Raw genomic sequence first — 72,089 nt, forward strand, 5'->3', positions numbered from 1 at the left:
GTGCTTTCTGTAAAATGCTTGCTAAGTATGATGTTAATCATAGAATTGCATCTCCTTATCGCCCACAGTCTAGTGGTCAAGTAGAATCGAGTAATAGAGAGCTCAATTTAATTTTGCAAAAGACTGTTAATAGATCTAGAAATAATTGGTCCAAGAAACTTGATGATGCATTATGGGCCTATAGAACTGCATATAAAAATCCTATGGGTATGTCTCCGTATAAAATGGTTTATGGAAAAGCATGTCACTTACCTCTCGAACTAGAACACAAGGCATATTGGGCTATTAAAGAGCTCAATTATGATTTTAAACTTGCCGGTGAGAAGAGGTTATTTGATATTAGCTCACTAGATGAATGGAGAACCCAAGCCTACGAAAATGCCAAGTTCTTTAAAGAAAAGGTTAAAAGATGGCATGATAAAAGGATACAAAAGCGTGAGTTTAATGTAGGTGATTATGTATTGCTATACAACTCTCGTTTAAGTTTTTTGCAGGAAAACTTCTCTCTAAATGGGAAGGTCCTTATGTTATCGAGGAGGTCTATCGTTCCGGTGCCATAAAAATCAACAATTTCGAAGGCACAAATCTGAAGGTGGTGAACAGTCAAAGAATCAAACATTATATCTCAGGTAATCCCATAAATGTTGAAACCAACGTTAATGAAACCATAACCCCGGAGGAATACATATGGGACACTTTCCGGAACGTTTCGGACTCCGAAAAGGAATAGGTATGTGGTACGGTAAGTAAACCGACTCCAAAACAGTTTTTAAGGAAATATTTCTCCGTTTTGGAATATTTAGAAAAATAGAAAAATAAGAAGCAGTCCAGCAAGGACACGAGGCCTCCACGAGGGTGGAGGGCGCGCCCCCCTACCTCGTGGGCACCGCGTGTGTTCTCCGGACTCCGTTTTCGTACATGTTACGTATTTTGGTCGATAAAAATTCATTATATAATCTCCCTGAGGTTTTGACTCCCGCATCACGCAAAAATCTCCTTTCTTTGTTTCGAGATGTCGTGCTATAGATTTGAGCAACATGTCGTCCCAGGATTCGGAAGGAGAGAGCTATGTGGCTGATTACCTTGCAGATCCTAAAGTCTATGGGGATGTGGAGCGTTGTGGTTGGACTACGGAAGAAGAAGAGGACTATGAACCTAAGGGAAAGGAGGAGACGAGCTCAGATGAAGATGAAGTCCCACTACCTCAGCCTGGGGAAATGCATGTGGAGTTCAAAAAGTCAAGCCTCCCTGATAGAGTAAATAAACCTAAGATCGAGTTTATCTCTTTTCGCCTCTTGCAGGAAAACAAACAGGAACTATGCAAAAAGATACTAAGCCTGGAGCAGGAGATCGAGGACCTAAGGGACCAAAATTCTGTCCTCAAGCGTAAATTAAGTAAGAAACCTACGCCATCAACAAAACCATCATCGTCTCCACCAACAAAGAAGAATTGAGTATCTGGTATGGGCACTCCCCTTGGCAACTTCCAAGCTTGGGGCAGTGCCCTGATATCGTATCACCATCACTTTTATCTTTACCGTTTTTCTTAGTTCGATCCTTTTGGTAATATCTTGATCTAGTAAAATAAAAGTTCTTAGTATGATCTAGTTGTGAGTTTTGCTTTATAATCCTTCTATGTAATCGAGTCCGTGAGCTATATATAATAAAGATAAATGTTGAGTCAAGGGCTTGATTCTTTTGCCATGATCTTAAGTGAATAAAAGAAAAGAGAAAGAAATAAAAAGAAACAAAGAGATCATATGGATCTCATGGAGAGTAATGAGCTCACATAGAAAAAGTATGATGAATAAAAGTTGTTCAGAGTTGACAAACATAGTTTTGGTCATCGTTGCAATTAATAGGAAGTAATAAAGAAAGAGAGGTCTACACATATAGATATACTATCTTGGACATCTTTTATGATTGTGAGCACTCATTAAAATATGACATGTTAAAGAGTTGACGTTGGACAAGGAAGACAACGTAATGGGTTATGTTTTCTTACATCTGAGATAAATTATATTGTCATGGATCATCCAACATGGTTGAGCTTGCCTTTCCCCCTCACACTAGCCAAATTCATCGCACCAAGTAGAGATACTACTTGTGCTTCCAAATACCCTTAAACCAGTTTTGCCATGAGAGTCCACCATACCTACCTATGGATTGAGTAAGATCCTCCAAGTAAGTTGTCATCGGTGCAAGCAATAAAAATTTCTCTCTAAATATGTATGACTTATTAGTGTGGGAGAAATAAGCTTTATACGATCGTGTGATATGGAAGAAATAAAAGCGACAGACTGCATAATAAAGATCCATATTACAAGTGGAAATATAAAGTGACGTTCTTTCGCATTAAGATTTTGTGCATCCAACTATAAAAGCGCATGACAACCTCTGCTTCCATCTGCGAAGGGCCTATCTTTTACTTTTATCTCCTACCCTGCATAAGAGTCATGGTGATCTTCACCTTTCCTTTTTACATTTTATCCTTTTGGCAAGCACAGTATGTTGGAAAGATCCTGGTATATATGGCTAATTGGATGTGAGTTTTTATGAACTATTATTGTTGACATTACCCTTGAGGTAAAACGTTGGGAGGCAAAACTATAAGCCCCTATCTTTCTCTGCGTCCGATCAAAACTCTATACCCATAAGTATTGCGTGAGTGTCAGCAATTGTGAAAGACCATATGATAGTTGAGTATGTGGACTTGCTGAAAAGCTCTTATATGTTGACTCTTTCTTATGTTATGATAAATTTCAATTGCTCCAATGACTGAGATTATAGTTTGTTAGTTGTCAATGAAGTTTATGATTCATACTTGAAATTGTGATTGAAATTATTACTCTAGCATGAGAAATTATATGACAAGAATTATATAAGTTGCTGTTCTAAGAATGATCAAGATGCCATCATGTCCGTATTTCATTTTTATCGACACCTCTATCTCTAAACATGTGGACATATTTTTCGATTTCGGCTTTCGCTTGAGGACAAGCGAGGTCTAAGCTTGGGGGAGTTGATATGTCCATTTTGCATCATGCTTTTATATCGATATTTATTGCATTATGGGCTGTTATTACACATTATGTCACAATATTTATGCCTATTCTCTCTTATTTTACAAGGTTTACATAAAGAGGGAGAATGTCGGCAGCTGGGATTTTGGGCTGGAAAAGGAGCAAATATTAGAGACCTATTCTGCACAGCTCCAAAAGTCCTGAAACTTCACGAAAGATGTTTCCAGAATATATAAAAAATACTCAGCGGAAGAAGTTGACCAGGGGGACCACACCCTGCCCATGAGGGTGGGGGGCGCGCCCCCCTACCTCGTGACCCCCCTGGTGGCCCTCCGGTGGCCATCTTCTGCTATATGAAGTCTTTCGATGGGAAAAAATTCATAAGCCATCTTCTCGGACGAAACCCCGCCGCCACGAGGCAAAACCTTGGCGGAACCAATCTAGGGCTCTGGCGGAGCTATTCTACCGGGGAAACTTCCCTCTGGGAGGGGGAAATCATCACCATCGTCATCACCAACGCTCCTCTCATCGGGAGAGGGCAATCTCCATCAACATCTTCACCAGCACCACCTCCTCTCAAAACCCTAGTTCATCTCTTGTATCCAATTCTTGTCTCCAAGTCCGGGATTGGTACCTGTGGGTTGCTAGTAGTGTTAAATACTCCTTGTAGTTGATGCTAGTTGGTTTATTTGGTGGAAGATCATATGTTCAGATCCTATATGCATATTAATACCCCTCTGATTATGAACATGAATATGCTTTGTGAGTAGTTATGTTTGTTCCTGAGGACATGGGAGAAGTCTTGCTACTAGTGGTCATGTGAATTGGGTCTTCGTTCGATATTTTGATGAGATGTATGTTGTCATCCCTCTATTGGTGTCATGTGAACGTCGACTACATGACACTTCACCATTGTTTGGGCCTAGAGGAAGGCATTGGGGACTAATAAGTAGATGATGGGTTGCTAGAGTGACAGAAGCTTAAACCCTAGTTTATGCGTTGCTTCGTAAGGGGCTGATTTGGATCCATATGTTTCATGCTATGGTTAGGTTTACCTTAATACTTTTGTTGTAGTTGCAGATGCTTGCAATAGAGGTTAATCATAAGTGGGATGCTTGTCCAAGTAAGGACAGTACCCAAGCATCAGTCCACCCACATATCAGATTATCAAAGTACCGAACGCAAATCATATGAACGTGATGAAAACTAGCTTGACGATATTCCCATGTGTCCTCGGGAGTGCTTTTCTCTATATAAGAGTTTGTCCAGGCTTGTCCTTTGCTACAAAAAGGATTGGGCCACCTTGCCGCACTTTATTTACTTTTGTTACTTGTTGCTCGTTACAAATTATCCTATCACAAAACTATCTGTTACCACTTGTTTCAGTACTTGCAGAGAAAACCTTGCTGGAAACCGCTTATCATTTCCTTCTGCTCCTTGTTGGGTTCGACACTCTTACTTATCGAAAGTACTACGATAGATCCCCTATACTTGTGGGTCATCAGGGTGCACGTTTCAGGACCCGAGTGTTTCAGCAGAGCCATCAGAGCAGCATTGATTCCTCCCAACTTCAGGTTGGCGACTGGAGTCAGCAAGTTCACCGGTGAGTCCAAGCCAGACACTTGGCTTGAGGACTACTGGGTGGCTGTGCAGATTGGTGGCAGTAATGATGATGTGGCTATGAAGCACCTCCCCTTGATGTTGGAGGGCTCAGCCAGAGCATGGTTGAATCAGTTGGCTCCTGGCAGTATATATAGTTGGGAAGAACTTGCTCGAGTGTTTGTTAGGACCTTTGAAGGCACTTGCAAAAGGCCGGCAGAGTTGACAGAATTGTAGTGTTGTGTCCAGAAACCGAATGAAACCTTGAGGGATTATATCCAGGGATGGATCACGCTGCACCATACAGTGGAGAATGTGTCAGATCACCAAGCAATTTGTGCCTTCAAGGAAGGCGTTAAGTATCAGGAGTTGAATCCAAAATTCGCTCGGACAGGAGATATGACTCTGACTCGGATGATGGAGATTGGCACCAAATATGCTAATGGTGAAGAGGAAGACCGACTCCGGAGTGGCAAGCACAAAACAGTCGCCCAAGAAACCGGAGGAGGGAATTCCAGTCGGAAACAGAAGCGAAAGGCTGAACCAGCTGATCCTGGTGAAGCTTTAGCTGTTACCCAAGGAAAGTTCAAAGGAAAGCCCAAGGGGCCCTGGGCTCCCAAAAAAGTTAAGGATAAAGATGGGAATGATGTGTTGGACTTACCATGCCATATTCATACCAAAAAGATGAAGAGGGGAACATCATTTACCCTAAACACACCACTCGACATTGTCGTTTCCTTATCCAGCAGTTCCGAGAGAAACAACCCAAGGAGAAGGAAAAGGAGTCGAACGGAGGTGAGGATGGGGAGGAAGATGATGATGTTTTTCCCAATGTCAATTCCACACTGATGATTTTTTGCTGATGTTGAAAGCAAAAGTTGGTTGAAAGTTATTAACAGGGAAGTAAACATGGTTGCTCCTGCAACACCCAGTTATCTGAAGTGGTCTCAGACTGCCATCACATTCGACCAGTCAGACCATCCAGCTCATATAGCCACCCCTGGGAGGCAAGCACTGGTGGTCGACCCGGTAGTTGAAGGCACTCGACTGACTAAAGTGCTGATGGACGGTGGCAGTGGCCTGAATATCCTTTATGTTGAAACCTTGAAGGGAATGGGCATTCCGATGTCCAAGATTAGTGAAAGCAACATGAGTTTCCATGGCGTTATTCCTGGCAAGAAAGCCCCGTCACTCGGCCAGATCGCCCTTGACGTGGTTTTCAGTGATTCCAAGAACTATCGCAAGGAAAAGTTGACATTTGAGGTAGTGGATTTCAAGAGTGCTTACCATGCTATTCTGGGTAGGCCCGATTATGCACGTTTTATGGCTCGACCATGTTACATGTATCCCAAATTGAAGATGCCCGGTGTCGGTGTCAAAACCGGCGGTTCTCGGGTAGGGGGTCCCGAACTGTGCGTCTAGGCCGGATGGTAACAGGAGACAAGGGACACGAAGTTTTACCCAGGTTAGGGCCCTCTTGATGGAGGTAAAACCCTATGTCCTGCTTGATTAATATTGATGATATGGGTAGTACAAGAGTAGATCTACCACGAGATCGAGGAGGCTAAACCCTAGAAGCTAGCCTATGGTATGATTGTTGATGTGTATGTTGTCCTACGGACTAAAACCCTCCGGTTTATATAGACACCGGAGAGGGTTAGGGTTACACAAAGTCGGTTACAATGGTAGGAGATATTCATATCCGTATCGCCAAGCTTGCCTTCCACGCCAAGGAAAGTCCGTTCCGGACACGGGACGGAGTCTTCAATCTTGTATCTTCATAGTCCAGGAGTCTGGCTGAAGGTATAGTCTGGCTATCCGAACACCCCCTAATCCAGGACTCCCTCAGTAGCCCCTGAACTAGGCTTCAATGATGACGAGTCCGGCGTGCAGATTGTCTTCGGCATTGCAAGGCGGGTTCCTCCTCCAAATACTTCATAGAAGATTTTGAACACGAAGATAGTGTCCGGCTCTGCAAAATAAGTTTCCACATATTGCCATAGAGAGAATAATATTTACACCAATCTAATCTGTTGACGTATTCCGTAGCGTGTCACACCACGGCCAAGCCTTTATCCGAGTCGTTTCATTATCCCACCTCAGCGCGTCATGCGAGGCGGTTTCCTTGGCACGTCTTGTTAAAGCAGAGATTGTGTCCCCTTATCCCGGGATTCTCATCAATACGGGCGTGGGTAACCCAACCGCTTCCAGGACTCCTAGATTATAGGCAAGTCCAAACGGACACGGAGAGGACGCTTGATATTCACACTCTTTATAAAGGGGACAAGGCTTTTATTTTTCCCTACCGTGCTCAATCAAATCCTTCTCCCACCTCAAGCTCAAACGCCCAAAGTTCAGGTCAGGCGCCCCGAACCTTCAATCATGTCCGGATCTAGCCTTCAAGGCCAATGGATGCCTTCCTCCGTCACGGAAGAAGACATCAAGAAGTTGAGGGAGGCCAGATATCTGACCGCCGAGATTTTGCATCGACTGCCTCCCTGAGGGCAGGCCGTCCCCACCCCTGAACCCAACGAGAATGTCGTGTTTGTTTCCCACTTCCTCCGAGGTCTAGGCCTTGCCCTGGATCCTTTCGTCAGGGGTCTGATGTTTTACTACGGGCTAGATTTTCATGATCTAGCTCCGGACTCCTTCCTTCATATCACGACATTTATTGTCGTGTGCGAGGCCTTCCTCTGGGTTACCCCCCACTTTGGCCTATGGCTCAAGACCTTTGAAGTGAAGCCGAAGCTGGTCGAGGGGCAATATGCAGCATGTGGAGGTGCCTCAATACGCAAGATGACGGGAGCTCCGTGGCCCAAAGGTTCCATCCAGAGGTGTCTGAATTGTGGCAACAGGAGTGGTTCTACATCACGGCTCCTAGAAGTGCCAAGTGGGCGGCCCCCCTGTGTTCCGCTCGGGCCCCCCACCACAGCTGATGCCGTGGATCAGCAGAGGTCTGAGCTGGGGTCCAGTCAAGGACGTGCCTATACTGCAAGGCCGCATTCGAGATCTCTTCAATGGAGATTTCAGTTTGGTCGCGGTGATACAGGTTATGCTGGTTCATCAAGTCCAGCCTTGCAAACACCAGCCTCTTCGCCTGTGGGAGTTTAATCCTGAGGGACCGCGTGCTATTCAAAATTTTCTCGGCCTGACGCACGAGGAGATGTACAAGTCGTTCTTCGGACCTCAGACGGAGTGTCCGGAAATCACCGAGGACGTGGGCCTGAGTAGTAACCGCACCGCCGAATAGGTAAGGCATCTTCCGGCCGAACATACTTTCTCTACTTTGTTACGAAGTTATTTCTGAGAGTTTGCTTTTTGACCAGGACTGGCTAACAAAGGCGAAGTTGATTCGGTGTTCGGCCCCCCTCCCTGAGGGTTTGGAAAATCCGGTATTGGAAAAGATGCTCCAGACCGCACCTTACCCGGAGCCCTTGAAGGAAGATACTGTGGAGGATAATGCGGGCGGACGCGGGCCCCCAATGCTGCCCACTCTAACCGAAGGAGCGAGCGTCTCCATGAAGGAAGACGACCAGAAGAGGAAAAGGACTGCGCCCGGGGATTCGGAAGCCGAAGCTTCCAAACGGGAGAAGAAGTCTCCCACAGAGGGTCCTACCTTCGGGGACGTCGTTGCCACACAAAGTCCGCGGGGGGATCAATTCTCCCGCGAGTCGTAAGTGACCCGAAATACTTTAACAGTACAGATATGCCATCTTTTTCCTCTGAGAAGATAACCACCACATATATTTTTGCAGTTCGGGCCTTAGCCCCTCTCAAATGAGCTCGTCTTCGGGGGAGCTTCTTCCAGAGATGATGGAGAGCGAAATGCCTCCTCCGGACTCCTCCGCTCCGGAAGCGGGCGACCCTGAAGTGTCGTCGCGGAGGGCCTCTCCGAGTCCGGTGAGGCCAGAAGATAATCCCATTGACCCCCGAAGCTCCAAGTGTCCGGCTCCCGAAGAGAGCAGACAAAAGAGTCCGGCACCATCTAGTGTGCGATCGGATGTTCTGAGGGAGTTGGTGGGGCGAGCGGCCATCTCAGATGAACACCGTGTGCTGATGAATACGGTGATGGAGAGAATATCGTCCGCCGAAAGTGGATTGCATGAAGCTTTTATGAGTCTACTGACAGGCTTTGAGGTACGTAAAAGAATGTATGGTAGTCCTGCACATGCTAGGTGTGCCCTGTGTAGATAGTAGCCCCTGAGACTCTGGTTGTCGTCGGAAATGACAACAAACAGAGGATCATATCCCAGGCAATAACCATACTACCTCTATGTGCAGGTGATGGAAGCTCCGGTGGCTAGCCGGACTAGCGAGTTTGCCCATTTAGAACGGCAGTTGGATGCGGCAGACGCCGACATCGAGCTTGTTAACAAAAGGCTTGACGAGGCACAGGGTAAGTGTCATTATCTGGTAAACGCCACAATAGAAAGAGCAGTATGATGCCAGCATCTTTAATATGTTGTGACTGCAGATGGAGCTGCCACTGTTGAAGCCTTGCGGGCAGAACTTGCCTGAGCCAAGGAACAAGCGAGGTTGGGTAATGCGGCTGCCTTGAAGGCGTCCGAAGAGTTGCAAGCCGAGAAGGCCGTGCATGGCGAGAGCCGAGACAAGATGGCCAAGATGGCTATAGAATTAAAAGCCGCCACCGACCGTTGCCGGGTTCTTGAAAAAGAAAACCAGGTGAAGGCATCGGACCTTGAAAAGGCTACTGCGACAAAAAAGGATCTCCGCTTTGCTATGAGGGCAAAGAAGGAGGAGTTGCGGGAAGCCGGGGATATTGTAGCTGGGAAATCCTTTATGTTGCGGAGGAAATTCGGAGATCCACAGTATGCCCCTCTGGATCGGCTGTGGAGTTCGGAGGATGTGTATATGGATTTGGCGGCGAGCGCTGCCGATGCGGCCAAGTACTTCCAGGGTCCGACGGACCGTGGAGTAGACCAGCTGTTTTGGAGACAATTCCATTCTCCCGAGCGTCCACTTTCATTGACTGACCAATTAGCCGAATGGGCCGAACTAAATAGGTTGTCCGGACTCTCCATGAGGTCTGTTGTGGATCAGTTATGGCCGAAAAGGTCAAAACCGAACAGCTATTTCAGCTTGGTGCAGCAGTTCCTTGACGTGGTGCCGCGCATTAATGCGATGAAGAGGTCGGCGTGCATAGAGGGCGCATGGATGGCCTTTGCCCGTGTTAAGGCATACTGGGCGGAGATGGATGCTACCAATGTTGCAGCGCGGGATTCGGCTATAGGTCGAAAGGCTGTTGAGCACTATTTTGAAGAAGTTCTTGAGGGTGCCCGTTTGATAGAGACCCAGTGCTCAAAAAATATTATGTTTGAGTGATATGTAATCTCATTGTAAGCGAAATGCTTTTAAAAAAATTTATAAGGCTATTTTTATACTTTTGCCTGAAAGTGATATGATGTCTCCTGGGCGGCCGTTTATGTATACATGTGTATAACCTGAAAGATTGCAGTCGTCGGCTTCAACCCCCACGCATATAATGCGGAGGTTCTCGCAAAAACACGCGTTCACACTTAACCCAATGTCTTGGTCCTATTAAGGAGGTGATAGCGGAGCGAGCGAGGCAACCAGACTATAATGCTTTAGCACTTTCACTTAGCCATAGAAGTTTGACAGTGGGGCTACTAGATAGCCCCTGGTGGCTCCGCACTCTCCCGGTTCCGGGGTGCGTACATGCCTGGCCGGAAAACGGCCCTTCGTTAAGGCGGAGGAATTCTAACATTCCCACAGGTCATCGAGTGGTTGACCAGTCTCACGCTATATCATGACAGTCAGTTTTCGGCTTTCTCTACTGAGGTGCTCGTCTGGATGAACCAGGGCACAATCGCAGTAGTTCTCCTGGTGCTACCTTAGCCGGTAAAGCGGAACGTAAGGCACCAAAACATAGGAGCCGGGCAAACCCAACATTTGACCAAAGACAATGATTCAGAGCTGATGCATATAGGGCCAAACTCGCGACGCCGAACACTCCCTAAGGTATTCGGTCTTTGTGGTATAAACCGGGCCTAAATAATGGCCTTTGTAAGAAGCCCCTTGTGTCCAGGTATGTGCATTGTTATGGCGTGGCCACATGCCAAGACGTCAGCATCCTTCTCAACGGTGGATATGTATCAACAAGAGACAGTAAAAAAGGTTTACGCAGGGTCTTAATCTAAAAAGAATCCTTGGAGCGGGTCCCTGCTGCACGTCTGCGCCTGTGTCTCCGTTGTGCCGTATCCTGGACGGGTGTAGCACGATGATCGTCTGTAAAAGAGAGGAAGTTAAGTGAAAAAGCTGTCGTGCAAAAAGATAGTTTTTAAAGAAACCATGTGTAATTCAAGATGATAAGAAATTTTCACTTGTCTGCGCACGTTGAGCCCCTTGTATTGACAAATAGGGGTGTGACCACTTATTTCCGTATAAACAGCGGCGCCGGACTTGATTAGTTGTATCTGAGGTCTTGACGACCTATTGGATGCTTTCATTTGTCCGGGTGCCTTTAGTGTGTGGCGGCCAAGGCAGCCTCACTCTCTTCGGCGCGCAGAGATCGCTTGATATTTCCGTGCACTGTAATGATGCCACATGGACCGGGCATCTTGAGTGTGAGGGAGGCGTAGTGCGATATTGCATTAAAGCGAGCGAAAGCTTCGTGTCCGAGCAGTGCTTGATAGCCACTTTGAAACGGAGCGATGTGGAAAGTTAAATGCTCGCGACGGAAGTTATCGGGGGAGCCGAATATAACTTGTAGTAAGAGGGAGCCCGTACAACGAGCCCCTGGGCCTGGCGTTACTCCTTTAAAGGTAGTATTGCTATGGCGAATTTGTGTTGGGTCTAACCCCATCCTGCGGATTGTATCCTGATATATTAGGTTTAGGCTACTGCCGCCATCCATCAAGACCCTTGTGAAGTGATATCCGCCAATTACTGGGTCTAATACCAGGGCAGCCCATCCTGCGTGTCGGATACTTGCTGAGTAATCACAATGGTCGAAAGTGATCGGTTGAGATGACCAGTGGCAGGACTTCGTAGTGATAGGCACTTGGGTATACTTTCCTGGGAGTGACGTATTGTTTTTTCCTTGATTATGTGTAACATGTTTACTGTTTTGACTTCTGGTGGAAATTTCTTTTGTTCCGCCGTGTCTTGCTTGGGAGGCTCATCCTCGTCTTCACATGGTGTATCCTCCCCCTTATGTACGGCGTTGAGCTTGCTGAACTGCTTGAAGACCCAACATTCTCTGTGGGTATGATTAGTAGGTTTACCAGGGGTACTATGGATCTGACATACTTGGTCCAGAATTTTGTTGAGGCTGGACAGTTCATCCCTGGTGCCTTTAGGCGGCTTTTGACCTGGCCGAGAGCTTTTGAATCCGGCATTTACTGTCGTGCCCTTCGTGTTGTCTTCTTTATTCCGGCGTTTGTTATTGCTGTTGCACCGTGATTTCCCGTTTCCATCTCTAACTTCAGATGTACTGGGGTCGCTGGTGCTGCATCTGGCTAGCCAGCTGTCCTCCCCCGCGCAAAAGCGGGTCATGAGGTTTGTTAATGCAGCCATCGTTCTCGGCTTATTTTGGCCGAGGTGTCTGGCGAGCCATTCGTCACGGACGCTATGCTTGAAAGCTGCTAAGGCTTCGGCGTCCGGACAGTCGACAATCTAGTTCTTTTTAGTAAGAAACCTGTTCCAAAGCTTTCGGGCCGACTCTCCGGGCTGTTGAGTTATATGACTCAAATCGTCCGCATCCAGAGGTCGGACATAAGTCCCTTGAAAATTTGCCCGAAAGGCGTCTTTGAGCTCTTCCCAACTTTCGATGGAGCTTTCGGGGAGGCCTTTGAGCCAGTGATGAGCTGGCCCTTTGAGCTTGAGGGGTAGGTACTTGATGGCGTGGAGATCATCTCCTCGAGCCATATGGATATGAAGGATGTAGTCCTCAATCCAGACCCCAGGGTCTGTTGTTCCGTCGTATGCCTCTATGTTTATGGGCTTGAATCCTTCTGGAAATTCGTGGTCCAGCACCTCATCGGTGAAACATAGGGGGTGTGTGGCACCCCTGTAGCTGGGTGTACTACGTTGTTCGGATGTTTGTTGTATTGCATTGTATGCTGGGGCGCGCTTGCGTGGTCCGTAGATGGATCTTGTTACACCGTCCTTTGGGTGCGAGCCCTCGCATTGGTTGCGTGTTGTATGGTGAGCGGCGTTGTATGCCGCTCTGTATTGGTAGAGGGGTCGTCTATCCGACCAGGTGGCTGCTTCGATATTTGGTTGTGGGGGTTCCGAGGCCTCCTCATCGAATTCGGGTAGCAGCTTCCGCTTTGGGTAGCTCTTGGAGGGGCGATTGTCGCCGTACCTTGCTGCAGTGCTGAGTATTTTACTCCATCTGAATTGGAGTGTGTCTTGCGCGGGCTTGAACCTTTGCTTCTGCTTTTTCAGGCTCCTCGCGGTGGCAACAAGCCTTTTACGCGTAGTCTGTTGCTCCGGGTGTCTGTCCGGCGTTACGTCGTCCAGACCATTATCCTTGATAGGATTTGTTTGTTCGGTTTGATTATCCGGATTGCCGTTGTCTGGCAGAGGTTCGCCTTGCTCCAGCGCTGGGTCTGTGTGATCGCTATTTCTGTCGAGGCGGGATTTGGGGCGGCGCTTGCGTCGCCGCTTTGACTGCTTTTCGAGGGAACAAGCCTTCAGTGCGTCCTTCCGCTCCTTGTCGTCATCTTTTGGTGCGTCCACCATGTATACGTCATATGACGAGGTGGCGTTCCAGGGCCCAATAGGCGCTGGTTCTTCATTGTCTCCTTCATCGGCGTCCATACCGTCGATGTCTCCGGAGTCGAAGTCGAGCATGTCGGTTAAATCGTCGACAGTGGCTACAAAGTGGGTGGTGGGTGGGCTTTGAATTTCTTCATCGTCCGCATCCCAATCTCGCTGACCATAGTCCGGCCAGGGCTCTCCTGATAAAGAGAGAGACTTCAGTGACTTCAGGATATCGCCGAAAGGCGAGTGCTGAAAGATGTCCGCGGCAGTGAACTCCATAATCGGTGCCCAATCAGATTCGATTGGCAGGGGCGTGGAGGGTTCAGAGTCCGGAGAGGAGTCCGTCTCCTTGGAGTCACGAGTCTCGCAGAGTACGGGGATGGTGTTCGGCTCAATCGCCGTTGGGGTCGCAGCCCCCGGGGTGGCGTCCAGCCGCCCATCCTCGATCGGCGCAGTTGGCTCCGAATTAAGGGTCGGAGCCGATGCGGGTGCGGCCTCCAGGGCACTGTTCGGCGGCAGAGCTAGATCATGCTCGTCGTGACAGTGCGGCGTGCTCGGCAGTGGCTCGAATCCGTCGAAGATCAAGTCCCCGCGGATGTCAGCCGTGTAGTTTAAACTTCCAAATCTGACCTGACGGCCAGGGCGTAGCTTTCGATCTGCTCCAGATGGCAAGCGAATTGGCCCGTAGTGCGAAGCCGCCGAAGACGAAGATCTGTCCGGGGAGGAAGATCTCACCCTGGACTGCATCGCTATTGATGATCGTAGGAGCCATCGAGCCTGACGGCGACGACACAGAGGAACTCTCAATGAAAGCACCAATGTCGGTGTCAAAACCGGCGGATCTCGGGTAGGGGGTCCTGAACTGTGCGTCTAGGCCGGATGGTAATAGGAGACAAGGGACACGAAGTTTTACCCGGGTTCAGGCCCTCTCGATGGAGGTAAAACCCTACGTCCTGCTTGATTAATATTGATGATATGGGTAGTACAAGAGTAGATCTACCACGAGATCGAGGAGGCTAAACCCTAGAAGCTAGCCTATGGTATGATTGTTGATGTGTATGTTGTCCTACGGACTAAAATCCTCCGGTTTATATAGACACCGGAGAGGGTTAGGGTTACACAAAGTCGGTTACAATGGTAGGAGATCTTCATATCCGTATCGCCAAGCTTGCCTTCCACGCCAAGGAAAGTCCCTTCCGGACACGGGACAGAGTCTTCAATCTTGTATCTTCATAGTTCAGGAGTCCGGCTGAAGGTATAGTCTGGCTATCCGAACACCCCCTAATCCAGGACTCCCTCACCCGGTCCTAAAGGAGTAATCACTGTTACTGGCAATCAGCAGAAGGCAGAAGAGTGCTTCCAAAAGGGCTCAAAAATTGTCGATGCACAGATGGCAGTAGTAGAACTGCAAGAGTATCAGAAGAATGCAAATCCGAGTGATTTTCTGCGAGCCAAGAAGCCTGCCACAGACTCTGCATTTCAGTCGTCAGGGGAAATGAAGCCGATTCATATTCACCCGACCGACCCCAATGCTGCTCCGACCCATATCTCGTCAACACTCGACAACAAATAGGAAGAAGCGCTCATCCAGTTCCTCCGTGAGAACTGGGACATCTTTGCATGGAAACCTTTTGACATGCTGGGTGTACCCAGGGGACTGGCTGAGCATCGTTTGCGAATCGACCCAAAGGTAAAACCAGTCAAGGAACATCTCGACGGTCCGCCGTCCAGAAGAGAAAAGCAATCGGCGAGGAAGTGGCTCGGCTCCTAGCAACTGAGTTCATCCATGAAATCTACCACTCCGAGTGGCTCGCCAATGTTTTCATGGTCCCCAAGAAGGACGACTCACTTCGCATGTGCATTGACTTCAAGCATATCAATTGGGCTTGCCCGAAAGATCATTTCCCTCTCCTCCGCATCAACCAAATCGTCGACTCAACTGCAGGGTGTGAGCGTTTGTCTTTTTTGGACGCCTATTCCGGGTACCATCAGATCCGACTGTATGGTCCCGATGAGATAAAAACGGCTTTCATCACTCCATTCGGATGCTTTTGTTATGTCACTATGCCATTCGGCTTGAAGAACGCCGGAGCCGCATTCATGAGGATGATCCAGAATTGTCTGCTCACTCAAATCAGTCGGAATGTGGAAGCATACATGGATGACATTGTGGTCAAGTCACGTAAAGGTTCCGACCTATTGCCTGACCTTGCTGAAACCATTGCCAATCTCAGAAGATATGATATCAAGCTTAATCCATCAAAATGCACATTCGGAGTTCCTGGCGGAAAGTTACTCGGTTTTCTCGTTTCCGAACGAGGGATCGACGCTAACCCAGAGAAAGTTGGTGCTATACTTCGGATGAAACGCCCTGTGCGTGTGCACGATGTCCAGAAGCTTACTGGTTGTTTGGCCGCCTTGAGTCGATTCATTTCTCGCCTTGGTGAAAAGGCATTGCCTCTTTACCGACTGATGAAGAAGTCTGATAAGTTCCAGTGGACTCCCGAAGCTGACGCAACATTTGCAGAGCTCAAAGCCCTGCTTTCCACCCAGCCGGTGCTTGATGCACCAATCAGCAAAGAGCCTTTACTGCTTTATATTGCAGCCACTGGACAAGTTATCAGTACAGTACTGATGGTCAAGCGGGAAGAAGAAGGAAAAGCCTATAAAGTTTAGCGCCCGGTATATTATGTTTCTGAAGTTCTGACTCCGTCGAAACAAAGATATCCACATTATCAGAAGCTTGTTTATGGGATTTACATGACCACGAAGAAAGTTGCACACTACTTCTCTGATCATTCCATTACAATTGTCAGCGACGCTCCATTATCAAAGATTCTAAACAACAGAGACACAACTGGTCGAGTGGCAAAGTGGACGATTGAACTCCTTCCCCTGGACATCAAATTTGAGGCAAAGAAGGGCATCAAGTCCCAAGCAATAGCCGATTTCCACATCGAACGGATCGAACAACAACTTCCAGCCCAAATCCACTCGGAGCATTGGACCATGTTCTTCGATGGGTCCAAGATGCTGAATGGTTCCGGTGCTGGGGTGGTGTTGGTATCCCCCCGCGGTGACAAACTCAGCTATGTTCTCCAGATTCACTTTGACTCCTCCAACAATGAAGCTGAATATGAGGCACTTATGTACGGGTTGCGCATGGCCATTTCACTCGGCGTCCGTCGCCTCATGGTCTATGGCGACTCAGATTTGGTGGTCAATCAAGTAATGAAGGAGTGGGATGTCAGAAGCCCATCTATGACTAGTTATTGCAATGCGGTGAGAAAGCTAGAAAAGAGATTTGAGGGATTAGAGCTCCATCTCACATCCCTCGTCTGAAAAATCAAGCGGCCGATGATCTGTCAAAGATAGGCTCAAACAGAGAAACTGTTCCCAGCAATGTTTTCCTGGAGCATATTCAAACACCTTCAGTTCAAGAAGATCCCTTCACTGAAGAGCCCCCACAGCCGAAGAGTGCCATCGATCCGACTGAAATCGAGATTCCAGCCGTGGTCGACTTGATCATGGAAGTTTTGGTCATCACCCCCGATTGGACAGTACCATATATCACATACATTCTTAGAAGGGAACTTCCGGAAGATGAAGAAGAGGCTCAACAGATCATCCATCGATCTAAAGCCTTTACTGTGATAAGAGGACAGTTGTTCAGAGAAAGTGTGACTGGAGTTTGCCAGAAATGCATAACGCCTGAAGAAAGTCGAGTGATCCTGAATGACATCCACTCGGGGATCTGTGGTCATCATGCGTCCTCTCGGACCATTGTGGCCAAAGCATACCGAGCGGGATTTTACTGGCCGCGGGCAAATGAGATGGCACAAGAAATAGTCGACAGATGTGAAGGTTGCCAGTTTTACTCCAACATGTCTCACAAGCCTGCGTCGGCCCTGAAGACCATTCCACTTGTCTGGCCCTTTGCCGTTTGGGGATTCGACATGGTTGGACCTCTGAGGACTGGTAGGAGTGGATTCACTCATGTGCTTGTAGCAGTCGACAAGTTCACCAAGTGGATTGAGGCCAAGCCTATCAAGAACCTTGATGCCAGCACTGCTGTCAGCTTCATCAGAGAGATAACATTCAAATATGGTGTTCCGCACAGCATCATCACTGACAACGGATCGAACTTCGACTCTGATGAGTTCAGAACTTTCTGTGCTTCATAAGGTACTCGAGTCGACTATGCCTCAGTTGCCCATCCCCAGTCGAATGGACAAGCTGAAAGAGCAAATGGATTGATTCTCAAAGGATTGAAACCCCGACTAATGCGTGACCGCAAACACGCAGCAGGAGCCTGGGTCGACGAACTTCCATCAGTATTATGGGGATTGAGGACAACTCCCAATCGGTCGACTGGCAGAACCCCGTTTTTCTTGGTTTATGGAGCTGAAGCTATACTTCCGAGTGACTTGCTCCACAATGTGCCTCGAGTCGAGCTATTCTTAGAGGAAGAAGCAAAACATGCACGACAAGATGCAGTTGATCTCTTGGAAGAAGAAAGAGAGATGGCATTGATACGATCGACCATCTATCAGCAAGACCTACGTCGATTCCATGCCAGAAACGTGAGGGGTCGAGCATTTCAAGAGGGGGACTTGGTTCTCCGAGTGGATCAGCAGAAACCACACAAGCTTGCTCCCTCTTGGGAAGGCCCCTTCGTTATCACCAGAGTACTCCACAATGGAGCATACCACCTCTACGACGTCGAGCACAAGAAAGACGAGCCGCGCGCTTGGAATGCGGAGCTGCTCCGCCCCTTTTATACCTAAACACTCAGTCTGTTGAGATGTAATAAGAAGCGCCTTTGTAGTTTGTTTATCAAAGGCAAGAGTTTTTACAATCTTATGAAAATGATTGTCGATTGTTTATGTTTGTTTCTGAAATCCCCTAGTGGGTGGCTTAGCTGCGAATCCATTTCGCCTAAGTTTCAAAAATCCTACCGAGTGATGAGCAAGTCTCTCACTCGGAGGCTTAGCTGCGAATATGTTTCGCCTAAGTTGAAAAAATCCTACCGAGTGATAAGCAAGTCTCTCACTCGGAGGCTTAGCTGCAGTCCAGTACTCGCCTAAGTTAAAAAAATCCTACCGAGTGATGAGCAAGTCTCTCACTCTGGGGCTTAGCTGCAGTCCAGTACTCGCCTAAGTTGAAAAAATCCTACCGAGTGATGAGCAAGTCTCTCACTCGGAGGCTTAGCTGCAGCCCAATGCTCGCCGAAGTTTCAAAAATCCTACCGCGCGATGAGCAGACCTCACACTCGGGGGCTTAGCTGCAGCCCAATGCTCACCTAAGTTGAAAAAAATCCTACCAAGTGATGAGCAAACCTCACACTCGGGGGCTTAGCTGCAGCCCAGTGCTCGCCTAAGTTTCAAAAATCCTACCGAGGGATGAGCAAACCTCACACTCGGCGGCTTAGCTGCAGCCCAATGCTCGCCTAAGTTTCAAAAATCCTACCGAGTGATGAGCAAACCTCACACTCGGGGGCTTAGCTGCAGCCCAATTCTCGCCGAAGTTTCAAAAATCCTATCAAGTAATGAGCAAACCTCACACTCGGGGGCTTAGCTGCAGCCCAATGCTCGCCTAAGTTTAAAAACTCCTACCGAGTGATGAGCAAACCTCACCCTCGGGGGCTTAGCTGCAGCCCCATGCTCGCCTAAGTTTCAAAAATCCTATCAAGTAATGAGCAAACCTCACACGCGGAGGCTTAGCTGCAGCCCAAATCTCGCCGAAGGTTCAAAAATCCTACCGAGTGTTGAGCAAACCTCACACTCGGGGGCTTAGCTGTAGCCCAGTGCTCGCCTAGGTTTCAAAAATCCTACCGAGTGTTGAGCAAACCTCACACTCGGGGGCTTAGCTGTAGCCCAGTGCTCGCCTAGGTTTCAAAAATCCTACCGAGTGTTGAGCAAACCTCACACTCGGGGGCTTAGCTGCAGCCCAGTGCTCGCCTAAGTTTCAAAAATCCTACCAAGTGATGATAAAACCTCACACTCGGGGAGCTTAGCTGCAGCCCGGTGCTCGCCTAAGTTTAAAAAAGCAATCCTATCTACGGAGCTGCGCTACAAGTACAATGTCCGCTCCATCTCTATCCGCAAGAATGACGAGGTGCAGGCCGACTGCGATATCCTCCTCAGAGTTGCATCTCAAAGAATATTCTGAGTGAAGAATAAGCTCCACTCGAAGATAAATGCAAGCGCATGCAGAAGATAAACCAAGATCAAATAAAATCTCAAAGGTCTCAGGACGAAGACAAAAGTACTCGGGCGTCGGACCCGAAAGAGTTTAGCGGTTACAATAACCACTCGGCATACCGAGGAAAATTTAAAGCATGTTTGAGTATCAAGTTGGTTCACTCAGCAGGAGGTGGACTGGCAGGCTCGACGAACTCGTCCAAGTCGATCCCGTCTGCGATCCGAGTGGCAGCAGCAATGAAAGTTTCCATGAAGGACTGGAAGTCGTGCCTTTTGTGTTGGCGACCTTGATCGCCGCCAGCTTCTCTTCTCGAGCCTCTCTGCAGTGGACCCTGACCAGCGACAGAGCCACGTCAGCACCACAGCGGGCGGAGGACTTCTTCCATTCCTGCACTCGGCCAGGGACCTCATTGAGTCGAGCCATCAGAGACTCGAGATCATTCTGAAGTGTTGCCCTTGGCCAGAGCGATGAGTCGATCCGCGAAACTGCCACCTTCAGACGAGCAAGGTAACTTGTAACACTGGCGACGCGGGATTCCAGTCAAAGCACATTCATAGCAGCCTCGTCGCTGACTGGAGAAAGGATTGGGTCCAATCCCGTCTCGATCTGTCCAGTCTCCTCTTCAAAGTTTTGGCAGAATTCTGCAGTCAAGGAGTTAATGAGTCGACTGGCCAAGACTAACCTACAAATAGTAAAACAGTCGAGTAAAAGAGGATACCTTCGAGCATAAGAAAGAGGTTCTTCACGAGAGCCTTCAAATAAGCTTCCAGATCATTCCTCCTACGCGTCATGCTTTCCAGCTGGTCGGTCAGAGCCACCTTATCTTTCTTCGGACGAGTCGCCTCTCGATTGGATTCGGTGAGGGACGACTTCAGCTTGTTGATTTCTTCCTCTAGCACGCCGACTGAAGCCAGTTTCTGGTCAGCAAGGGTAGCCTTCTCTTGAGCCTCTTTTTGTGCAGCTGCAAGGTCCAAGTCTTTCTTCTCCAGGGCTAGCCTCATTTTCTCTGCAAAATACACATTTAGATCAAATAGAAGATCGAAGGGATAATTTAAAGGACGATCGACATGAGCAGTCGACGGGCTATTACCTTCCATACCGGCAACGTCATCTTGAGCCTTCTTCAAGTTTTGTTGGGCTAGCTCCAGGTCAAGGTGGAGTTGCCTCTGCTTCTCCTCAAACTCGGAGAGCTTGGAAATGAGGGTACAAGATTTCTACAGTAAGTAAAAGACATATCAATCGACGAGATCAAAGATTATTTACTTCCGAGTGAATAAAGCTTCAAGACTAAAAGAAAAGTACTCAGACCCCAACTGACTGCCAGCAGTCGACTGCAGTCTCGGGGACTACACCCAGTGGGTGCACTTGGTGTGCCCCTACTGGTTTGGATTCCATTCGGCTGGTCCACCCAGACTAAAAAAAGTGCTTAGACCCCAGTCGACTGCGGTCTCGGGGACTACACCCAGTGGGTGCACTTAGCATGCCCCCACTGGTTCAGATCTCACTCGACCAGACCGAGTGGAAGAGTGCAAATAATACAGACGACAAAACACCCAGTGGGTGTACAGATTCAAAGTAGACAATAAGAGATTGTGCGAAGGGAAATATTCAGGTAGCATATCCTAACAAGATAAGTTCAGTCAGAAGTCAACTTACCTGGACATTGGCTCGAAGAGCCGTGCTGGCGTCGTAAGCAGCCTGACTATTGTCGTGCACCACCTTCATCCGCTCCATCATTACACCAGCCTGACGGATAGCCTCCGCGGCGGCGTCCGACTGGCTTTTCGGAACATGATAGGTGGTGAAGAAGGGGACAGACAGTCCAGACGCAGCAGCTTGGGGCTCCAAGGCATGAGGTTGGATAGCTGAAGAAAACATTGGTACAGTCGACGGTGCGGGGTGCTCACTCGACACTGGGACGACAAAGGTTACAGAGGCTCTACTCGCATCTTCGGGCCGTTGGACTGTTGGTTCTGTTGCCGGTTCCGACCGAGATATCCTGCCAGCTTTTGTTTTCTTGCTCTTCCTGGGCCTCAGCGGCACGTCCTCGTCGTCATCCGGAAGCTCAATGACATTGGGAGGGGCTGCAAAAAAGTCAGACGACTCCAGATGAGTCACCAGAAGTTAATCGACCATACAATTGTGAACGAGATCACGAGGTTTATACCTGGATTGGAGGTAACCGCATCTTCCATGTCCTCGTCTTCATACTGGCGAGTGGAAGTCCCAGAGGTAGCGGCACTACAAATTTCAGAGTTCAGTCGGTCATGTCTGACGAAATGAATCGACTCAAGTCCAGATTCATACTAAAGCAAGAAATCGAGTCCAACTAATACCCGGAAGTAATGGGGATGGCCACTTTGATCTTCGGTAAGGCCTTTGGCGGTTTAGACGGTGCATCTTTCGGTTGCTTCGACGCCTTTTCGGTCGGTGCTGGAGAAGACGTTCGAGGGCGCTTCGATGACTGCCCAGTCTGTGCGGTCGCCTTGCCGCGGGCACTTGCTGGATCATGAGAAAGCTTGGATCGTTTCTCCCTACAAGGAGGAGAGTCGACCTCTTCATCACTCGGGTCGTCGCTGTCCTCGTCTTCCTCGTTGTCAGAGCGCCATTCGCCACTCTCACCTCCACTCGCTTCTCCCTCTGGGTCCTGCTCCTGCTCCCCGTTGGGCATCGAGTACATCTCAGTTAGGGCCTAGAAGACAACAAACAAGACAAGAGGCAGTCGGGTGACAGCAGACAACAACTTGATAAATCAAGAAAACACTCGACCATGTGGAGTCATACCTTGTCAGTCTCGTATGAGTTATTGAGTGGAGGAATCCTCCGGGATCCCCGGGGGTTGTCTTTATTGCCAGTGATACTCTTCAGCCATCCTTCCAACGTAGCATCATCGACCTCCTCTGGATGGATCCGAGTGGTGTTGTTGATGCCCGAATACATCCACATCGGATGGTCACGAGCTTGAAGTGGTTGGATGCGTCGCCTGAGGAAGACCTCCAACAGATCCATACCGGTTACCCCATCACGAACAAATTGAACTACTCGCTCGACCAACACCTTCACTTGCGCCTTCTCCTCTGGGATCACTTTCAAAGCAGAGGGCTTCTCCACTCGGGCCATGGAAAAGGGGGGAAGTCCAGTCAACTGACCTGGGGTCGGCTGGTCCTTGCAGTAGAACCAGGTCGACTGCCACCCTCGAACCGACTCAGGAAGGATCATGGCTGGGAAAGTACTCTTACTCCTCATTTGGATCTCAAGACCCCCGCACATCTGAATCACTTGCGTTCTCTCGTCACTCGGGTTGGCCTTCTTGACCGACTGAGAACGGCAGGTGAATATGTGCTTGAAGAGCCCCCAGTGTGGCCTACAGCCCAGAAAGCTCTCGCACATGGACACAAAAGCAGCAAGATATACGATGGTGTTCGGGGTGAAGTTGTGGAGTTGCGCCCCGGAGAAGTTCAAGAAACCTCAAAAGAAAGGGTGGGGAGGCAAGGAAAACCCGCGGTCGACGTGAATAGCGAGGAGGACGCGCTCACCCTCCTATTGCTGCGGCTCGGTCTCGTTCCCTGGGAGTCGCGCCGATTCGTGGGGAATCAATCCCCTCTCGACCAGATCGTCGATGTCGTCCTGGCGGATCGTCGAGCGAATCCAGTCGCCTTGGATCCAGCCCGGTGGCAAGCCGACCCTCGAAGAAGATCCACCCCGGCCAGACTTCTTCCCCTTCGCCTTCGTCGCCGCCTTCTTCGCATGCTCCAACGCCACCGTCTTCTCCTTCCCCATGGCAGGGGATCGAGTTCGAACGGAGCAACGACGCCGAGAACGGAGGCAGTTGCGGTGGAGAAAACAGAGGAGGAAGGGGAAGAATGGGAACGCACTGTGCGAAAACCCCCATCCGACGCCTTATATGAAGTCATTTTTGAGTGGCTGACTCGTGAGCCCAGGCGATCCGATCAAATCCCGCAACAGTCGCGCACGCAATACGTGACGAAAAAGGTGGCGCGGTGATCGAGGCGGTCTGCCTAATCCATCCCGATTAAAGCGGCCTCCTCTGCCTGGCGGGCTTCTCAAAATTCGAATCCCCCGAAATCCACAGGCAGCAGAACAACCCGTCAGGCGGAGGATTTTCCCCATATCAACACTCGAAGCTTAACAATGAAAGTTCACTCGACAAAACCAAGAATGGATCAAGGCGACTGAACAAGCAGTTGAAGTCATCATGGATGTTCATTCGACCTCTAGACAAGACATTTCCGAAGCGCAAAAGCTGAATCGGAGAGGTTATCAACTCCTTCTCCACTCGAACCCTAAACCATTCGGGGGCTAATGATGAAGATATGTACCTAGGGTAGGGTCATAGGCCTGACCTAGACACCCTCCCCTAGGACGTCACCTTAAAACCAGAAGCATTCTAAGAGGAGTCATTATCCACTCGACCATGAGAACTTCCACTCGGAAGACTTGAAGTCACTCGACTGCAGGGACTGTCACTCGACCACCAGAAGGTCTAAGGCCACTCCAGACCACAACAGTCGGACATCACCTCATAGCTTTAATGGTCATTATGTCTCTTTATTTACTAGCGTTACCAGTAACGTCTCCCCTTTAATGTACCTTAAACCCTTTGTAACGTGGTCGGCTGGGGTCCTGGCACACTCTATATAAGCCACCCCCTCCACAGGCACAAGGGTTCGCATCTTTTGTAAACACACACACACACATAATCCAGTCGACCGCCTCAGAGCACCGAGACATAGGGCTGTTACTTCTTCCGAGAAGGGCCTGAACTCGTAAAACTCGTGTGTACAACTACTCCATAGCTGAAATCTTGCCTCCTCATACCTACCCCCCATTCTACTGTCAGTCTTAGAACCACGACCCCCCCCCCCCCAAGGCAACTCCTAATTAGAGATATTGCATAAGTCGACCACCCCGACCTCCCCTGCCATCCTGAATCCAGCCAATGAAGCTGCTGGAGGAGGAGGAGGTGAGAGAAGCTAGTGAAAACTAGATGACTCAATTAAAAAAAGTAAAGAACATGAAAGAAACATTAACGAGAAACACTGATTATAACATAGACGCAAACAAACATCCACACCACCACACTTGCGTGCCCACTTCGCAAACATAAATTTTGGATACAACCAATCTTTTAAAACCCATTAGAAACGTAATATTTCAAGATGATTATAGGTGGAAGATATTTAGAACTTTTTCATATCAACATAATATGTGAAACTTCACCGTGGAACATATTTGGAAAGGTTTGGATTTTATAGAAACAAAGAAGAATGTTGAGATTCACGAAAAGTCGCTAGCTTCTTGGACAAACATACAACCCGTGTCTCAAAGCATGGCTGAGTGCTGCACGTTCCCCTTGCAAAAAAAAAGAGTGCTGCGCACGTTCGCGTGTCTCAAAGCATGCATGCCGTGTACAGTAAATTTAAAACAAATAAGAAATAAATTTTATTTTTTTTGAATTTTTTTAGATGTTTATGTTAGTGTAACAAACGTGTTTGTCAATTTTCATGCAAAACAGGATAGCAGTGATTCATCGGCTAAAAAAACAAAATTAAGTATACCATTTAAAGGAAGCATTTATCGTTCGTTCTCTTTTGCACAGGTCAGCTTGCTTAAGCTTCCCCCTAAAAATTTAAAGGTATTTGAATGTGACAATGAACACATCTATTATTATTCAAAAAAATAATCTTTGTAAATACATTTTTGTAAAAACAATAGCCAGAGTGCTGCACGTTACTGTAAAAGGCTTCGGAGGGCGGAAGACCGAAGGTTGATCCGACGACTCAGGGTAGACCGGGACAAATCTCAACCGTGCCTTTCCAATCCCCCGGATCCAGTCTCGCTCCCAGCACAAGTCCTCCCACCCAGCCGCTGCCCGGGGCGGCAATCCGTCGAGCACCAGCCGCGCGCGCGCTCCACTCCGCTGCGCCTGCGGCCGCCGCCGTCCATGGCGTCCGCCGCGCGGGCTCTGGGCGCGCTCCTCCACAGGGCCTCGTCGCTTTCGTCCTCCGCCTCTGCTCTCAGGAGCGCCTCCCTTGTACACAGTAAGCCGCCGACCCTCTGCTTCCCTCGTCCGATCCAGCCCCTTGGATTTTGGTCTTTTTGATTATGTTTTCGGGTGCCATCAGGGAATAGCCCAACTGGTGGCGCCAGCTTGTTCCAGGGGCACGTGGCTAGGCGGAGGATTTGGACGTTCCAGCCGCTCTGTATGGGGCGGCGCTCCTGCAAGATCGCCGGGAGGAAGGTGATCTGTTCTTGGCACGCTCTTTTGTATCATGTCGCAGTAGTTCAGATTCACGGTGAACCCACTGTGCACGTTTTGGTTGTCTCTAGCTTCTACGGGAGTGCATATAAGCGTCCTGTGTTGTACTCTACAAAAGACTGTCATTTTTTAGTTGTCTCTGACTTGGCTCTGATACTAATATTCATGTTCATTGTGCATTGCACAAGGACAGATGTTGACGAGATTAACTGGAACAACATTTGACGCTTGCTAGCTAAATGTAGTTATCTTTTCTCACACAAAAAAGTGCAGTTATCTTTCGCCTCTTAATGCATATTCTTATACCAGCTGTTTCTTTGGCTCAGGGTGCTCAGAATTTGAAAAAGATGAAGCGCAACAGCAAAATCGGAAAAGAAATCGTTGCTGCGTAGGTGTTACGGTCCCTGTGAGCTTGTATTGCCTAAAATTATCTTTGCCGCAGCCTGTTTTTTTTTTTTGATCCACGAACTTGCCTATAATTTCCCAATATGTCTACTAACATGTCCTTGTTGAGTAGCATAATGTGTTTTAATTGTGGATATCTTGTTAGGGTATATTGCCATTGCCTGTTGTGATTGGTCATTACCTCTATATTACCCATTGAATGTTACTAGTCCCTTAAAGATGAGCTTTCATATCCTTTTGACCATAAAATCTTAAAAGTATATTTGAAATGGCATGACAAGATCAGGCATTATAATATATTTTAATTAATTTGGCCCCTTATATATTCATATGGATATCATGCAGCATCAAGAAGGGTGGTCCAAGTCCTTCGTCCAACACAGCTTTAGCAGCGATACTAGAGAAAGTAAGAGAGCTTGATGTCCCCAAGGAAGTTGTTGAGCGTAACATCAAAAGAGCTTCAGAAAAGGGTCAAGATACTTACACAGAAAAGATTTATGAGGTACAATTATCTATCACTTGTTTAATATGGACCTTATCATCAGGTTCTCATTTGGCAGTATGATATATGAAATTGTTAGAAAGTGTGCCTATCTCATTTTGTTGGGGAAATGGATGTACAACCTTACCACCTACTCCCTCCGTTCCTAAATATAAGTCTTTTTTAGAGATTCCACTACAGACTACATACGGAGTAAAATGAGTGAATCCACACTCTAAAACATGTCTATATACATCCGTATGTAGTCCTTAGTAGAATGTCTAGAAAGACTTATATTTAGGAACAGAGGGAGTAGGTTTTAACCCTCATGGACCCAATTTTGGGTTCCTACTTCTACAGTTTTCTTCCAAAATAAATGAATATATGATGTTGGTAGGCAATACTATTAAAAGATCTCAGGTAAATTGTGTTCAGGAGTAAATAAGTATGCAGGTCATATTTTGAATCTTGCGAAAGTTTTTAAGTGCCTGAAACATTTCTACAGGTCTATGGTTTTGGTGGAGTAGGTATGGTCGTTGAGGTCCTTACAGACAAAATTACAAGATCTATTGCGGATATTAGAAATGTTGTAAAAGACTGTGGAGCAAAATTGGCTGATCCTGGATCTGTTACATTCAGATTCAGACAAGCTCGAGTGGTTAACATAAAAGTTACAGATGCCGATAAGGACCAACTACTCTCTGTTGCTTTGGATGCTGGCGCCGATGATGTTATTGAACCAAATTTTGATGATGAAGATGACTCTGAAGAAGAGGTTCTAGAGAGGTACCCTACTGATATCAACTAGAAATGTTACGCGCCGACCCAGTGGATTTGATCTTCATTTTTGTAGTATCTTACAACTGGTAAATTAACACAAGTTAGATACTGTCTGTTGTTGTCACTTTCATAAAACACTGTATGCATGCAGAGAAGTTATGTTTAATGTCAGAGACCTGCATGTGATATTCCTGGTGCTTTTCTTTCTAGTTCACTACATTTAGCCACAGATATCTCTTCAGAGCACAGACTGCTCTTACAATTGCTCTCTTTCCTTCCAGGTTTTACAAGATAGTTACTACATCTGAAAACTATCCTGTTGTGCTATCAAAGCTACAAGAGGAAGGGCTGAAATTTGAAACGGATAACGGTTATGAACTGCTGCCTCTCAATCCGATTGAGGTATTTGGTTTTCCTTTTATCGTAGTCAAGTCTGCATGAGTTGAAAATTAATGAACACATGCTACCACATATTTCTCTGAAACCTTAATCCTCTATGCATATATTCGAGAAATTGATATATTGCTAGAGTTGGATGGTTTATTTATGATGTACTATGTATGCTGCCAAGCTCCAAATAATGCAGCTGTTGTCCTATTGATGTTGGTTGAATTAAGTTCACAATATCAGACAATTTACATAGGAAGCGGGACTACTGCATCTTCATGAGTTGCTCCTATCATTGGCAGGATGTGATAAAATTAGGATTGGACACTTTAGGTTTACCTTATCGTTCAGTCGAGTTTCAGTATAGCATACCCGAATGAGACAAAACATGCCTGAAAGCAACTCATAGATCGCTGCATCATGCTATCCACATTTGCAACATTAAATTGTCATGTATTCAACGACTATATATAGAAATAGATCTGACAGTACCCATTTTCACTTTTTTATCACAGGTGGATGACGAGGCCATGGAACTTAACAAGGACCTTGTATTGAAGTTGCTTGAATTGGATGATGTTGATGCTGTCTACACAGACCAGAAGTGAGCCAATTTGGAACCCACAGGCTCTCTCAGCTCTCAAGACGCTGCTCGATGACTCCATTTGGGTAGGGCTTGTTTTCAACTTCGTGTCCATTAAGGATTTCTTATCAGCACTGTTTGCGCCGATTACGAAGCCTGCACTCGTATCATCAGCTTCAAGTGTCCAAAATGAAAATTGGTGAACGCGGCAGTTTCCTTTTGGGGGTACTTTTCCCCACATTCTGCCGTCTCATACTCAGAGTTTTTTACCTTACGTTTGTTGTCCCTGATCTCTTCACCTTGTCCGTGTCTCAGTGAGCTGCTAGACGCTGCTCATATAACGAATGTTGTAGCTGCATCTTTTCATGTGATTGTAAGCAATACAAGTAAAACTGACCTATGCATGGACTTTGGAGTCTGTTTTTTTCTTCCTATGTTTTGTGTGTGTTGGTGTTGGTTGTGTGCATCGTAATCATACAGAGACGGGTTATGTACTCATGATGTTTGTATTTCCTTTTTTTTTTGACAAGGATGATGTTTGTAATGCCTTTGTTGCATTATCGGTCAATAAAAATTGGCCTTTATCAAAAAATGCATGTGTAGCTAGGTAGCTATCCAGCGGGCCAAAATCAGAAGTATGACAACTGTATATTATCATAAAAGAAAAAGCGACAGTAACAGAGGTTCTAGTCTAGAACAGCACACATAAATACAATTATACAAGTGAGTAATCCTTATATTTTGCGATGCATGTGGTACAAAGCTGGCGTCTCTACCGAGGGTACCTTGCAGACATCAATATTTCTTCCTCCATGCTGTATCTTCTGCTGCATTCCGGCGGGCTTTTTCTTTCTTTTTCCAGCGAACAATTCATCATAGTAATGTCATTCTCCGAAAATTTCTCAACTTCCACGTTGTTTTGGACAAATTTCTTGGATACAATAAGGCCTTCGAGTGTATGTTCCACCTGTCGCATTGTAGGCCGGTCCTCAGCATTTAACTTTATACATGATGCTGCAAGTATGGAGAGTTGATGAACTTCTTTGCCTCCCTCCTCTATGACCTGCGGATCTAGTATTTGGACCAACATTTGATCAGCAAGCAACTTGACAAAATGGGAAACAAGACCATCTCCATCAAGGAAGAAATATGAAAATGGTTTCTTCCTTGTTAGCAGTTCAACGAGAATGACACCAAAGCTATACACATCACTTTTCTCTGTGAGGCGGCCTGTGTAGAAGTACATAGGATCCAAGTATCCAATTGTTCCTTGAACCATTGTTGTTAATCCTGTTTTATCCGTTGGAATGTATCTTGAAGCTCCAAAGTCTGACACCTTCGATGTCATAGATTCATTCAGAAGTATGTTACTAGACTTGATATCTCTATGGATAATTGGGATTGAAACTGACGAGTGAAGATAGGCAAGAGCACTTGCAATTTCAGTTGCAATCCTGAACCTAGTTAACCACGAAAGGGATTTTGGCCCTTCAACATGGAGATGGTCATAGAGGGTTCCATTAGAAACAAACTCATAAACCAACAATGGTACCTCTGTCTCTAGGCAACATCCAATAAGCTTCACTACATTCCTGTGATTGATCTGTGAGAGGATGGCCACCTCATTTATGAACTCATCTATCTCTTTCTGGACTGTGATCTTTGACTTCTTGATGGCCACAACGTGTAGGTCCGACAAGATCCCTTTGTAGACTGTACCATGGCCTCCACCGCCAAGCTCACGTGCTTTGTCAAAGTTGTTTGTTGCCTTTGCAAGTTCATCTATGGGAATGATCATCCTTTCTGCGATGTCTATCCTTGGGGACACTAATTGTTGCAACAACTGCCCACGATTTTGCTTGAAAAACTTTTGTTTCAAAAGTATTTGTCTCTTATGTTTAAACCTTTGGGCCACAAAGATTGTCACGAGAACCAAAAGCATAAATCCTACTGCACTGCCAACTCCTATACCGATGCTTGTTCCTGTATATGTGTGGGTTAATATTAGTATTACTCTCAATACCGAGAACTCGAAATCAACATCAACATCTTTAGAAGGAAATACATGAAATGAAATAAGCTTAGCGAGTACAACCATGACCTTTTAAGTGACATACACGGTGTATGCAGTGAACCAGATCCCGAGAAACTAAAAAATTATGCTCTAGCCTACAAGGAATTTGTATATATTTCCCTAATATCTGTAGATTTGATTGCAATACTTGCGTGTAGTGTGCAGCAAGAATAAAAACCTCACCCACCTAATCTGAGCCTCAAATAACAAAGAATATTCATGACTGTAAGCTCATATAGTTAAAATATATATGTAACAAAAGTACTTTACATTAGAGCACGTACAAAGACAGTGTTTTAACTGATGGAATCAATAGGGTGCAATGAGCAGGGCTATAAATCAATATTTATTAGAAATTCTTATTTTGGGTAGCAAGGGCTTCCCTATATACTCCAAACCTTTTCTCATTAAGTTTGAGACTATATACCGAAGTTTCATATATGAAGCAAAATTTTAATAAGTTCTTCGTTCTTTTAAAAAAAATCTGCCCTACAAGGTTTTATTCGTTGGTTAAAAGGTGTGAGAAAATGTAGTTCTATGGGATTATTCCTGATGACATTGGATTTTAAAATTTATGCAATTTTTCCCAACATGACAATAACATTTGTTTTGAAATTCAAGAGGAGAATATATTCGCGTTGTAAAAAGGTCTTGTTTCTCACATGATACACATGTGCTTATAAGGAGACATGCTTAATTAAGTTCATAACATGTGCTTTAAGGTGTGCTAACAAGGAAAATGAGTATACCTAACCACCAAATTACATTACAGAGATTAACTATTATGCATATGATTAATGATGTGGCAATATTGCCTCTCTTTATTTTAGACACCCATGATTAATCGTCTTCATTGTGCATGCCCTTAAGGTGTAAGACCACTAGCTGTTGAAATATGAGATGGGCCTAGAGCCCATATGACAATTTCAGATTTGATCTCTAAGGGCCCATGTAGGTGGCATGACAAGGTGGTGGGAAGTTTAGTCCCGCCCCGGAAGTGGAAGGAGAGTTGGAGTGGTTTATAAGGGATCCTCTTCCTCATGCTATTGGAGCTTGAGAAGAGATGAGGCCCTCGCGCACTCCTCCTCCGCTTGCCTCGGCGCGGCGCAGGATTGAGCCGAGCTCACTCCTATGTGCTTCTTTTTGCCGGACAGGAACGGAGAGTCTTTGACAGGTTGGACGTGTGTTCAGCCCACGTCTCTCGACGCTGTGGGACACTGCCAACCCTAGACGCCACGAAACAGAACGCATCTCCGCCTCCACGCCCACGTCGTTCCTCTGCTGCTGCCGCCGCCGGCGACTCCGTCCCGTTCACCGCGTACACGGTTGACGGGAGAGCAGGCCTCCGAAACCCGCTTCTCCGGATCCTGTACGGGAGAGGGGCGATTAGGTTTTTGGGTAGCGATTACGCAACTGCTCGCTTCTGTTCATCTACGTCCGCATCACCTTCGTCATCACCATGTCGACCGACGCCGACCGTGCCGCCGCTGAGAAGGCCGAGGCCGCCGAGGATGCCGCGGCTGCTGCCACCGCCACCACCGCCGCGTGGCCGACTGGAGGGTATACATCGTTTATCCTTCTCGTGTTTCTTTCTGTTGTAGCAGTACTAGCGATATGCGTAGATGTTTCTACTATATGCGTAGTACATGCTCTGTTAGATCGTAATCAGTATGTTATCAATGTTGTCCATGTCATGCTCATGATTTATTCATGGATTAATTTAATCGAAAAACTGCCTATTTTCTTATCACTAGCTTCGTGCGCCACTCAGCCAGGTAATGTAAGAGTTGATGCAAAATGTAATTTCCTTAGTAACATTTTCATAGAAGTATCCCTTAATATATCGTGGAAGATTAGCCTCACAACTAGTTATGTTTGTCTATGTGTTATGGAGACAAGTTAAATGCATAAAAAAGATATATGTTTATCTATTTCATAAGAATCTATTTTAATAATCTAGACCCTCGTTATGTATGTAAATTCTTGTAACCCTATTTTAATATGCTATTATATACATTGACATGCCCCTAGTGTATTTTGTACAAAAATATCAAATACCTAAAAGGACTAATGGTCAAATGAAACAATAAATGTGTATTGTGCAACCAATGATGAAATACTAAATTATCTAAAGCTACCAATGAAGTTGAAGAAGTTGAAACATACGTACTAACCTGTAGCCGCTGACTTGATGCAACCATCCTTGATGGTGTAGTTGCCGTGGGTTCCTTGTGGGCATTGACATTTGTACCCTCCAATTGTGTTGATGCATTTGCCGAAGCACCCATAGTCATGTGGCTGCTCACACTCATTGACATCTATGAAAAAATATATACTATTTAGTACATCATAAAGACCTTCCTGAAAACATACAAGCGCTGGTTTGTGGGAACTTGCATTACTGATTGATCAATTTATAACAATATAACTAGCGCTCATTTGTTTTAACTTGGATCTCCGAAAAATATTGAATCCAGATTACATCTTTTAAAAAATGATTTGTAGTTTGAATTTGGATGTGGACGGTATAATTTTCTTATTCTCCAACAAAACATTCTCATTTCCCTTTTTATACCATAAAAATGATGAATTGTTACAATGGCATTTAGTGAAAAACTCCCCCCTTTCCATGAAACTTCTGTTAGATCATTGCTAGAATGCTTCAGTTAACTACAACTGCGCAAATACCCGACACTCGACTAGTTAGTTTGACAGTTTGCCTTCTTCATCTATTATATACGAGTACTTTTCTTTGATGTATGGCATTACAACCTAGTCAAAAGTGTAGTGTGAGTACCCATTGGGCATTGGCACTAAATTAAGAGGTTGGGCAGCACACAACTTGGGTACGGTGGCGATAAGTCACTCTGTCAAAGTAATATTGTGTCGACTTCCTTAAAGTAGAATGTGAGATGGTCAAATCTGGCTTCAATTGTGTTTAATTGTGCTTCAATTGTGCCTAGTTAGGTTTTCTAATTGTGCTTCAATGGGTGCCGCGGACCGGGCACTCCCACGCATGGATTTATTTTCCATTGTTGTTGTCGAGCTGCACACTATTAAGAACCATGGTCACGATCAACAGGTAGAGAGAAGAGGATGGAGACGTTTGTTCGTTTGATTTTTTCAAACCCATGCTTCATCATTTTCTGGTTTCTCTTGGGACCGATTGTTTTCGACCTTGGGGATTAGTTTTTATTGAACTATAGTGTTTTTTTTTTGGTTTTTTCTCAGTTTGGTGCAATTTTATTTTATTTTACTATTTCTCTATTTTTTGTCCTCCTTTTATTTTTACTATTTTAAATAATAATAATAATAATTTCCATTTTATTTTCTTTGTATGCTTTGTGTGTGTGTTTGTGTGTAATTTTACTTTTTATGTGTTCTTACTTTTCTCTGTGTATTAAAAAATATGTATTTTAGAAAAGAATCATCATGTACATTTTTTATAAATGTTCATAATGTATTTGAAAAATATAAATGTATATGTAAAAAATCGTGTGCATTTCAAAAATATTCATAATGTACACAAAATGTTTATCGTGTATTTAAAAGTCTCCATCATATATTTATAAAATGTTTACCATGTATTTATAAAACTTCGACATGTAGTTTTTTGAATAGTTTGGATTGCAACTTCAACATGTATTTGGAAAACGTTTCTCATGTATTTCAAAAAAGATAGCCAAAATTTAAAAAAATGTCCATCGCGTATTTACAAAAATGCAACCACTTTCTTGTTTCTTTTCCCTCTCTTTTTGTTCCTTATTTTCATTATTTTATTTTCTGTCTTTCCTTTTACTGTTCCGTTCTTATTTCTTCTTCATGATGCATTTGAAATGAACATCTTGCATTCAAAAGATATTCTTGTTGAATTCGAAAAAGATTCATCATGTATTTATAAATTACTCCTTGTGTATTAATAATTCTTATTGCATATTAAATGTGTCCATCGTCTAATTTAAAATGACCTTCATTCATTTATAAAACGTTCATCCTGTATCTTAAAAGTTCATATGTAAATTAATGTTTCATATTTAAAAAATGTTCATCTTGCAGCAAAAAATGTTCACTTTGTATTTTTTTTAAATCATCCCATATTTTAAATTTTTATCATGTGTTTAAAAAATCAATGTGTATTTAGAAATTATTTATTGTGTATTTCAAAATTGGGAACTGAGTTTTTTTTGTGTGTATTTTATAAAGGTAAAAAGGGAAAAGAGAAAAGGAAAGAAAATGCCGACAATAGTGTGCAGCTCCTACAGAAGACGTGCCTCGCGTTGTTGGGAGATTGTATGAATTCCATTTTCTAGCTGAAGGTCACACACACATCTGAATCATTTTTAATATTCATCTATACAAGGCAGTTCTATTAGCACCGGGTGACAAACATACTTTGAGAAACAAAACATGCAGCCAATCCTGTGACTTTGTGAGGCTGCTAGTTCAGGTTCACCGATCGGAGTGCTGACTTATCGGTTCATTCGCAGTAATAACCGGGATATTTAAGATACTTTCAAAAACTGACCCAGATCAAATGAGTACACATAATATTGTATTTAATCCATTAATAAACCTTAAAGTGTTGATAGGGTCATTTAGTTGTATCATCTCTTATCGACTTACCAAATGAAATTATGTTTTCATGACAAGTCAATAAATACTTATTAAATAAGTGTTTATCAGATAAAATGTGTTTTTTATACAATTATAGACAGATAAATCATGGTTTAATTCAATATTATATTTATACCTAAATACAATGCACCGAGAATTATCAGGTAAGTGAGAAATAGCGGCTCCTTGTTTCCCCCCAAAATTGGTAGACATACGCACCTCACTTTCAAGATGCACACCCAACAAAGTCCGATTAAAAACAACCACAACATCCCTTAGGTGTAGCAAAACTCGTTTCCCCCGGTCCACCACCCAAGAAATGCTACATCAATGAAAAATTGCTTAACGTTTACGGGCTGGTGTTGAATTGGCATGTTTTGATTGGATTAGGGGGTGACGTGGCCCGCCAGGGTGAAAATCAAGGAGGGTGGGTGTGTGTGTGGGGGGGGGGGGGGGTGGGGGGGGGGGGGGGGGGGGGGGGGGGGGGGGGGGGGGGGTGAAGAGAATTTAAGGAAAGGCCCATAACACTCAGTAAAAGGCCTGTGCATGTATCATTTTTGGCACCACCACACGCTTGATTCTGTTGAAATTGTTACTTTAGCTGTCATAAACTTGTTATTACTGCAATAGAGAATCTCATATATTATTAGTACTGTTTTATTTAAACCCATTTGAGATGGTTTCCACTACCTCTGGCTGGATAAACTTGTCATTCCGACCGATAACTATCCAACTGCCAATAGAACGTACTCGTACTCGTGTCTAGATACATCCTTATCTAGACAACTAAGACAAGTAACTCCGTTCCCAAATATAAGTCTTTTAGAGATTCCAATGCAGACTACATACAAAGCAAAATGAGTAAATCTACACTCTAAAATATGTCTATATACATCTGTATATAGTCCTTACTGAAATCTCTAAAATGGTCTTATATTTAAGAAGTGTAATATGAATCAGAGGGAGTACTATCTACTAATCTACTGATATAAGTATAGATAGAGAAAATTAAGGTCAACAGAATATAGTCTTATTTTACGCAACGAGGTGGTAGGTGAACTGTCCCTGGTTCATTTTCCTGCGAGGCACATGCGCGTTCCATGAATTGCGGCCTATTGTACGAGGTAGACGTTGAATCCAAAAGGTTTAGAAATTATAGGTGATGTGCACGCAGCTACAGACTAACCTTGGCACCCATGGGTGAGGTAGGGGTTCCCGTCGTAGCCGCCGTGACACTGGCACGTATAGCCAAGGTTTCCGACTGCGCACACGCTGTGGTCGCTCTTGCAGAGCCTGCGGTGCGCGTCGTCGGAGCAAGCGGTGGACGTGTTGGCCGTCAAGGTCGGCAGCGGTGGGAGCCCCTGCTTGACGCCCCACAGGAGGACGAAGGGAACCTCCAGCGCCGCCTCCGACGGGCTCTGCTTCACGCTGAGCAGCTCGTCGGCCAGCGGCCTCCGGTCGAACCACCCCTCCTCCGCCACGAACACGTAGGTGGGCAGGAACGTCAGCGCCTCGCTGTGGTTCCCGGCGTCCAGCCACCGGAGGTGCACCCCGGTGGGCGAGCTGTGGTAGTTGATGGGCGCCTGGCAGCACGCCATGCCGGAGCAGTACTTGCCGGCCAGCTGGCCGACGCTGTCCACCTTCTTGTTGCGGAAGGAGCAGAAGGAGGCGCAGCCGCTGATGATGCCCGATCTTCCCGGCCCCACGCCGAGGTCCTCCACCAGCGTCGCCAGCAGGTTGCAGCCGGAGAGCACGAGCTCGTTGCCGTTGGACAGCATGTACCCGGCGTCCACGAAGCCGCCGCCGAAGGAGACGTTGCGGTCGGAGGTGACGCTGGCGCTGTCGACGATGGAGCCCGCGCGCACCACGCGGACGGTGGCGTTCCGGAGGGAGATGGCGGCGACCCGGAGCGCGCCGTCGCCGAGGAGCAGCCTCGGGGGCTGCGGGCCGCTCGTGTCGCAGGTGAGGTTGAGCCCCGGCCAGTGGCAGCGCGGCGGCCCGAAGCCGAAGGGGTACGGCACGCTCACGTCCCCGCAGCTGGTGGCGCAGCCGGCCAGCCCTATCGGCGGCGCTGGAGTCTCTGCCGTGGCCGCGGCCGCGATCGCTAACACGAGCACTGCCGCCGCTGAGGCTATGGCCATCGAGCTAGTGTTCTTCTCTTACCTACTGCTTATTACTTCCCCAGTACTCGGTCATGCCTCATGCCAGTACTGATCTACTCCCGGTATTTCAAGGCTGAAGTGATAGTGCTAGCGAGAGACTATGCACGGCAAGTCAACCTTGCGCGTCAAGAGTGATAAGTAGAGGAATTTTGTTTCATATTAAATCACGCAAGTTCCCGGAATATCAGAATTAGGCACGTCATGCTGCTTTCGTAAGAAGTTACCTAACCCCGGTTCCTAGGAAACTTTCCAGCCCCAAATCGTTAAGCTGTTATCAGGCGAACGTCTGGTTTTTAGGGGGTCCCAGCGAAGGCCCTCACAGCCATTGGATCGTGATCAAGTGATGGCATTTTCTTGTGAAAAATTACCTTCTATACCAAAAATTGCTATGCTCTTCTAAAGAAAATGTCGATAACTAAAACTGCCATCAAAAACGTTTGCAAATGCCAACCTCTCCTAACAAACGTTCGTCAACTATTAGGATAAAAAAAAGGCCTCACTCTTGCCCTTTGTTTTTTTGCATGGACTCTTGTCCTTTTTTAGCCAGGTCATCGACGCGCATAACAACAAAATTCTCGATGCTTGGGTGCTGCAAAAATATAGACCTTGTGTTTTATGTCGTCTATCACTCATGGCTCACATGGCGTGTCATTGCATCTGCCATCTGGGAGTTGAGCCCACTACACCAAAGAAAATTATTTGGCAAAAGTCCTTTTCTGCTCCCGAGCTCAAATGATCTCAAGATGAACAATCCAAAAATAATAATAATAAATATTCAAAAAAATTTGTAAAATTGTATTGTGACAAACTTTGACAAATGTATTGTGTGTTTGGATTTTTTAATGACATTAGCAAAAGTCATGGCATTTAAAAAAACACTACAAGATGCTTCAAAAACAATATTTTTGAAGCATTTTTTTCTTGCCACGACTTCCAGGAATGTCATTTCAGAATAAATGTTTCGAGCACACAAAACATTTGTCAAAAATTCTCACAATGTGTTTTTATTTTGTTTCCTTTTTTATTTGTGATTTTACTGTTCATCATGGAGCGTTTGAGCTCGGGATCAGATAGTCCGTGTTCATTAAATGGTCGGTAATTAAACTAAGAGTCGCTCAAAAGAAGACCATGATCGCAATTCAGGATCTACAGAAACACATGGTTGCTAGCAGTTTGGATTAGGGATGGCAATAGGCACCCATTACCCACGTATCCGGTGGTTAAAAACCCTAATAGGTTAAGTGTATGGGACAAAAAATTACTCATGGGTATATAAACAGAGAGATATCTCGTACCCATCGGGTAGAGCGGGTATAGGTAAGGGATCATATAACTCATACCCTCAAACCCATATACCCGTATAAAATCTGAATAGCATGCACAAATTACCTACACATTATGTTGTGGGTTTGAAATTAAAATGTGTGACTATGTGTTATTGTTTATGAGTTTGTGTTGTTGTTTTGAGGTGTTGCTATTTATGAGGATGTGTTGTTGTTTATAGAATGTGTTGTTGTTTACATATTATGATTATATGTTGATGTTTATGACTATGTATGATCAAATTAATGGTTTGCAAACATGGGTATTTTTACCCATGGTACCCGTTTACCCTGTCGGGTGATGGGTAGAAAAAAGAATCGTATCTATTGACGAATATGGGTACAGATGATGGGTAATTAAGCTCAACTGAGACGGGTAAGGGTATGCGTGGCTCCAACCCGTACCCTACTCCAACGGGTGCCATCCCTATTTCGGATGCATCAAAGGTCGGAGATGTTAATTAGCCGGCAGGATCTAAACTCCAAGCAGTTTAGCTAGACGCTGCAAGCCTTCAGCATTTTGCATAGTATAGCTGCCTGATTCCGGAATATTACCGGGGAGATATGACAAACTACATACTACAAACCAAGCACACCCATCATGCTAGTCAACTGTGGCGTTACATCACGTTGAACTTTGTTACCTAGTCCGTCCAAAAACACCGTATAAACCAACGACTTCCTATACAGTTTGTTTTTTGAAATTGACCTCCTATACAGCTAGTCCCTCCTTTGATGGAGATCTTTATCAGCTGCTGCCAATGTAGTGGAAGAGCACAGGGCTCTTGTTCAACCACGCTGCTAGTACGTACGCGACCAACGCGCGTCCATAAGCTTCGCCGACTCACCACTGTCGTGGATCGTGTATCCGACGCAAAGAGCTGCGGGAAACTCTGACCCGAACGTCTTTTTTCCCCGTCGAACATTTGATTGGTCAACACGCCACGACGCCGCACATGCGGTCACAGAAATCTCAGTCAGTAGTCCATTCTACTATTCTCTCTTTGATTCATTTTAATTGACGTAGATCTTCGATTCATATTAATTGACGTTGATCTTCTACAACTTTGTGCTAGACCAGCGTCAAATAACATGTTTTGGAGGGAGTAAGAAACTTACCATGCAGAAAAAGGGAGTAAGAAACTTTATTTTCTTTTTTTGAAAGACACCGATCAACCTATTCGAGAGGAGCTGCCTGCCTTGCCCACATCAATAAGAAAGACTCCATCCATCTAATTGATATCAAAAGCGAGTGGTAAAGTCACTGGATCCAGTTCTGAAGTAGAACGATGTTAAGATAGATGGATCGAAGGTTGCGGGGGTATAACGACAAGTCGTTCAATAAATGATAGTTAGGTGATACATCCATTTCTCCGACAAATATTTTTAGACGGAGGGAGTATGTAGCAACATGATAAATCGGTGCATTGGCCAAGTACAGATAAAAACATTGTCGAGTGAACAGGCCAGTAGGCCACCCATGAGAACAGTAAAATACAATCAAGATATGCCAAAGGCGGTGCCAAAGGCTGGCAAAGGCGCGGATCTTGAAATTATCATAGATATGGCGTCAACATCCACAACCTTAGCAAGTGGCTTTCATTGCTGCAAAAGCGCGGCCATTTTGAACAAACAATTAGTAGAACGGTTAGAAAACATATTTTCAATAGAAACACATATAATACTGTCGAAACATATGAGTTCATATTATATATGCACTATTCTACTTGTCATCGTCATCAAACTCAACATAATAGCAACCTGAAAATCTCAGTTGTAGAACATCCTGCAATTTGTTGTTTTTGTGGCCAGGGTGAGTACGCGGGTACTCAACAACTCTCATTACCAACTGTACTATAGCACTAACAATACATTTGGGTACGGATTGGATATGTGATGAAGCTGCAAGCACTAAGAATCGACTACCAACTTACGTCTAAACAGATATAAGATGAGCAGCGTAATCCAAACATCGGTAGCTCGTGTACTATTCATCCTATTCACAACATAATAGCAACCTATTCATCATATTCACATGCTAACACTACCGTGTCCTCCCTTTCGTGTAACCCCACGAAGAATAGAAAGTCAAGGCACTCACATGTTGTCAAGTTTTAATTATTAGGTTGAAGTTGTTATACGAATTGTTACCAAGCTCCAAGTCGTCCATAACCGTGGACACAACTTTTCGAAAAGATTTTACCCTGCAGGGTGGCACCATTGACCCATTATAGGTATCCATACACGTTCACTCTTCCCAACTAGATTCTGCCCATTGCAGGCGCCCATTTGATGGACTAGAGCCAAAAGATCTATAACGACTCAACTCGTTTTCGTACATAACAAACAAGTTCATGGCCACCCGCCAGATCGTAAGTCCGGCCATGACCCTGATCCAGTCCTAACCGTGGTGAGAGGTTGGTGACTAGCTCATGACCAGACTAGCCCCTTGATCAACTTGCATGCAGTCCACCTATAGGTGATGTTCCCCTCACTAACTGCATGCGGAAGAACCAAACCAAGAAAACCAGGTTCTAGTCTGGACATAGTGTGTTATCAAGGAAAAGGATGAGGATGGCCTGATAAAACCTCCCACAAGTGGTTAGTGCATTCATTCATGGGGTTCGACTGGAACAAAACACCAAGGCCTAAATGCCCGTCCTCCAACCGTTGTCATTGGCCTACCAATTAATTACCTCCAAGAGCTTATCGTGTATATGTGTCCCATGCGAACATAAACATAACCCAAGTAAGCATGATATAAGAGCTGAAATGACATCATACAAAATAACATAGCAGCATGTATCATGGTTCGCTAGGAGGTGGAGTTATGGCTTTATCATGGCATAATAAAGGCTTTGACAGTGGATAGGTAATAAAGTAATCACGAAAGCATCGCATCAACTATTGCAAGTAAATCTAGTGTACAAGTATCCAAGATAATCATCATCCTTGCCTGGAAGACCTTTAGCTTGGTGATAGGCATGCTCCTCTGAAGTTTCCTTGAAGTAAGGCTCATACCCAACTAGTGGCGGAGCCGGGAAAATCAAATTGGGAGGGCCAAACGTTGCTAAACCTTGTATGGGAGGGCCAGATCATTAAAATGCATTGTTTTAACAGCAAAAAAGTCAATGTTTACACTAATATTAGGCCTAAACCAGTGACATTAGGGGGGCTAGGGCCCCTGCTGCCCCCCTGTCTCCGCCATTGTACCCAACACCAGTTCCAGAATCTAATGAAAAGAAGCAAGTACCCATTGTGCTCTAGGGGATAGCCAAGAAGGACGCAAGGTGCGGACCTAGGGGCTAGTTAGTGTGCTACATGGTGAGAAACAGAGGCTACCGAACACGCGCAAGTGATCGTATGTGGGATGTTGTCCGTGGAGAAGGTGGTAGGGGTGAGCTGACTGACGACATAGGAGGGACGCCTATTGATGAGATGCTTTGCCGTATGGAGGGCCTCGACCCAATACTCGGGTGGCATGTGGGCGTGGATGAGTAGGGTGCGAAGTACGTCATTGGTTGTGTTCAAGAGACACACAATTTTGCCATTTTGGGGAGAGGTGTGGGGGCATGACAAGTGGAAGATCACACAATGGCGAGAGAAGTGGTCACGGAGGAAGTAGGGGAAGAATTCACCACCATTGTCACATTCACACATTTAATAGAGGTTATATTGTGTGTGAATGTAAGGGAAGAAGTTTAAGAGAGTTGCAGCAGTGTCGGACCTGAAAAGATGGTGCCACTTTGATTAGTTGCCGGCTTTCACGCAGAGCTTGAAGGGGATGTACGAGGAAATGTTAATATGATGCATCGACGGGGCGGGGGCAGCGTGCACCTGAAGTGGAGTGAGGGCAAGGGCACGTCTGTGAGGGCGGACTGCGGCACGGGCTTGGGGGCGATGCATGGCAGGATGAAGGGGGCGTCAGCCAGGCAGATTTTATGCCGGGTCAGCTGACCCCACTTGAGGAAAACAACCAAAAACACAATATTGTGAAGAACTTTTTTTAAAAAAATTGACAATGACCCCACATATTCTTGAGGCTGACTTCGCCACTATCGTCGGTGTCTCCGAACGAGTGAGTGTGACGGAGCGGAAGTCGGAAGCGACAGGGAGGAAGCGAGAGACATCTGATACCAAGTTAGATTGATGAACTCCGTCTATATTCCATAGATTGTACATATGGGTGTTGAGATACACACACCGGAGTTCAGTTGCAACAGAAGAGGATATACACACACCTGAAGCGTGAGCCCATATCGGCTTTCGAACACGGAGAAGAAGGTTAGAAATAGTCAGTTCGTCGGATCTGCTCAAGATCATTATATATCTTTGTATTCGTACACCTTGGAAACTTCATGAGACTGCAGGTTCAAAGTGTAGACGGAGAGCAGCCGAATGATTCATTGAGGGGCATACATTTTTGTTAAGAATTCAAAATACAGACCTAACTTATTTATACTACATGGAATTTTACGCCAAATGTGATGCATTCTAGGTTCAATGTTGGCATCGCTGTACGCTACAAATGGATAGCAACTTGTCAAAATTCACACGCTGTAAAGTTTACAAATGGATAGCACAAGTCGCCGAAATTCACACGGTGTAATGTCGCGTGTTTCTAATAACTATCAGAACCTGTCATCAAAACACACCACACATTACTGTTTTTTCTTCTCACCAAACATTTTCTACAGCAAATGCACCAGATTGAAGTACTATGATAAAATAACTTTGCAGAACAAAAGTGATAAAGCACTGCATTGATATTAGACTTTTCAAGACGCAACCAGCCGTCTGTTGCATACTTGCAGTACAGGACATCAAGAACACATGACAGAAAATACAAAAGTACTGCAATGGATTCATCATCGTATGTATATAAGGATACTAAACTGAATCAATCCTCCGAATCAGTATCCCCTCCTGAGACGCCCGGTGAAGAAGATCCTCAAGCGACAGTTCACCAGATCGGAGCTGCTCAAGAAGACGATCCTCGTACTCCAACACCTTGGACACTTGGCCAGACTGGCGGTTGAAAGTGTAGACGGAGAGCAGCAGAATGATGGTTAAAGGATGCGCAGTCAAATGATTACACAGGAAGGCTGGCAGGTTTGCCGAAGGCGCGGCTCCAATGGGGCCTCGTTCTCCTTCTCCATCCTTGAGGTGATATATGTCAGTGGACGGCGAGGCCAGACGTTCCGTGAAGTATATGCAGTTGGCTTGGATGGACGGAAACTTATCGGCGTCGAGAGAGAGGCACCTATAGCAGCCGCCGATAAAGATAGCATGGTTGCCGATGCTTTTCACGCGCTCGAGGGTAGTTCCCTCCTTGTCCAACTTGAAAACCTCCACGCGATTCCCAAGCTTGAAGACGACCAGCGTTTCTCCGGCGGATTCCACCAGGAAACAGCGTTTCCAGAGAGTGGTGTTGACTTCATCGAAAGGCAAGTTCACGACGACCGGCGTCATCATATCAGCGATCTTGGCGACCACCTGGGCTGGAAGCGGCGTGTGAACAACCGACAGGGGATATCGAATTTAGGGGAAGAGATCCGCCATTGCTGGCTTTACAAGCTCACACGCGACCCGCGAGGTTCGGCCGAAGCCACCAGTCAATTCCCAGATCCACACGCTACTATTCCCAACGGTTATATCAACGCGTACACCCTTAGCGGGCCCAGTTCGGACATGCAAGCCACCGGGGAAGATTCCGGTCGCGAGTGGGTCGAGCCGCCGGCCCACGAGTTGATTCCCTTCCTTCGCGCCTTCCAGGTTGTACTGCACCGATGCCTTGATCGCTGACATTCCCCTCTTCTTCAGGACCGGCTTGTCCCCAAGCCGGCGCACGCGGGAATAACTGACGAAGTGAGTCCTTGTCCTCCCAGGTTGCGGAAGAAACATCCCCTCCACTCCATTGGACCAAAACCTGCGCCACTAATCGATTGTCCGCGCGGCGAATGCGCTTCTGCAGAATTTGAACAGGGAACTGAAGATGAGCGTCAGCAGAAGGAAGCGATCTAAGAACCTCCTGGTGTGGTTGCACCCATCGTTTCAACTGTGAAATGTGGAAAACTGGATGAATGCGGCTGGATGCTGGCAACTGTAGGCGATAGGCCACTTCTCCGATCTTCTCCAGGATCAAAAACGGTCCAAAATACTTAAAGGCAAGCTTGTGGTTCGCCCTATGCACCACAGACGATTGCACATATAGTTGGAGTTTGAGGAACACTCGATCGCCCATAGCAAATGATCTTTCCGTGCGCTTCTTATCAGCTTGGTGTTTCATTCTCTGTTGAACACGCAACAAGTGCTTGCGAACAGACTGCTGAACGACTTCTCTGGCATCCAACCATTGTTGCAGATCAACAGGATCAACTGCATCCGAAGCTGAAATGCCAAAGTGCCTCGGACCATGGCCATAAAGAACCACAAAGGGTGATTTGTCGAGTGCTGAATGCCAGTTTGTATTGTACCAGAATTCACAAAGAGAAAGCCATTTAAACCACTTCTTTGGGTGAGCGCTGATAAAACACCTCAGGAAACATTCCACTTGCTGGTTGACACTGTAACGCCCCGTGACCGATGTGCCAGGTGTCCTCCAGTTATTCGCTGTTGTTGCGTTGTCTTTGCTTGCGTGTCATGCATTTCATATCATGTCATCATGTGCATTTCATTTGCATACATGTTCGTCTCATGCATCCGAGCATTTTCCCCGTTGTCCGTTTTGCAATCCGGCGCTCCTATGTCACCCGGTGTCCCTTTCTACCTCTTTTCATGTACGGGTGTTAAACGTTTTCGGATTGGACCGAGACATGTCATCCGGCCTGGGTTTACTACCGGTTTGTCAAGTTTCGTGCCATTTGGACTTCGTTTGATACTCCAACGGTTAACCGAGGGACCGAAAAGGCCTCGTGTGTGTTACAGCCCAACACCCTTCCAATTTGGCCCAAAACCCACCTAAACCTCCTCCATCATCTCGGTCGTTCGATCACGATCGCGTGGCCGAAAACCGCACCTCATTTGGACTCTCCTAGCTCCCTCTATCTATAAATATGTGGCCTCCCCCGAAAATTCCACGGTACAAACCCTAGATCTAACTCCCTCCGCGTCGCCGGACATTTTTCCCACCGCCCGGACATGTCCGCTGCCGCCTTGGTCCAATCCGGAGCCGACACGTGTCCGACCGGCCTCCCCACTTCGCCGCGCCACCCGCCGGCCCAGATCCGGCCCGCGCGGGGCCGAACCGGGCCAGATCCCGCCGCCGCCCGAGCGCCCGAGCTTCACGACCCCGTCGCCGGCCATCCTCGCTCTGCATGCCGACGAGCATCCCGCCATCGCCTCCTACCCCGCCGAACTCCGCCTCCTGCCTCGGATCTGCCCCGCGGTCGTATCCTTCTCGCCGGAGTCGCCTTCTGCAGGACGACCCCAAGCTCCTCCGCGCGGGATCCGCCTCCCACCGCCGGGAATGGGTTCCCCTCTGCGTGCCCGACATGGATCTGCCCGTCGCCAGCCTCCCTGTGCGCCGCCGCCGGCCCTCGTCGCCATCCTGCGCCGCCGATCTCGTCTCTGCTCCGCCGCGGGAGGAGAACGACGAGCCCCTCCTCGTGGGCCCCATCGCCAGGCCCCGCATCCGGCCCAGCGCAGCCGCTCCCGCCGGCCGGCCTTCTCCTCTTCCCGTGGGCCGAGCCCAGTGGTGAGCAGCCCAGCTATTCTCCGCCCCGTGCGATTTTTACTATTTGACGCTCACTGAATTTCTACTAAGTCCCCGAAATTTCCAGATTCAAATGCCCATGTTCATCGTGCCATAACTCTGCATCTGTAGCTCCGTTTTGCGCGTGTAGCATATCAAAATGTTCATCTCAGAGAGTACATCATTTCATCTCATTGCATCATTTTCATTTGAGCTCACCTTGATGCCCGAAATGCTATTGGAAGAGAGCTATTTGAGTTAATTGTCAGATCTGCTGCACCAAATGGCTATTTGTCATTTTGCCATGTTTAATGTGTGCATGCTATGATCCTGAGCTCTACATGTGTTTTTTTATATGCCATGCCATCTTTACAGAGGTGCTTTACATGTATTTTTGTGATATGTGTGGTGACTAGCACAAGCTTGCAAAGTAGTGCATTCGTTAATGCTGATTTCAGGGACTTAGAATTTCTCTAAGTCCTTGATCTATTTTTATCAATATGCCATATGTTCATGTTGTTTCCTAGTGATCCGTGCCTCTTTTGAGGATGATCAGTAATGATGTTTTGTTAATCTTGTGGTTCTCTATCCATCCATGTTTTTGTTTGCATTTATGGAGCACCCTAGTTTGAGTCAATCGAGCTCTACTTTTGCTATTTCGTAATTCCTGGCAGATTGTCTACTTGATAGCGATTTTGCCGAGGATGTTGTTGTTGATCCGTGCATGTTATGTTGTTGTTCTTGCCATTTCTAGCTTATACAATGTGTATTCTTGATGGGTGTATGCTTAGATTGTCATGCCTTGCTCTGTAGTGAGTGCATCGAGCTCGTAAACATGCCTACTCGTTAACAGATTTGCATGCTCCAGTTTTTCTCTAAGTCTGTAATCTGATTATGTTTTTGCCATGTTCACATGCTTGCAATTGTATTTTCTGATCCCTTTTGGCTCAAGGTCACTAAGGGACTTTTGTTAAGCTATTTGAGTAGCTTCATGCCATGCTTTACTTTGCCATGTTAAGTTCCTGTAGCATATAGTTTTTATACTCCAAAGTGTGCTACCTGATCTGAAATTCCAGGCTTGTGTTAATTTCACTAAGTCTGAAATCTGTTATCGTTTACACTTTTGCCATGCTTGTTTGAACCGGTTATTGAGTGAATTAACCGTATCTCAGTGTTCACCTTTTGTCAAGCATTATGAGTGGATCCCTGCCATGTATTTTGTTGCCATGTTTGAGTGTTGTAGTATATTTATCTTGGTGCATTTAGTTGGCTACTTGCTGATTATCGCAGACCGGTGCCATATTTGTTTTGCTTGCCATTTCCAAACCGTGCATCCGATTCCGGCGATCTTTATATCGATTTCAACCGAAATCACCTCACCTTTCCTGTGGCACTCTTGGATTTCCAATTTGAGGCCAGGTTCAATCATTCTTTGTCAAATCATGCATATGCATCGCATACCGCATCCTGCATATCATACCATATTCATGTGTTGGTTGTTTACTTTGTTGTGTGCTTCTTTTCCGGTGTTGCTTTTTCGGGTTGGTTCCGTTAACGTCACGTTTGTGAGGACCCGTTCGACTACGTCCGTTTGTCTTCTTCATGGACTCGTTCTTCTTCCTTGCGGGATTTCAGGCAAGATGACCATACCCTCGAAATCACTTCTATCTTTGCTTGCTAGATGCTCGCTCTTTTGCTATGCTTATGCTGCGATACCTACCACTTGCTTATCATGCCTCCCATATTATTGAACCAAGCCCTAACCCACCTTGTCCTAGCAAACCGTTGTTTCGCTATGTTACCGCTTTGCTCAGCCCCTCTTATAGTGTTGTTAGTTGCAGGTGAAGATTGAAGTTTGTTCCTTGTTGGAACATGGAGATGTTGTTCCTCGTTGGAACATGTTTACTTGTTGGGATGTCACAATATCTCTTATTTAATTAATGCATCTATATACTTGGTAAAGGGTGGAAGGCTTGGCCTTATGCCTAGTGTTTTGTTCCACTCTTGCCGCCCTAGTTTCCGTCATATCGGTGTTATGTTCCCGGATTTTGCGTTCCTTACGCGGTTGGGATATAATGGGAACCCCTTGACAGTTCGCCTTGAATAAAACTCCTTCAGCAAGGCCCAACATTGGTTTTACCATTTGCCACCTAGCCTTTTTCTTTCCCTTAGATCGGCCAGCCCAAGGGTCATCTTATTTTAACCCCCCCGGGCCAGTGCTTCTCTAAGTGTTGGTCCAACCCAGAGCACCGTGCGGGGCCGTCCCTTGGCAACTTGGGTTACGTTGGCTCCCGTACGCTTAGCTTATCCGGTGTGCCCTGAGAACGAGATATGTGCGGCTCCTATCGGGATTTGTCGGCACAGCGGGTGGTCTTGCTAGACTTGTTTTACCATTGTCGAGGATGTCTTATAACCGGGATTCCGAGTCTGATCGGGTCTTCCCGCTAGAAGGAATATCCTTCGTTGACCGTGAGAGCTTGTGATGGGCTAAGTTGGGACACACCTGCAGGGATTTGAACTTTCGAAAGCCGTGCCCGCGGTTATGGGCAGATGGGAATTTGTTAACATCCGGTTGTAGAAAACCTGAAGTTGACCTTAATTAAAATACATCAATCGCGTGTGTAACCGTGATGGTCTCTTTCCGGCGGAGTCCGGGAAGTGAACACAGTGTTGGAGTTATGCTTGACGTAAGTAGTCTAGGATCACTTCTTGATCATAGTTTTCTCGACCGTGCCTTGCTTTCTCTTCTCGCTCTCATTTGCGTATGTGAGCCACCATATATGCTAGTCGCTTGCTGCAGCTCCACCTCATACCTTTTATCCTACCTATAAGCTTAAATAGTCTTGATCGCGAGGGTGTGAGATTGCCGAGTCCCCGTGACTCACAGATACTTCCAAAACCAGCTTGCAGGTGTCGTTGAACCGAGCAGATGACACAACCAAGCTCAAGGAGGAGCTCGATGAAGATCTTGCCCTTTGTGTTGTTTCGTTCTAGTTGATCAGTAGTGGAGCCCAGTCGGGACGATCGGGGATCTGTGTAGCTTTTGGGGTAGTCTTCTTTTATTTTGGTTCCGTAGTCGGACCTTGTATGTATTTGGTTGATGTAATGATTTATTCATGTAATTGTGTGAAGTGGCAATTGTAAGCCAACTATGTATCTTTTCCCTTATGTATTACATGGGTTGTGTGAAGATTACCTCACTTGCGACATTGCTTTCAATGCGGTTATGCCTCTAAGTCGTGCTTAGACATGTGGGAGATATAGCCGCATCGTGGGCGTTACAGACACGCTCTGTATGTCCATCTGTTTCTGGGTGATATGTCGTGCTCATGTTAAGTACAGCCCCTGTTCTTCTCACCAGGGCCTGCCAAAAGTTGCTGGTGAACACAGGATCTCGATCTGACACAATATAACGAGGCATGCCATGGAGTTTGTAGATATTGTCCAAAAATAGTTCAGAAATCTTCTGGGCAGTATATGGATGCTTGATAGGAATGAAATGCCCATATTTAGTGAACTTGTCGATAACCACCATAATGCAGTCATATTGGTCAGAGGAGGGCAACCCTGATATGAAATCCATAGTGACAGTTTCCCCAGCCCTAGCAGGGACAGGTAGAGGAGATAGCAGTCCTGGATAAGCTACTCTTTCTGGTTTTGCTTGCTGACAAATTAGACAAGATTGTACAAACTGTTGTATCTTTTTCTTCATACCAACCCACTTAAAAAGTGCTCTAATTCTCTGGTAAGTAACAGGGAACCCTGAATGTCCACCCGGAGGAGTATCATGAAAGGCTTGACAAATCTTGACATGCAACTCATTGTCATTACCCACCCAGTTGCATCCTTTGTATCTCAACACTCCCTGGATTAGTTTGAAATTGCTGCTGGATTGAGGTTTCACTGACAGCTGCTGCAGAAGTTCCTGGGCTTTGGGGTCATGCTTGTAACTGACAACAATTTCCTCAAGCCAGTTAGATTTAACACCAGAAATTGCTAGCACTATGGAATATGCCTGAGGTCTCCTTGAGAGAGCATCAGCTGCAGATTTGTCAGCCCCTTTCTTGTAAACAATTCTGTAATTAAGCCCCATCATTTTTGTAAGTGCCTTTTGTTGCCAACGTGTATGCAACCTCTGGTCAGATAGATTAACTAGGCTCCGCTGATCTGTCCTGATAATGAACTCCTGGAACTGCAGATATGGCCTCCATTGTTCAATAGCTAACAAAATAGCTAAGTATTCTTTTTCATAAACAGATAAACCCCTGTTCCTAGGACCTAATGCTCTGCTAACAAAAGCAATGGGATGATCCTGTTGCATGAGTACAACACCAATACCAACATCACAAGCATTAGTTTCAACCACAAACTGTTTGGAAAAATCAGGTAAAGCAAGCACAGGGGCATTAATAAGAGCTTCTTTCAGAGTTTGAAAAGCTAGCTCTGTAGCTGGTGTCCACACAAAAATAGTGCCCTTTTTCAGTAAGTCAGTCAAGGGCCTGCTAATCATTCCATAATTTTTGATAAACTTCCTGTAGTATCCAGTTAAACCCAGGAATCCTCTGATTTGTTTGACATCCACAGGCACTGGCCAATTCTTGACAGTTGCAATCTTAGTGGCATCAGTAGAAACTCCCTTGTCACTAATGAAATGGCCTAGATAAGCAATTTCTTGCTTAGCAAAGTCACACTTACTCAACCTGACTCTCAATTGTTTTTCCAACAGAATGCTCAGCACTTTTTTCAGATGTATGAAATGCGCCTTGAGGGTTTTGCTGAATATAAGAATGTCATCAAAGAAACATACTACACACTGGTCCTCTCCTCTCAAGACTGGAGCAAAATCTGTGTTCATTGCCCCTTGGAATGTGTTAGGTGCTCCAGTCAGACCCATAGCCACTACAGTGAACTCATAGTGGCCAGAATGTGTTTGGAAGGCCGTTTTAAATTCCTCTCCTGGTGCCAATCTGATTTGATGGTATCCAACTCTAAGATCCAACTTAGAGAACCAACAAGCCCTAGCAAGTTCATCCAGTAACTCATCTATGACAGGAATAGGATATTTACTTTTCAGTGTAAGTGCGTTGACATGTCTGAAATCAATGACCAGCCTCCAATCTCCCTCTTCTTTTTTCTTGACCATCAGGGCAGGAGAAGAAAATGGGCTATTACTCACCTGGATTAGACCTTCTTGCAGCATTGCTTGCACTTGTTTTTCCATCTCAACTTTCAAGTGGGGATGAATTCTATAGGGTCTGATTGACACTGGTTGTGCCCCAGGAATTAAGGGTATACTTTGATCAAATTTCCTTCTGGGAGGCAACCCAGTGGGTGGAGAAAAAACCACTGCATATTTGTCCAATAAGGCCTGAATTTCAGGCAGTTGCTTCCTTTGTTCAGAACTGTTGTGTTGGAAAATAGCCATGACAGTGAAAGCACACTCCTCGGGTAGTTCTCCTTGCAAAGTAACTGTAGCACCTCTGTATTGGAATGAAAGCCACTTTTGGTCCCAGTCAATATACATGGGACTGTGTTTTGCTAGCCAATCGAGGCCCGGAATACCATCATAACCACCCAGGGACAAAAGCCTGAAATCATGATAGAATTCCTGCCCTTGACAACCCCATTGGCACTGCTTCACTTGTTGAGAACATGTCAATTTTCCCCCACCTGCTACCTTGACAGTGACTGCCTTTATGTCAGTAACTTCTGGAAGAATGTGTTGCAGGGAACTATCCAAAAAAGAGTGAGTGCTGCCCGAGTCAACCAGAAACTTAAACTCGGTATTCCTGATGATGACAGGTAAAGACAGGGATAACACAGAAGCTGTATCACCAGTAGCAGCTGCAGACAACAACATTAAATTATCAGAGTCACTATCTGATTCCTCAAGGAACGTAGAAGAGCTCTGCAACTGTTCAATGAGTTCTTGTACCACATGTAACTGAACCGTGGACTTGCACTGATGATCTTTGGACCATTTCTCCCCACAAATGAAACACAACCCCTTAGATTTTCTGTAGTTTCTCAATCAAGTCCATTTGTCTTCCATTGACACTGCCCTTCACTACAAAAAAAAGACACATCCGTGACATTTTTGGGCCGAACGAAATTTTTTTCTGTCATACATATGACACTTCTATGACGATAATTGTGACAAAACCCGGTATCATCATAGATGTGGTGGGATCCTACTTCTATGGCAAAAAATCATGACAGAAAATGGGCTTTTCGTCCTGGGCGGGCCGGAGGCGCAGCTGCATGACATTCTTTGGGCCGTCCATGACGGAAAAAACCATGGTAGAAGCGAGGGCGAGGAAAATTTCGGGGAGTTCCCAGTTACGGTGGGAGGTCGGGGGCCGAGCGATGCGCGCTTCTCTCGTACACGCACGCGTGTGTGTGCGAGGCGTTGGCTCTAACTAAACCCGAGCGAGGCGTTGGGCTCTAACTGAACCCGAGCGATTGCACTGCAGGCTACGCGTTACTGAACCCGAGCGATCGATCGATGGCTGTTAACTGAACCCGATCGAGCGATTCCTTCTCTACTGCTGCTAACTGAAGCCGATCGATGCTGCCTCTGGATGAATAGTGAGCGTTGCGGGGGGGTGGATGAACAGTTCCTAGTGGGGGTGGATGAACAGGACTCCGTGGTGTTGCCTCTGGATGAACAGGACCCTGATCGATCGAGCCAGTTGGGGCTGGATGAACAGGACCCTGTGGAGGGCTGGATGAACAGGACCACCCCGTGGAGGGCTGGATGAAGAGTAAACGGTGGAGGACTGGATGAACAGTAGCCCATGGAGGGGTGGTTGAACAGGAGCCCGTGGAGAGGGCTGGTTGAATAGTAGCCGGTGGAGTAGCGCGCGGTGGAGGCTGGATGAACAGGAGCCCGTGGATGAACAGTCGCATGTGGAGGCTGGAGGAGGTCGACGGTGGATGAACAGTAGCTCGTGGAGGCTGGAGGGGGTCGACGGTAGAGATGAACAGTATCCCGTGGAGTCCCATTTTGCGGTACGCCACACCCCTCCCGATGAACAGGACCCCCGTTTCGACCATAGCGCTCCAATACAAGTCCGTTTCCTCCGTTTTGCGGTACGCCACACCCCTCCCGATGAACAGGACCCCCGTTTCGACCGTAGGAGGTCCGTTTCCTCTGTTTTGCGGTACGCCATACCCCTCCCGATCAACAGGACCCTGTTCCGAACGTAGGAGGTCCGTTTCCTCCATTGTGCGGTACACCATGCCTCGTTTCCATCGCCTGTTCCGTCCAAGCCCTCCCGATGAACACGACCACGCATTCCATTCCGACCCAGCCGGTTGGCTCCCACGCGTTCCGTTGCCTCCCGATGAACACGACGCATTCCGTTGCCTCCCCATGAACACGACACATTCCGTTGCCTCCCCATGAACACGACGACGATGATGTTTCTCCGTTCCGACCCAACCATGTACACGAGCCCTGGCCGTACGTATGCGCGAGTAGGCGTTCGAGACCCCGCCCGTATGTACACATACGTGGCCGTATTTTCTTTCTTGCACCCTGGCCGTTGTACGTACGTGTACATGCTCTGTGCGCGCCTCTACTATGACACGTGCGCGCCTCTACTACGACACGTGCGTGCCTCTACATCGACCAGTATGTACGTACACGTTCGCGACCAGAATGACAACGCTACGTATGCTTCGACCAGGAGGGTTCCGACTGTCAGGCACTTCCTTGCTTGCGAAGATGTAGCTGGTGGGTCCCAGCAGTCAGGTGGCGAATCGTTTTTTTTGCCTGGACGCACTCCTTGCGTGCGAAGATGTAGCTGGTGGGTCCCAGCAGTCAGGGGGAAACATTTTTTTCGCAAAATACAGTGGCCCGTCCGGTGGGTCCCAGCTATCAGGTGGAGGAATCATTATTTTCCGCGTAATAAGGAGGCACTTCCTTGCTGCGGCCGTGGACCCAGCTGTCAGCCTCTCCACGTACAGTCCATGTCCGATGGAAGTCGTTCCTTGACCACGTTGACCACGCCGCTCCGAGAGCACCAGGGCGGTGGACGACGGTGAGGCCTAGGAAGGGGACGACACGGAGGCAGGGAAGACTCGACAGTTATTTTCCACGCGGAGGAGAGTATGACTGTACGAGGGTTTACTGGTTCGTCTGCCGTCGCCGGAGAATAACAGTAGGTGTGGGTGAGTAGAGGGATGGCTAGGCCAGCTATGAGAGTACGGTCGGGCGGTGAGGCCTGCGCGGCAGCACAGCCGGCCGCGAGGAGGAGGGAGCAGGCAGTCCCGCCGGCACTTGTTTGAGCGGCTGGAGCAGGAAGATCAGAGATTGAAGAAGCACGACGGCCGTTGGATGGACATCCAATAGTCAGTGCTTGTGCGTCAACCTTTTTTAGGAAAACCTCAAATCTGTGGAAAACAGCATACAACCCATCTGCCATTATTTCTAATAATTTACAGCCCATTTGCTAATTCTTAAGGTTCTTTTGGATCCCATATTCTTTTTGTTAGCATTACAGCCCATATTGTGGCAACGGTTAAAAAATTATACAAAATTTTGCATATTTCGGTCCGGTCCGAACTGTTTTTAATTCCGAAATTTTGACTCACATTCAAACTGATTTTAAAAATAAATATATCTCAATATAAAATCCAACAAATTCTCCACGCATAAAAATTAATGTAATTTAAAATCTTGAAATGAAAAAAAAGATATTTGAAACTAATTGCCGGTTTGATGTGTTTTAAAAATGTACAACCCATTTCTCATTACTGATGGGCCATTTTCTCGGCCAGCCGAATGAAAACTCTCCTCGTCTTGAAAGATTTGCAGCCCAACAGGCCTGACAAAGCGACTTACTTGGCAAATCACAAAAAACTGGGCTGTGGCCGTGGACCCAGCTGTCAGCCTCTCCACGTACAGTACTCTTCCGATGGAAGTCGTTCCTTGACCACGTTGACCACGCCGCGCGGAGAGCACCACGGCGGTGGACGACGGCGAGGCCTAGGAAGGGGACGACGCGGCAGTGGAAGCCCGCGCGGAGAGGACTACGAGGGTTCACTGGTTCGACTGCAGTGTGAGGCTGCCGTCGCCGCAGGGCCTGGCCAGCGGTGGGAATAGTAGGGGGCGGTGAGGCCTCTGCGGCAGCACAGCCGGCCACGGGAGGCAAGAGCATGCGGCATGACCGGCGCTGCTTTGGGCGGCTGGAGTAAGAAGACCAGAGGTTGAAGAAGCACTACGGCCATTGGATGGACATCGTACGGTCACTGGAGCTAGAATCGTTCATATTGACTTAGTTGACAAAGCCCTTCGTCCCCGTCAACTTAGTAGGCCCACAAGTCAGCCTTCTAGCAAGGTGGGTCCCAGCTAGCTGGGGGAGTATTCATTTTTTGCGTAATAAGGAGGCACTTCCGGTGGGTCCGAGCTGACAGCAGGGGGGTGTTTTTTTCGCGAAATACGGTGGCCCGTCCAGTGGGTCCTAGCTGTCAGGGGGAAACGATTTTTTTCGCAAAATACTGATGGCCCGTCTAGTGGGTCCCCATTATTAGGTGGAGGAATAATTATTTTGCACGTAATAAGGAGGCACTTCCTTGCTGCGGCCATGGACCCAGCTGTCAGCCTCTCCACGTACAGTCCACGTCCGATGGAAGCCGTTCCTTGACCACGTTGACCACGCCGCGCCGAGAGCACCAGGGCAGTGGACGACGGCGAGGCCTAGGAAGGGGACGACGCGGAGCCGGGGAAGACGCGGCAGTGGATGCCCACGCGTAGAGGAGTACGAGGGTTCACTAGTTCGCTGCGGTGTGAGGCTGCCGTCGCCGCAGAATAACAGGGGTGTGGGTGAGTAGAGGGATGGCCTAGCCAGCGGTGGGAGTAGTAGGGGATGGTGAGGCCTCCGCCGCATCGCAGTCGGCCACGGGAGGCAGGAGCACGAGGCACGACCGGCGCTGGTTTGGGCGGCTGGAGCAAGAAGACCAGAGGTTGAAGAAGCACTACGACCGTTGGATGGACATCGTACGGTCACTAGAGCTAGAATCGTGCATATTGACTAAGTTGACAAAGCCCTCCGTCCCCGTCAACTTAGTAGGCCCACAAGTCAGCCTGCCACTAAGGTAGGTCCCAGCTAGCAGGGGGTATTCATTTTTTTGTGCGTAATAAGGAGGCACTTCCGGTAGGTCCGAGCTGACAGCAGGGGGGACGTTTTTTTCACGAAATACGGTGGCCCGTCGGGTGGGTCCCAGCAGTCAGGGGCAAACGTTTTTTTCGCAATATACTGGTGGGCGTCCGGTGGGTCCCTGCTGTGAGGTGGAGGAATAATTATTTTCCGCGTAATAAGAAGGCACTTCCTTGCGGCTGCCGTGGACCCAGCTGTCAGCCTCTCCACATACAGTATTCTTCCGATGGAATTCGGTCGTTGACCACATTGACCATGCCGCGCCGACAGCACCACGGCGGTGGACGACGGCGAGGCCTAGGAAGGGGACGACGCGGAGCCGGGGAAGACGCGGCAGTGGATGCCCACGCGGAGAGGAGTACGAGGGTTCACTGGTTCGACTGCGCTGTCGTCGCCACAGAATAACAAGGGGTGTGGGTGAGTGGAGTGGAAGGATGACCTGGCCAGCGGTGGGAGTAGTATGGGGGTGGTGAGGCCTCCGCGGTAGCACAGCCGGCCACGGGAGGCAGGAGCAGGCGGCACGACCGGCGCTGCTTTGGGCGGCTGGAGCAAGAAGACCAGAGGTTGAAGAAGCACTACGGCCGTTGGATGGACATCGTACGGTCAGTCGAGCTAGAATCGTGCATATTGACTAAGTTGACAAAGCCCATCGTCTCCGTCAACTTAGTAGGCCCACTATACTGGGTCCCAGCTAGCAGGGGGAGTATTCATTTTTTTGTGCGTAATAAGGAGGCACTTCTTTGCATGCGAAGATATAGCTGGTGGGTCCGAGCTGTCAGCGGCGGTAACGTTTTTTCGCGAAATACAGAGGCCGTTTCGGTGGGTCCCAGATGTCAGGTGGAGGAAATCATTATTTTGCGCGTAATAAGGAGGCATTTCCTTGCGTGCGGCCGTGGACCCAGCTGTCAGCCTCTCCACGTACACTCCACTTCAGATGCATGTCGGTCGTTGACCACGCTGACCACGCCACGCCGAGAGCACCAGGGCGGTGGACGACGGCGAGGCCTAGGAAGGGAACGACACGGAGGCAGGGAAGACTCGACCGTTGTTTTTGTTTCCCACGCGGAGGGGAGTACGACTGTACAAGGGTTTACTGGTTCGTCTGCCGTCGCCGGAGAATAACAGCAGGTGTGGGTGAGTAGAGGGATGGCTAGGCCAGCGATGGGAGTACGGTGGGGGCGGTGAGGCCTGCGCGGCAGCACAACCGGCCGCATGAAGGAGGGAGCAGGCAGTCCCGTCGGCGCTTGTTTGAGCGGCTGGAGCAGGAAGAGCGGAGATTGAAGAAGCACGACGGCCGTTGGATGGACATCCAACAGTATACAGGCCGTTTGTGGAAAGCCTCAAATCTGTGGAAAACAACATACAGCCCATCTGCCATTATTTCAAATAATCTACAGCCCATTTGCTAATTCTTACGGGTTTTTTTGAGCTCATATTCTTTATGTTAGCATTACAGCCCATATTGTGGCCACGGTTAAATAATTATACGAAATTTTGCATAAGTTGGTGCGGTCTAAACTGTTTTTAATCCCGAAATTTCGAGTCACATTCAGACTGATTTTAAAAATAAATGTATATCAATATAAAATCCAATAAATTGTCCACGCATAAAAATTAATGCAATTTTAAATCTCGAAATGAAAAAAGATATTTGAAAATAATTGCCAGTTTGATGTGTTTTAAAAATGTACAGCCCATTTCTCATTACTGATAGGCCATTTTCTCGGTCAGCCGAATGAAGCTCTCATCGTCTTGAAAGATTTGCAGCCCAGCAGACCTGATAAAGCGACTTACTTGACAAATCACAAAAGAACTGGGCTAGCCATTTTCAGAAAGAAAAAAATACTGGGCTGGTATGTGGTAAACATAAAAGAAAAGGCTGTCTAGACAGGCCAGAGTGTCCCGCACAGCCCAGTTGACACCCTGCTTCCGTCTCAAAAACAAATTAGATAAATGCCACTCCAATTATGGCGATTCATAAAAATGCCACTGCAATTTCCAAACTTTGAAAAATGCCACTGCATTTTTTGCAAACTTTGAAAAACACCACTGCAGTTTGCAAACTTTGAAAAACGCCACTCCAGACTTCGAAAAATGCCACTAGAAATGGCACGAAATGGCATTTTTCAAAGTTTGGAAATTGCAGTGGCATTTCTCGGATACACCAGATTTGGAGTGCCATTTATCAAACTAACCGAAAACAAAAATAACTGGGCGAGCTGCTGGGTCCCTGGTGTCAGCCGCTCGTTGTGCAATTCTCTCGTTTATTGACTACGTTGACAATGGCATGGGACCCAGATGTCAGAAATCCACTAGGAGGAGCCATTTTTTATTGGCTTGAAATAAGAAGGCACTTGCTTGCGTACTGCCATGACCTTGGCGGGTCCCTGCTGTCATCCTCACCACGTACAGTACCAGTTAGTCATGCTTCAAAACTGATCGGCACGCCATTAAAAAAATAAAGGTTGATAACTAATGCGGCACCTCGGGCCAACGCGGCCAGATCACATTTTGCACGAGAGATTACACACCATGTTTCGTTGACATGTGGTCCCGTTCCAACATATCAGTAAGACGACGGCGAGTAGTAGGAGTATTTCCGAACGGACGTGTAGGCTGGGGCGCCCCTTCGTGAACCGTGGCAAACTCGCAACCGTCCATCGACTCTTCGCCTTTCCCTCTCGATTTGGAACTGCTGTCGCATGCTCTTCCTCTTCCTCCTCCATTTTCCTTCAGCCCTTCACCCTTTCTTCTGCCATTGTTCGATCGTCTTCTCCATGGAGGGAACATGCCGGAAACGACCCCGTTATTCTTGCCCCGATCTGAAAGATGACGTGGTGCAGGAACTCATTGATCGGTGCGACGTCATCACCTCGGCTAGCATGGCAGGTTCGTTCAAGCCCATTCTCGACTCAACTAATAACATCATTACAAAGAACCCAAGAGTCAAGGAGCGGTTTGATCTCCCCTATCTTCTTCGCCGTGACCCTGATGACTGGCGCCGGCACGACGGAGGCCTCGCCCTGTGCAAGTTGATGCCGCTTGATAATGATACGTATGATGTTAAGATGCCATCGCTTGAGGGCAAGGCTTGGGCGGGCGCAAATGGAGATTGGGTTGTTTACATTGGGTCCAACTGCGAGTGGGAACTTGTGAATGTGTACACTCGTCACCGGGTTCCACTTCCAAAAATCTCAGCACACTGCCCAGAGGTTGAGCACACCGGTAATGTACGCACGTTCAAATACGATCATGGTGACTGTCTTCTACGGAAGATAGCAATTTGTCGAGTTCCCAACCGCTCTTGGAATTACAACAACTATGAAGTTGTTGCTATCTTCGACAAGCTTGTTGCCATCCTTAGTGGTTTGACTCGATGTACATTGCTCAAAAATCAGTTTTTGTGCACGAATGAGTACTGTGATGCAATTCAATACGAGGGCCTTGTGTTTGCTGCCACCACTCATGGCACTCTTTTTGCATGGTATCCTCATAGTTTCGGTACGTTTGTCTTCCACCGTAATTATAATTGTTTCATCCACATGCATGCGGGTTAGCAAGTTTTCCTTTACTAATTAACCTTCTTCTTGTGTTTCCAAGGTCCTGTGAACATCCCACCACCTATACTTGAAAAATTTTATAACCAAGGGGGAGATGCCGATGGTGATGATCACGAGCAGCGCCCATATACTCTGTGGCGCCTGGTAACTAATTCCGATGGATCACCTCTTCTTGTGTGTATACAACCCACTGATGATGTTACTGCTAAGGAAGCAGGTGTCTCCCATGGTCGCACTCTCCGAACCTATTCCAACACCCGTTGCATGGTATTCGGGATGGATACTAGTGTGCTAGCGCCAACTCCTTCTCCCTGGCACAGAATTGATAGTCTTGGAGAAAACTCGCTCTTCCTTGGACAAAACTATCTGATAATGGTGAAAGGCGATCCAACTGCTGTTGACACATTTATGAGAAGCAACTGTGTCTATACCTCGGACATTTGGGTGGTTCCCTACCCTGGTACTGATATAGTAGGCCGCTTCAGCCTAGATGATCAGTCCTGCGTTGGTCTCCAGATCGACAACGGATGGCCCGTCCTAGAGAATCACTTGTGGTTCAAAGCAAGTGTTTTCAATGCCGCGGAATGGTTGATTTGAAGTTCATTTCATGGCTTGTTATTTGTTGTGTGGTGAAAACTTTAGTATTTATAATGTATCCTTGTTGTCGATGTGGGTTGATGACCTGTTGTATGTAATAAAATGATATGCCTGCGATAAACTTATTAAATTTATGAATGGCTTTCGAGTCGCTACTCTAAGTGAGTGGTGCGACGAGGCAAAAAAATATTTTCCGAATACATAATTGTACGTGCATTGCAACAGGTTATCGGATGAGGCCAATCAACAATAGTAGTACACTATTTGTACTAGCTTCACATGCTTCGCGCATCGGGCGGGTGTTTTTACTGTAGCCATATGTTAATGTGTTCGCTGTACGTAACCAGCACCTCGAATCCTCGATACTAGTACTATATAGTAGTAGTAAGTAGTAGAAGTAGTAGGGTGGCATGGGCCAGAACAAGCATTCACGTCCAGGAGTACGGTACACTCCACCACCATGACATCCATCTGACACCATATTATTTCTTGGAGTCCGTGTTAGAGCAATCTCTTCAACCTCGTTGTTTCTCTAACTTCAGCCATCGCGCGGCGGGCGAGGTGGGTGTTTACCGATAGTCGGTTTCCTTAACTGCGGTCCCACTTGTAAGGCCAACTCCAACGCACGACCCCGAACGGACCTTCGTTTTGCACAAACTCCAACGATAATTTTGACTAGAAAAGCAAGATCAAAGAAAACAAGAACCACAAGAATACATTTTACTACTCCTGTAAGTTGGATTAGTGCCTTCTCGATGCATTCATTGTTGATCTGCGGAGGCTCGATCTTGCGTGCTTCTTTCTTCTTTGAGTGTAAAGAAGTAGACGTTGCTTCCTCGCATCTACTCTCATGTCTAGCCTCTATTCTAGTAGGAGTATCAACAAGTGCACTAATCTCATCCGAGAGCAGAACCGAAGATTTGGTCGGGTTCTTCCTCCTTTTGCCGACACATGGGACATCCAGCATCCAGGTCGTGTCATGAAAGAAAATAGAGTGGTAGTTGAAGCCACGGGATGTGCATCTTGGGTTAAACTGTAAATAGAATCTTACTACTCTTGAGTAACTCCAAAAGCGGCCACCGAAGATCTTTATTGGATTTGTTTTTCATCACCAGCACGTTGAGGTGAAAGATGTGCAGGTTCAGTGGGTCCTCTTGCGTTTTCACTGACATGTGGGGCCGCATGTGAGCAAACAGACAATGGGCTCCGCGCGTCCGCTGGCTGGCTGAGAAGAGAGATAGAGGAGGGCTGAGCACGGACTTCAGGAAATTTGTTCTACGTACCTCGATATAGGCTCGATATAGTGGGGTGGCATGGGCCATAACTAGCATTCACGTCTAGCAGTACGGCACATGCCACCCACACGAGTCCCATCCGACACCAATTTTCTTGGAGTCCATGCTACAGCCATCTCTTCTCCCTCCTGTTTTCTCAGCCATCGCGTGGTGGGAGGGGTGGGGGTTTGCCGATATTCGGTTTGCTCAACTGCGGTCCCACTTGTAAGTGAAAATGCAACACCGCACGCATTCCCGCTTGAGCGGCGTGCCGGACCAACCGTGTGGGGGTGCGACGCGAACACGGTAGGCTTTTCCTTTTAAACTCGTAACTTGTAAAATTTGGTTCTGCTCCGTGGCGCAACCGATAGATAGAAAATAACGATTTTGCCTAGAGTAATGAGAAGTTTGGTTCTGGCGCCGTTCATGCATGGAGTACGTACGAAAATTATGAAGTTGATGCGAAAGGTAAGATAATTACTGTAGTATCATATACTACTACATGGATTTGACGGAAAGATAAAAATACATACGGATCCATCAATGTTCAACGACATCCTCACGCCCTAGTGCGCCGGGTCACCAACCGACGTGTGAGGAGCAGCGGCGTTGGCGGCGAGCTTAAGGTGCTTCTGAACAGTGTAGTCCAAGGTTGCCCTGCGCTCCAAGAAGGCTAGCGTCCTATCGTCCTCCTCTTGCATGTAGTAGTCCTTGTGGATGATTTGCGCGTAGACGTGGGTGATTATGTCGATGGTGTCTTGCTGCGCCAGGCGCTGCGCGGCGAGCGCGACCTCGAGGTGGACATTCTCCGACGCGACGGCGGGCAGTCGCAGGGCCACCAGTGCGTCAAAGAGGTTGTTACCATAGTGGCCGTTGAGGGTGGAGGGCATCGCAGAGCCTGGGCGCATCGGCTGGAGGCTTACGTCAAAGTCGTCCGCAAGCTTCTTGACGACGGTGAACTTGTCGAGGAAACAAACGAGGACCTCGTCGAACAAGGAGACGAAGCTGTCGTCCAAGCGGCCCCTCGCCCTGGCAGCCTCAAGCAATACTACCTGGAGACGTTCCTCGGTGCCGGGCCGTAGGCCGGCGTCGTGGACCATCTGGCACAGCCGGCTGATGCTCACGCTCATCGCCTCCATGGGTCTAGCGTAGCTTCTAGGTAACTGATCTTGCGATTCGAGTGATCACTTAGCCCTTGGTTAGCGTGCGTAGGTGCGTAGGATTTCGTACTACTCCTCGGCCCTCTACTGCACCTGCCTTTGGCTATATGATAGGTGGGCCAGCCACCCCCTGGGGCCACGTGTCATTCACCCAAAGGCAGTTGCCGTAAGTCAATGAAGCTGCGTCCCCCTCTGTGCCGGTGCAGTATAGTCATCTCACCGGACCTCTAGTTGGGGCCAAACGAGAGAAGTTTGATGTTTACTGGTTTATTGGTCCCCTTTGCATTTTGCGCCAAGTTTTGACCTTTGATTTAACTAATAAAATGTTAATGCATGTAAACAAAAATGTTGTGTAAGTCACCTTACGAAAACCAAATAATCCCAAAATACTTAGGCACGGTGCATTAACTCCCTCCTTGCTTCTTATTTCGTGACATATCAACCAATGAGAGATGTGGGCCGTGCATGCTTTCAATGACTTGAGACTACCAAACATGACATGCAGTGTTTAGTTCATTGCATGTAATCCTATTAGTACTCTAGTTAGGAGTAGCAAAAAAACATTAAGTTCTCTCGCCGATAGGAATAAAACACCATGTATTTATTTACAGAGGGAGTAGTACATTTTTGGTGACATGCATTACTAGATATTGCTAGTCAAATACTAAAATCCAAATGGACGTGGTAGTACTCCTAAATCCAGACGGTGGTGCTACTAGTACTAGTAGTAGTACTACCAATGTAGGAGTAGTAGTAGGAGTACTAGCACTGTACTATCCGTTGGTCAAATTATTACGTGCTGCTCCTCATAGTGAAGTGACAAGACCCTGCGCCGGAGATGACACCTGAGTATAGGCGCCGTGTTCGGCATACCATAGTCAGCCTCACCGTCTGCAGTCACTATCATCATGGCTGTAGAGCTAGCCTGCTTACAACTAGCCCTGTTCGACATAATTTCCCGTGTGTAGATGCCCGTGCATTGCACGGAACACCAAGATTGGGGGTGGACGGCTCCGGCAGCGGCCATCGCGCCAGATTTTTCCACGGCCTTCTACTCCTAGATGTGGTGGGGAGGAGATGAAGCTGATTGTGAGAGACAAGGAGTTGTTTGTAAATAGGGAACAAGTGCAGGCATCTTTTTGCAAAAATGGAGAAACTTGGTTTGTATGCATGAGATCTAGATCCGATGGCTATTGGTGAAAGATGGGAGGCACAACATCATCACCAACTCAGGATCTGTTTGATTCGCAGGATTTTGAAAACGCAGGAATAGGACACGGCAATATTACAAGTTTCAAACTGACATTACAAATGTTAGGAGTAATGTTGCACCTATGAAGAGGGAATTACTAGGAAGTTTACGTAAGAACTTTCGTTACTTTAGGTGGATGCAACATTATCGTACAAACTAAAATCCGCCGCCCTGACAAGTCACTAATGGGCAAATAAGTTTTCGAGTCTCTGGCCACTTGATGTTTCAAAAACAAATTCAGCTTCTGCGGAGAAATGAGCTTCACCGTGTACCCGCGCAGGTGTGGCTGGGCACGAAGCATGAGTACGTGCACGGTGCACCTATTCTCTTCTTGTATACGTACACCACCTACGTGGGGTTGTGTGAGAGAGATACAAACCTAGAGAGATATAGTGTGTGGGTTCTTGAGAGTTTTTTGTGGGGGGGGTCAATCAAAAAATGTAACATATGCAATGTGTGTGAAATAGAGTCCTGGATATAACATATATATAGAGGGGGCGATCCACGAGAAGAGAGTGGAGGTATCATCGGCTTGAGGTGTCCATAGAATCGAAGAGAGGGATGATGTGTGTGTGTGTGCGCGCGCGCGATCGATAAAGAGTGCCATCGAATTTGTGTGTGCCCACGTCAAAGATATAGAGTGGCTGGCCTACTGGAACGTGAGATGGGACATGTGCAGTTTGTCTCTGTGGCATGGATACCTACCTACAGCGCTCGACTATCGGTGTGTGGTGGGGGAAGAGGTAGGCCCAACTAACTATAGAGGTACAATGGCTGGTATATGTGTGGAGGAGGAGAGAGGCCTACCTCATGTATTAAGGAGATCGATCTGCCTCATGTATTAAGGGAGATCGATCGGCATCCATGCATATGTGCAGGAGATGAATAAGGTTGGGAGAGAGCCAGAGCTAGAGTGTTGGAGGGGGTGGTAGTGGAGTTGCTTCTAACAAATGGTGGGATAGGCTTTCTAGACAAACGGAGGGCACGCCCGCAATATCAATAAGAGAGGAGATGGCTGCTTGTTGTCTGTGCACGTGCGTGTGAGAGACGGGTCAGGAGGCATGCACGAATGATGAGGGGGGACGATGTGGCTGTGGTAAGATAAAGGAGAGACATAACTTGTGAGGTACGTCGATCGATGAGGGGTAGTTCAAGTCGATCTAGGTATATGTTGGGAGATCGATCGGTATACATGCATGTGTGTGTTAGAAGCAAATGAGGCACGAGGAGAAGGATAGAGAGAGAGGGATGCATGTAGGAGGTGGTACGAGAGGCATACTATATCGAGGGGGAGGAGTGTGCGAGTACGAGAACGATGAAAAGAGTGGTGGGAGTGAGGCATGGACGGTGACAAGAGAAGAGGGGAAGCTTGTGTTTGTGCTAGGCACACCTGGCTAGAGAGGCATATCGATCGATGTGTGCCGTAAAGAAGGAGCTGGGGGCCTACACACATCGTGGGTGAACGACCTAAAGTGAAAAGACGAATTTGCGCGATGGAGCTAGAGAATGCTGAGGGAGGGTGAGAGGGATGCGGGCGTGTGCATGCACAAGAGAAAGTTAGCGCTAGCTACAAAGATAAGAGGGTTGTGTGGGTGTAAAAGACGAATAGAGATCATATATACTTCATTATAAAAAGCGAATTCAGATATTTGAAGAATTTATCATAGTGTTTCAAACGACGGATGTGTGAATATATATAACGGTGATACACATGGTGTGGTTATGAACATGGTATACTACATTTAATATATTTTATCTCTACTCTTATAAAAAACAGAGTTGTTGATGATGATGTGCCTGCCATCCTGCATTATAGGCCGTCTGATTTATATCTGGCGGATAGCAAGGAAACTATGATGGTTGAAGTTGGCAACAATCATGATTGTAGATTCTTATTGAAATAGAGAAACGAATTCAAATTTAGTTCGAATTGCAGCGGTAGTATAGACATTTGGAATGCACTAAAATGTTGGTATGAGTAGGTTACATGCATTATACAGCAAGCGAAAAAATTTAATCGGACATAACATGGATTCATACTCCCTCCTTCCATCTATATAGGGCGTAATGAGATTTTTAAGACCGCCTTTGACTATTGACAAGATTAATAGTACATGACATGCACAGTGTGAAAATTATATCATTGAAAGAACCTTTCACAAACGAATTTAACGGTGTGCTTTGTGTAAGTTGCATGTCATATATCATTGCTCTAATATTTGGTCAAAGTTAGCATCGAAAAATGCATTAGGCCCTATATAGATGGAAGGAGGGAGTAGCTTTGAATAGCATTTGTATAGTAAAACGGGGCAAGACTCTCTCTTTATGTGGTGTGAATAGTTTTAATTTTTTGTTTTCTTTTTGGTTGAGGAAAGTGCGAATTGATTTGGTACGTACAAGTACAATATTACTACACGTTAGGCTTGTCCCTAAAATTCAACCCACGTCTTGTTATATCCCAAAAATTCAGATATCGTGCTCCCCAAACTGGCGCCTTCACAACCCGCGCCTTGCTATCCCGAAATTACAACGCGCGCGAAAACTCCCTCCAGCTGCCAAATCCCGACACGCGAAATCCCCCTTCTAACCCTGAGCCGAAAGGGCCGCTAGTTTAAATCGGTGGGGGGGTACTTTTGTAACACGCCCTACATTTTGGACAAGCGCGTTCCTAAGTCATGCTTCACCCCCTCCCATCGCCCCCTTTTCGCCATTTGAAATCCCAGGCCGCCATAACCTCTCCGCTCCAGCCGCGAAACCCCATCCTCCTCCGTCCGCCACGTCACCGCTGCCCAGCCAGAGCCTCTTCCCCGACGACGTCGTCCACCGCAACATATCGACGTCCCTCGTCCACCTCCCCGGATGAGGATCCGTCGTCCATCCCGTTGTCCTGCCGGTTCAGCCGCCCCGTCCTCCACCTCCAAGGAGCTACTCCGATGATCGCCTCGTCTATCGCGGCTGCTCCATCCCCACAACGCCGCCTTAACCTGCTCCACCGGAACCGCAGCATCCTCACCGACTCCTCGGACGAAGTCGAGGCCTACTCGGCACCACCAAAGAGGTTGTACACTCATCGCATCGCGCCTTCTCCTTAACTCGACCTCCCGGCGCCGACGGTGCTCCATCCCGCACCCCCATGGAGCGGCTACCTTGAAGCCGGCGCCGCGGGCGACATCTCCACGGCGGCTCTCCCCCAGTGCGAGGCCCCTTCGGTGGCGGCGGCCATACCAGCCGGATCTGCTGCTGCTCCGGCTCTCGCTCGATCGCTCGCTAGCCCAGCTGCTGCTGCTGCTCTCCCCCTCGCTCGTGCTGCTGCTCTGCTCCGATTAAGCCACACTTCAGTCGACTGAATCGACTTTTGGGTCAGTTGATTTTCAGGGGTTGGGGGGCACGCCGGAGTTAAGGAAGAACCACCCCCAGCGGGGACGGGGGCTGGCCGGAGAGGTACCCCACTATCTGTCTTAGGGTTTTGGGTGGGGGGGCGGGGGGCCTAGAGGGTTGGCCGGGGCGGCAGTGGCGAGTTGTTTCGGGGCGGCGAGGCGGCGCTGGGGCCGGCGGTTCGGCCGGTGGTGGCTGGCGGCTCAGGGGGTGCAGGTTGAAGATGAATTGCAGGCCCTCCCTAAACTACATGTCAAGTGCCTCTCTGCTACTGATGTCTACTACACAACCTTCTTCTTGTAGACGTTGTTGGGCCTCCAAGTGCAGAGGTTTGTAGGACAGTAGCAAATTTCCCTCAAGTGGATGACCTAAGGTTTATCAATCCGTAGGAGGCGTAGGATGAAGATGGTCTCTCTCAAGCAACCCTGCAACCAAATAACAAAGAGTCTCTTGTGTCCCCAACACACCCAATACAATGGTAAATTGTATAGGTGCACTAGTTCGGCGAAGAGATGGTGATACAAGTGCAATATGGATAGTAGATAATAGTTTTTGTAATCTGAAAATATAAAAACAGCAAGGTAGCAAGTGATGAAAGTGAGCGTAAACGGTAGTGCAATGTGTTGAAACAAGGCCTAGGGTTCATACTTTCGCTAGTGTAAGTTCCCTCAACAATACTAACATAATTGGATCACATAACTATCCCTCAACATGCAACAAAGAGTCACTCCAAAGTCACTAATAGCGGAGAACGAACGAAGAGATTATGGTAGGGTACGAAACCACCTCAAAGTTATTCTTTCCAATCAATCCGTTGGGCTATTCCTATAAGTGTCACAAACAGCCCTAGAGTTCGTACTAGAATAACACCTTAAGACACAAATCAATCAAAACCCTAATGTCACCTAGATACTCCAATGTCACCTCAAGTATCCGTGGGTATGATTATACGATATGCGTCACACAATCTCACATTCATCTATTCAACCAACACAAAGGACCTCAAAGAGTGCCCCAAAGATCTACCGGAGAATCACGACGAAAACGTGTGCCAACCCCTATGCATAGGTTCATGAACCCGCAAGCTGGTCACCTTAACATACATCAAGTGGCACGCGGTATCCCATTGTCACCACAGATATCCACGGCAAGACATACATCAAGTGTTCTCAAATCTTTAAAGACTCAATCCGATAAGATTACTTCAAAGGGGAAGCTTGATCCATTACAAGAGAGAAGAGGGGGGAAGAAACATCATAGGATCCAAATATAATAGCAAAGCTCGCGATACATCAAGATCATATCATCTCAAGAACACGAGAGAGAGAGAGAGAGATCAAACACATAGCTACTGGTACATACCCTCAGCCCCGAGGGAGAACTACTCCCTCCTCGTCATGGAGAGCACCGGGATGATGAAGATAGCCACCGGAGAAGGATTGCCCCCTCCGGCAAGGTGCTGGAACGGGTCTAGATTGGCTTTCGGTGGCTACGGAGGCTTATGGCGGCAGAACTCTTGATCTATTGTTGCGTTCTGGAAGTTTTAGGTCACGTAGGTATATATGGGTGCAGGAAGTACGTCAGGGGAGCCACGAGGGCCCCACGAGACAAGGGGCGCCCCCCACCCTTGTGAGCACCTCGTTCCTTCCTTGACGTGGGGTCCAAGTCCATCAGGTGTGTTTCCTTCCAAAAATAACTTCTCTAGTTGATTTTGTTCCGTTTCGACTCCGTCTGATATTCCTTTTTTCGAAACACTGAAATAGGCATAAAACAGCAAATCTGGGATGGGCCTCCGGTTAATAGGTTAGTCCCAAAAGTAATATAAAAGAGGATAATAAAGCCCAATAATGTCCAAAATAGTAGATAATATAGCATGGAGCAATCAAAAATTATAGATACGTTGGAGACGTATCAAGCATCCCCAAGCTTAATTCATGCTCGTCCTCGAGTAGGTAAATGATAAAAAGATAATTTTTGATGTGGAATGCTAGTTGGCATAATTTCAATGTAATTCTTCTTAATTGTGATATGAATATTCAGATCCATAAGATTCAAGACAAAAGTTCATATTGACATAGAAATAATAATACTTCAAGCATACTAACTAAGCAATCATGTCTCCTCAAAATAACATGGCCAAAGAAAGTTATCCCTACAAAATCATATAGTCTGGCTATGCTCCATCTTCACCACACAAAATATTTAAATCATGCACAACCCCTATGACAAGCCAAGCAATTGTTTCATACTTTTGATGTTCTGAAACTTTTTCAATCTTCATGCAATACATGAGCGTGAGCCATGGACATAGCACTATAGGTGGAATAGAATGGTGGTTGTGGAGAGGACAAAAAGGGAGAAGATAGTCTCACATCAACTAGGCGTATCAATGGGCTATGGAGATGCCCACCGATTGATGTTAATGCAAGGAGTAGGGATTGCCATGCAACGGATGCACTAGAGCTATAAATGTATGAAAGCTCAACAAAAGAAACTAGTGGGTATACATCCAACTTGCTTGCTCACGAAGACCTAGGGCAATTTGAGGAAGCCCGTTATTGGAATATACAAGCCAAGTTCTATAATGTAAAATTCCCACTAGTATATGAAAGTGACAACATATGAGACTCTCTATATGAAGAACATGGTGCTACTTTGAAGCACAATATATGAGACTTGCTATATCATGGTGCTACTTGAAGCACAAGTGTGGAAAAATGATAGTAGCATTGTCCCTTTTATTTATTTATTTTATTTGGCTTTTCCTTTTTTATTTGGCCTTTATTTTTTTTATTTGGCCTCCCTTTTTTTGGCCTTTCTCCTTTTTTTGGGACAATGCTCTATTGAATGATGATCATCACACTTCTATTTATTTACAACTCGATGATACAGCTCGATACTAGAACAAAGATGTGACTCTATATGAATGCCTCTGGCGGTGTACCAGGATGTGCAATGAATCAAGAGTGACAAGTATAAAGAAATTATGAACGGTGGCTTTGCCACAAATACAATGTCAACTACATGATCATGCTAAGCAATATGACAATGATGGAGTGTGTCATAATAACCGGAATGGTGGAAAGTTGCATGGCAATATATCTCGGAATGGCTATGGAAATGCCATAATAGGTAGGTATGGTGGCTATTTTGAGGAATGTATATGGTGGGTTTATGGTACCGGCGAAAGTTGCGCGGTACTAGAGAGGCTAGCAAAGGTGGAAGGGTGAGAGTGCGTATAATCCATGGACTCAACATTAGTCATAAAGAACTCATATACTTATTGCAAAAATCTAGAAGTTATCAAAGCAAAGTATTACGCGCATGCTCCTAGGGGGATAGATTGGTAGGAAAAGACCATCGCTCATCCCCGACCGCCACTCATAAGGAAGACAATCAATAAATAAATCATGCTCCGACTTCGTAACATAACGGTTCACCATACGTGCATGCTACGGGAATCACAAACTTCAACACAAGTATTTCTCAAATTCACAACTACTCAACTAGCATGACTCTAATATCACCATCTCCATATCTCAAAACAATTATCAAGTATCAAACTTCTCATAGTATTCAACACATTCATAAGAGAATTTATTATTCTTGAATACCTAGCATATTAGGATTTTAAGAAAATTACCATGCTACTTAAGACTCTCAAAATAATATAAGTGAAGCATGAGAGTTCATCTATTTCTTCAAAATAAAGCTACCACCATGCTCTAAAAGATGTAAGTGAAGCACTAGAGCAAATGACGAACTACTCCGAAAGATATAAGTGAAGATCAATGAGTAGTTGAATAATTATGCAACTATGTGAAGACTCTCTTGAAGGAAATATGCCCTAGAGGCAATAATAAAGTTATTATTTATTTCCTTATATCATGATAAATGTTTATTATTCATGCTAGAATTGTATTAACCGGAAACATAATACATGTGTGAATACATAGACAAAAACAGAGAGTCACTAGTATGCCTCTACTTGACTAGCTCGTTAATCAAAGATGGTTATGTTTCCTAACCATAGACATGAGTTGTCATTTGATTAATGGGATCACATCACTAGGAGAATGATTTGATTGACTTGACCCATTCCGTTAGCTTAGCACTTGATCGTTTAGTTTGTTGCTATTGCTTTCTTCATAACTTATACATGTTCCTATGACTATGAGATTATGCAACTCCCGTTTACCGGAGGAACACTTTGTGTGCTGCCAAACATCACAACGTAACTGGGTGATTATAAAGGTGCTCTACAGGTGTCTCCGAAGGTACTTGTTGGGTTGGCGTATTTCGAGATTAGGATTTGTCACTCCGATTGTCGGAGAGGTATCTCTGGGCCCTCTC

General features: G+C 46.7%; 2 protein-coding genes across 2 annotated transcripts; one reads left to right on the forward strand and one right to left on the reverse strand.

Annotated features, from left to right (window-relative positions):
- The first annotated feature begins 25,395 nt into the window (after nucleotides 1-25,395).
- Nucleotides 25,396-28,924, forward strand: LOC125525249 (probable transcriptional regulatory protein At2g25830). The gene is made up of 7 exons (XM_048690255.1): nucleotides 25,396-25,636; nucleotides 25,721-25,836; nucleotides 26,181-26,242; nucleotides 26,605-26,761; nucleotides 27,246-27,526; nucleotides 27,802-27,922; nucleotides 28,423-28,924. Exons 1-7 carry the CDS (start codon nucleotides 25,540-25,542, stop codon nucleotides 28,513-28,515), a joined length of 927 nt encoding a protein of 308 aa, XP_048546212.1. The 5' UTR covers nucleotides 25,396-25,539; the 3' UTR covers nucleotides 28,516-28,924.
- A 194-nt stretch (nucleotides 28,925-29,118) lies between these two features.
- LOC125525241 (wall-associated receptor kinase 2-like) lies at nucleotides 29,119-37,394 on the reverse strand. The gene is made up of 3 exons (XM_048690246.1): nucleotides 36,365-37,394; nucleotides 32,739-32,882; nucleotides 29,119-30,473 (listed from the first exon to the last, which is right to left on the reverse strand). The coding sequence occupies exons 1-3, from the start codon at nucleotides 37,317-37,319 to the stop codon at nucleotides 29,263-29,265; spliced, it is 2,310 nt and encodes a 769-aa protein (XP_048546203.1). The 5' UTR covers nucleotides 37,320-37,394; the 3' UTR covers nucleotides 29,119-29,262.
- Between the last annotated feature and the right edge of the window lie 34,695 nt (nucleotides 37,395-72,089).

Source organism: Triticum urartu, chromosome 1 (assembly GCF_003073215.2).
Source record: "Triticum urartu cultivar G1812 chromosome 1, Tu2.1, whole genome shotgun sequence".
In the NCBI taxonomy this organism is placed as follows: Eukaryota; Viridiplantae; Streptophyta; class Magnoliopsida; order Poales; family Poaceae; genus Triticum; species Triticum urartu.

Coding starts and splice junctions, on each gene's coding strand:
- LOC125525249 (XM_048690255.1), top strand. CDS start 25,540: ATGGCGTCCGCCGCGCGGGCTCTGGGCGCGCTCCTCCACAGGGCCTCG. Junction 25,637..25,720: donor GAGCGCCTCCCTTGTACACA/GTAAGCCGCCGA, acceptor GGGTGCCATCAG/GGAATAGCCCAACTGGTGGC. Junction 26,762..27,245: donor ACACAGAAAAGATTTATGAG/GTACAATTATCT, acceptor ACATTTCTACAG/GTCTATGGTTTTGGTGGAGT.
- LOC125525241 (XM_048690246.1), bottom strand. CDS start 37,319: ATGGCCATAGCCTCAGCGGCGGCAGTGCTCGTGTTAGCGATCGCGGCC. Junction 32,883..36,364: donor CCTCACCCATGGGTGCCAAG/GTTAGTCTGTAG, acceptor ATTTTTTCATAG/ATGTCAATGAGTGTGAGCAG. Junction 30,474..32,738: donor CATCAAGTCAGCGGCTACAG/GTTAGTACGTAT, acceptor ACACATATACAG/GAACAAGCATCGGTATAGGA.